Source organism: Marmota monax, unplaced genomic scaffold (assembly GCF_021218885.2).
Source record: "Marmota monax isolate L192 unplaced genomic scaffold, Marmota_monax_Labrador192_F-V1.1 WCK01_AAM20220418_F8-fsc00013, whole genome shotgun sequence".
NCBI lineage: Eukaryota > Metazoa > Chordata > Mammalia > Rodentia > Sciuridae > Marmota > Marmota monax.
Window position 1 is genome coordinate 9,960,317 of NW_026692202.1, and position 60,948 is coordinate 10,021,264.

The window sequence follows — 60,948 nt, forward strand, 5'->3', positions numbered from 1 at the left end:
AATAGGCTGGTAAACTGGAGGGGATATGGAATTGAAGAGTTTTTAAAGTTTGGTAGATATTAGAGCAGGTTCATATGATCGTGGCAATGATTCACAACAAGAGGAAAACACTGATGGTACAAGAAAAAGGAGGAGACAACTACTGAGTTACTTGAGAGTTTTCAGGATAGTTGATTTCAACATATCCCTAAAAACCTCTAGAATATTGGGAGACAGCTTCAACAATTCAATCCCTAATACCATATTCCTCTTCACTCTCATCAACAGAGAAGGACTTAAGGATCATCTTGTTCAACCCTCTCCTCACCATTTTGTAAGAGGAAAACAGTGAGAGGTGCAACCTGCCCTTTGTCTCCCTAGCTTGATCAAAATGGAAGAAGGCGAGAGAAGCAATGTCTCCTTTTCATCCTTGTCCTCTCATGTCTCATCTGGGATGTCTAAGAAGTTGACTATATCCCTAACACCCCTCTGCTGCAAGCAAGAAGGATGCCCTGTATGTACCATCCCCAGTATGGCCACCAGCTCTCCTGTGCAAATGGGGCTGGGCTTGAGTCAATTAGGATAAATCAGGCTCTAAAAGGGCCTTTAGAAGCATGCATCTAATTTTAAAAAGAAACTGCTTTGATTCTGGGGTCTGAAACCAAGATAGCATAGTACAGTTTGATTGATCACCTCCTTTGTGCGTCCACTAGTTATTCTCCCATGCTTGGCTGACCTCCCATCTTTAACACAGCCCTACCAAACCCTACCACATCCTAGTGACTAGGCAACTCTTAGAAGTCACTTTTAATTCAACCAACAAAACCAAGTATCTCAGAACCAAAGGAACATCTAGAGTTTCTAGATAACTTAATAAAAATCCAAACCAGTGCAGTGTAGTGCACACCTATTGTCTCAGCTACTCAGGAAGCAGGGACAGGAGATTTGTTTAAACCCAGGAGTTCATGGCCAACCTGAGCAACATGGGGATAAACAATCTCAAAAAAAAAAAAATCCAAATAGATGTAAGATGCAAGTCAAATGAAGTAAATAGAACTCTTCTGGGTTGCTTAATTAAAATAAATAATTCCAAAGACAGTTTAATCTGATACAGATATTGGAACATCTAAAAGATATAGTTTTTTGATTCTGTTCTCTTATCTAGTATACTGGTATTTGAATTCCCCTCAACATTTTATTGATACCACAAGTGAGTATTTCTCTGTCATTAGGACAAATAAACTCTACCTCCCCAAAGGGGAGAAAATCCACAAGATCATGTTAAAGCTACCAGAGAGCTGGCATAAATCCAGGACATGTTATTATTTCTAATAATATCTCTCTGTAGAAAAAGTTTTTGGGTAGTCTCCAAGATCTTGGTGTATTTAAGGAAAAAACATCTTAAAGGCTTCACTTGAGAGCAGTGAAATAATTAAAGGGTCATAAAAAGTGATAAATGTTTATATAATAATTAGAAGACAAAGACATATGCTACATTTTCTTGAACTTTACCCCATTTTAAGCAACCGTAGCTATTCAGCCAAGAATGAATAGCCAATGAAACTGTGTAAGATTATTGATATTTAAATCTGGATAACATTGCCCACAAAATTCTAATTTTGATTATTTTAGATGATGAAAATGATGACAGTGGAGAATTAACTAGACTCCACAGAATATTTACAAGAAAAATATAGTGAATACAATATATGTGTTGAACCCAGAAACCATTCTGATTTCTTTTATCCTATCTATATACTGGAGAACAAGTTTTCAAAACCTTCCTGTTAATAGAATAAAAGGCCAATAAGGTAACTTGTGAAAAAGAAAACCAAATCTTATTTTGACCTCAAGAAGAAAGCTTCACCCTTTGCAAATTGGAAAGAATTGTGAACTAAGAATAGTTGATTTATTTAAAACTCCAATCTCAGCTTTTCGATTATTGGCACAGAAGGCAGTAACATGAAAGTTAAAATTGAGACTATGTCCCTTTTTCATACTACTAAATCCACTTAAGATTAAGACAATTTAAATCTGGCAAGCTGATTTCATTTAGAAATAATATTTGTACAAAAATGGTTCTGGTCTAGGAGGAAAGATATTTTGCTCTCAGCATCATGAACTTATTTTTTCCTAAACACTTTCTGAATGAAGCATTATTTTCTACCTTGCTTAGTAGAATTGTTTCATCAAAAGGAGATCAAAGAAGGTTTAGCTTAATTATATGATTTAAGAAGAGCCTGTACTTCAACTACTGAAAAGTCCTGTCCTATGGAATGTTTCTGCCCAACTTCTCAAATGAAGGCGATTAGACCTCCACAAAGAATTAAGAAACCTTGAGTGTTTATTTGAATAATCTGACAACAGTTTCTGTAACCTAAATATGGAACGTGGACATTTTGCTTTGCTTCTTCCTTTTGCACAGTGAGGATTGAGGTAGGAGGGGGGATATTACTGGGAGAAGATAAGAGGCTCAGTTTTTAATAAGTTGGTTTCAACTAATTTTTCTGATGTTTTGCCTCCTGTGCTTGCAATTAATTTACCTTTCAGCATTGTTCAGTCTTTTAAAAACTGGTTTGATATTTATTTATTTGTTTGTTTGTTTGTTTATTTATTTATTTATTTTAAGAGAGAGAGAATTTTTAATATTTATTTTTTATTTTTCAGCGGACACAACATCTTTGTTTGTATGTGGTGCTGAGGATCGAACCTGGGCCGCACGCATGCCAGGTAAGCACACTACCACTTGAGCCACATCCCCAGCCCTGGTTTGATATTTATAACAAATTATAATTCTACCTCCCTTTCTGAAAATATATGCGAACAATTGATTCTCCTTTCTGGAAATACTAAATGTTACAATGAATGCTGGGAACTCGAAAGATTTCTGTTTCTGGAGCAATGCAATTAGTCGGGTTTTACAGTGATCAAATGACTCAACCCTGACAAGAAATGATTGCTCAGGTCATAAGATTTTACTTCATTTCATCAAAGTGACGCTCAAATTCAGAAAGCTGCACACAAAGCGCCCTTTGTCAAACACAAGAGGTGAGAAAGGAATTAAGTGTGAAACTCCATTAGTTTTTCCACTCTGTTCCTCTGCCCTAGTGAGAAACCATCTGACGGGTGGGGGCGGGGGGTGGGGGAGAAGCAGACTGGAGTGTCTGGAATCTCTAAGGGCCTTGCCAAGGCCCTTATCTTGTTGCTTAAGAGCGGTGTTCCAGTCCCTGTTCTAGGAGCTGGGGTGACTTGATGCTTGGACCAGAGAATCCAAGGCTTTACCGGACCACCGAGCTCAGGTGCAGGCTAGCGTCTGACCCTTATGCCCAAAAATCTGGGAAAGAGAGGAGCCCCAGCCTCCTCCTGGGCCTGGAAAGCACGAAGCTCCGGGGTCCCTTTCCTTTCCTCTTGGGCATGGACTGTGTAGGCCAGTTAACTCGTTTTCCTGCCTACTCCCCAGTCTCCACCACAATCCTGCCCCGGAACTTTGCCTCTTCCCTGTGATCATTTCCCCAGACGCTCCACAAGGCGCTTTACTATTGAGTTACATCCCCAGTCCTTTTAATTTGTTTATTCATTTTTTTTTTTTTAATTTTGAGGGAGGGTCTTGCTAAATTGCTTAGGGCCTCACTAATTTGCTGAGGTTGTTCTTGCGATTCTCCTACCTAGGCCTCCAGAGTCGCTGGGATTACAGGCGTGCCACCACGACTGGCTCACTTAAGTCTTCTTCAAGATCGGCTTCCCATCCGTTCCCTTGTCCTGAGAGCCCAGCGGACAAGGCACTCCTGGAAAGCCTCACTCAGTCACAGAGCGGGTCCTAAACTCCGAGTACCCGCGCGCCTCGGGCGGGTTCCAGGAGTGCTCTGGGACCTAGGGCAGGCAAAGCTGGGCGACGACCTCTGAATTTCTTCTTATCCCTAGTCCCACACCATAGCTTCACACTGGTGCTCAGCGCCCTACTCAATGTTCCTACACTGCCTCGCACCCCTGACCGAGAGCCGCTTACTTGCTGGGAGCAATTGCTCAACCAGCTAGACCTTGCGGTAATTCGATACTTGGGGAGGGGGTGAGGGGCAAAGCGGGAAGAAGGTGGGAGAGGAGGACCCAAAATCCCAGAGAGGCGGGTGCCTGCTGTGACTGCACCCGGTTGGCATGGGGCTCCAAAGACAAGAAGCCTTCCAAAATAATTTCTTTAAATGCTTTTTTTCTGGTAATTAAGATATAAAATAACAAGAGAAGCAAGAGCTCACATTCATCTCTAGGAGTGTGTTAATGGGCCTTTTCCTGTGAGCGGGCTCTATTTCATTTATTCACCCATCATTCATGCTTTCCAAGAATACATAAAGATTGCTTTTTATGGGACAGCTCTACGCAGTTTGACAAGCATCATTCTATACCTTAGCAGGCCCTTCAAATATGGTCTTCCACGTTTTCAGAAGCACTGCAAGGTAACTGTTATATAGTCTTCAAAATGTCTGAAGAACTTGGTGACTGACAGAGATACTGTCACGCACAGAGAAAGACTAGCTATTTCACTGGCACTGTCCCAGGGCTCAATGCAACAGTAAAGCCAAGGTTTTGATGCTCTGAAGAAAATGGACCAATTCCAGAGCTTGTGGAAGTCCCTCACTGCCTTGAGGAAGACCCAGAAGACTACCAAGGACCATTTTTTATAATGGTTGCTTCTTTAAGGAAAATTTGAGGCTGGGGATGTGGCAAGGTGGTAGAGAGCTTGCCTAGCAAATCCAGGGTCCTGGGTTCAATACCTACCTCCCAAAGAGATTCAAATGTCCAAAATGAACTCTGCTTAGTCAGAGAGTTACAGTTTGAGCTGAATTAAATGTGCGATGGAGGTAAGTATTCATACCCTATGGAAAAGTACAGAAAATTGATGACTGTGATTGTAAAAGATAGCAATGGGCTTCTGTGCACATTTGAGCAAATTAATTCTTTATATGAAAGAATTAATTTCATATAAAGAAAGCATGCTTATCAAAAATGAAGGCTTTTTTTTTCTTTTAGAAAATATTGTAGGTGAAAATGTCAAAATTGTCAGTTGAGGGGCTGGGGTGCCTAGCATGTGTGAGGCACTGGGTTCCATTCTCAGCACCACATATAAACAAATAAATAAAGGTCCATCAATAACTAAAAAAAAAATTAAAAAAAAGAAAAAGAAAGAATTTGTCAGTTGAACTATCTGGTGAACTTTACCCTTAAATAAAACACAAGTGACAGGATGGAGCAATATCCTCCGTTTATCCTCCCCCCCCCCCCCATTTCACCACACAACAATGGCAGGGCTGGCAGTGTTTGGAAATGTCAGGCAAAGGTAATCCGGGTTCAGAGCTCTTTGCTTAAGTAAAAAATGGTGAGTACTTTCCCACAGCGTCCCAATCCGGGCTGGCAAAGGCTGACCTCGAGAGCAGAGGACACAGCCCTGTCCTTTTCAGGGGATGCAGCTCTTCCGTGGTGGTCATGCTTCCTGCTCCAGGGCTCTCGCAGCAGTTTAGTGTTTAAAGTACAGTAGGAATGTCAAGCGCTCCCCGCCCCCCACCTCTCTCTCTGAAGTTTCGGTTGAAACCAGCCTCTGGGCACCAGACATTTCTGGTTCCATCTCAACACGAATCTTGGAGAGGCGGCGGCAGTCCGATCTTGCCTCAGCCCACCGAGGTGAAAACACCTTACAGGGGGCCTTTCAGTCGCCCGGCACCCGCTTGCAGGGGGCGGGCAGCCCTCGATACCACAGTGCCCCATCTGTCCAGGAGGTTTCCCTCTGTGCGCTTTCCTGGAGTTTCAATCCCCGGACTAGAGCGGAGTAGGTGAAGTCGAGAGGAAGCAGCGACCCCGAGGGAAGAAGTTTGTTTCTTTTTTGAGGTTGGGCTGCAGTTCTGGTTTTCAGGCTGGAGCCTCAAGGGGGCGGGGGAGGGGGCTTTGCTTCACTCTTTGAAGTCCCACAGGCCTGAGCCGCAGCTGGGCAAATACAGTTGACAGGTGTGTGCAGTCGAACCCTGGGGCACAGGGATGCGGCTAGGAGCCAGGGCTGAACCGCGCAGCAGCAGCCCCGGGGAGGCCAACCCAGCCGCGCCTGACTTTGTAGACGCGGACGCCACCCAGCGCTCGCCTAGAGGTGGTCTCAGCCGGACTTTGTCTTCAGGATTAGAGAGAGCACTTGGCGCACTGATTTTAGGTGTAGACTGTCTGTCTCACAAGGAAGCGCGGTGGACTCTCCTTCTCGATTCCTAGAGTGATTTTTGTCACACAGCAATGCACAGTAAAATGCTGGCTCTTTCACTTAACAAATTGTTTGTTGAGCTTTCACCATGCCAGGCCTCATACAGCCACGAAATCAGCCTCTGACTTCAGGAAGCATACATTTCCAGATGATTGAAAATAAAAATGAAAACAAAACAACAGCAACAACAAAAAGAGTTATCAAGAAAAGCTGTGGGATAGATGTCAATTATGGGCCAGTATCCTAGTGGTCACCTCAAAAAGGATAGGAGAGGGAAAACAGGGCAGGGAATTAGAATTAAAACCCTCACCACTCCCTCTGTGAGAATAAGAGTCAGTCCCGTCCCCCAGCCCAGCACCTCTCCCTACCCCTCACTTATGTCTCTCTCTGTGGAGAGTGGGTGGAGGCTTATGGGGGGGGGGAAGAGGGGTGACAGATAAGGAGAGAAGAGGGGAGAAGGTAAGGCATGAAAGCATGATTGGAGGGATTTCCTACAGTGATCTGCTCTGTGTTCTACAGAGGAATTACCTACTTTGTCATGGTTATTCTATATATTTCATCTTGGCCTACAGAGGAAGGTATGTCTTTTACAATAAATAAAACCTGTCATTCCAGTCCTGTGAAAGAGGACCCAAAGAATACAAAACTTAAAAAGTGGAGGGAATGAGAAGGGGCACCCAGACAGTCCAATGACTAAAAACAAACAAAAAGAAAGGTAGGGCTAACATCATGTCCTATTTTCCCTTCTCACAAAGCAGCATTATGACTTTGAGACATATGAACTTTTCTGTTTTTTTGTTGAGAGCCACAGCTGAAGTGGCCCCAGCAAACTTCCAGTTGATTGGCTCCTCTGCAATGATGCTCATTGGGTTGTTTCCCCGCCCTTTCAGACCAGTGAGCTGCTCATTGGGGGACTCTTTTGGCTCTGCCCATGCGACCCAGTCAATCGGCATGAAGAGCGGGAGGAGTGGGGGTTGAGAGGCTCGCTGGAAGCCGGTGGTGGCAGTTGGGCTCTGAGGGAATTCCTGAAGAGCTCCTGTGGTGCAGTGTGTGTGTGTTTTCTAAAAATAAAGTTCGTTTCTGCTTGACAAGTGGCTCCTGAATTGTGCCCAGCCAGACTGCGGCATTTTTTACTTAGGTAAAAGATTGCCAAAGGAATAAGAATAATAAAATAAATATATTTCGACAATCTCATTCTAAAATGAGAAGTGTGTAATAATACCAGTTACCCAATGCCTCTTACTTCCTCTTACATGGTTTTAGCTTCTGATTTTCATAAGACCATGTTGGGTCTGGATAAGAGAAAAAGGATGGAGCTTTCTTTGAACAGGATTCCCCTGAGTCTAGCCTCTAAGTGGTATACTTTCTTCTCTTGGATATTTTGGAAAGGAAGCTGATTTATTCAGGTGCTAGGGTAATGGAATCCAATGAAAATATTGGGAAAATAGATCCAGAGAGGTAGAACCAAACTGGGATTCCCAAGATATTATTCAGTCTTATTCTGGAATGTTGAGCTAGGTTTCCTCTATGATCAAGTCTGTGTAATAGAGGTTGAACTAGTTTTTACAAGTTATGGTTCCCTTTCCAATGCACTTCCTTGAACTTGGCATTTGAAACTATAAAACCTTTCATTTGTTCAACAAATTACATTTTTTTCCATACATGGTTCAAACCTTGGGAATCAGTCCCAGCAGATATTATATTATCCTGATCTAAAAACTAAGCATCAGATAAATAATTTGTACAGGCCACAAGGTTAGTTAAATAAAAGAGCCTTTGTTAGCAACTGGGTCTGACACTTAGGTCAACTGTTCTGTCCACTATTTCTAAACAGTATAATTGCATTTCAGAAAAGAAAAAATTTTTAATTACCTAATAAGTATTTACTGAAGACCTCCTAGTAGATTAGTACCTTGGAAGGACCTATGGCAGTGTGATATTTATTGGTACTTACTATGTTCTACATCGATGCACACCTAGTGTGTTCCTTCTTGGCACTGACAATGTAGTACAGAAATCAAGAACACTCCAGGCACATAGACTGGAATTGCTTCCTGTTTTAAACCTCATCCATAAAGGGAATGTAATAATAATACTTACTTAGAACTAAGACTGTAGCTCAGTGGCAGAGCACTTGCCTAGCATGTGTGAGGAACCGGGTTCAATCTTTAGCACCACATAAAAATAAATAAAGGCATCCATCATTTATTTATTTATTTATTTATCCATCTACAAGAATTTTTTTTTTTAAAAATAATATCTACGTAATAGACTTGTTACTAGGACTAAATCAAATTTTACATGTAATCATTTTTAACTATGGTAACCTTTCAGGAATCTGATATTGCAAGTTTGAAGCCAGCCTCAGTAACTTAGCAAGGACCTAAGCAACTTAGCAAGACCCGGTCTTTTTAAAATAGATACTGTCTTTTAAAAAATATAAAGGGCTGGGGATGTAGCTTAGTGGTTAAGTGCCTCTGGATTCAATCCCTGGTACCATAAATAAATAAATAAAGCTCTAGGATTGGTGTATAGCTTCGTGGTAGAGTATGTGGTTATCATGTGTGAGTCTCTGGGGGGAGTCAATCTCTAGCATAAATAATAAGCAAATAAATACATAAATAAACCCTGGATAAGGTGATACTACTTACCAAATTAAATATCTTTTTGCAACATGACTGAACCATGGCTTTCAAACTACAGAAAATTTTTATTTATTTTTCCATATTTTTAATAATGCATTATGATTATACATAATAGAGGGATTTTTACATATTTGTTCATGCACACTACATAACAATAAAATTTGGCCAACATCATTCCCCAGTATTTCCCCTTTGCTTGTCCTCCTCCCCACTGGTCCCTATCATCTACTATCAAGGAGAAATTTTAAATCAGTGCATTCAAGGCGCTTCTCTTATTAGTCATATATGCCTACTTCTCTTGTTCCAGTGTTACTTTTACAGAGGAAGATCCACCTGCAGAAGGGAAGTAACCCTCGGGTATCTATGATCACTGGTTGTAGTTCTTGCAATCTTGTGAAGAATTTCACGTGAATCTCAAATAGTAGCAGGCAGGAGTTGATTAGAAGGAAAAGGAAAAAAGGGAAACACTTTCAAAAGAGAAAGGGAGAAAAATGGGTGCTCTCAGAGAGGAAAGGGACTCGTACCCCTCCTACCTTCCAGTTTTATTGGGAGTTGCAGGAGAAGTTTCTAGAATGTACCATCCAGATCCACCTTTCATCTTTTGACTAACAACAGGATTACATCAAGTCCCCACTGCAGCATTGGAGAGTTTACTATTATAATTACATGCTAAAGATCCAAGGCAATTCTGGGTGACTTTGGCCCATGCCGACCAGTTCTAGTTAGAACTTGTTCTTATAGACTTTATGTTTGAGGGCACTATGCTTCTAAACATCCTGTCTCCCTGAATCTGGTCTGTGTAAAGGTTACAGACGTCCCTCCTTTAGGGTTGCTTGTGTTTTTCTTATAAGCAAGGATTATAAGATGGGCCGGCATTTTTCTTGATAACAGGTTGAAGAATGTAGCATACCCTATTGACTTAGGCCAGAATGAGGCCAGAGTAGTCTCAGATAAATTACTTCTTAAAAGGAAGCATATGGGGGTCAGCACAGTAGGCCCAGTCTATAGAGTTATCTCCTCATGTTCCCACTACTCAGGTCTGTCAAATAAATAATTCCCATAAGACCACTTAAAGTCTTCAACTGTACTCTATATGCCTTGATTTCCTTCTCCAATGGCATCAAAAAGAGGAGGAAAAAAGGAAAGAAAAATATGTCAAGTTTCCTCCATTTTCCCATTCTTATTTACCCACTGTTTTAATTAATTGATTGATTAAGTCATGAATCAATCTACTTATTGGTACTAGGGTTTAAAACCAGGGGAACTTTACCACTGAACTACACCCCCAGTTCTTTATTTTGAGACAAGACCTCAATCATTTCCTGAGGGTCTCACTAAGTTGCTGAGACTGGCCTCAAACTTGAGATCTTCCTGTCAACATGACTTCATTGTGGATGGTAGTAACCGAGATTACTTTCAGGTAATATTTGTCTCATGTTTTCACTATAAAGTTACAACTTTTCTGCTTCCCCCATCTGTTCTTTGGAAGTAAGACACTGAATTCAGCCTATAATCAAGGAGGGATGCGTCAAGTTCCAATTCATGGAGGGAGGAGTATTTATAATAGTTATCTACAGGGAAATATTCCAAGGTGTGGATTCCAAAAACAGCAAGACAAGCCCAACTCTATGCATACTGTTTTCTCTATATACATATTAATAATAAAGTTTAATTTATAAATTAGGCACAGAGTTTAACTATGATAATTAATACAATTATTAATAGAACAATATGACAATATACACTAGTAAAGTTATGTGAATGTGGTTTCTCTTGAAAGAGTCAAGATGAGGGCTGGGGATGTGGCTCAAGTGGTAGCGCGCTTGCCTGGCATGCGTGCGGCCCAGGTTCAATCCTCAGCACCACGTACAAACAAAGATGTTGTGTCTGCCGAAAACTAAAAACTAAATATTAAAAAAAAAAGAGTCAAGATGAATGTAAGAATGTTTGGACTGTGATCAACCACAAGTAATTGAAACCATGGAAAGTGAAACTGTGGATAAGAGACCACTGTATATGTATTATTTGAAAGTCTTTAGGAAGGAAGATTCATCTCTTTTTTACCCATTTTAATTTATTTATTCAAGAAAGCCATATATATTAATATGAATTTAGGTATATTTATTTTATTATTTGGCTTATAATACTACAGTATTTTGTATAGTAATGGTTAATTTTATGTGTCAACTTGGCTTGATTAAGGAATGCCTAGATAACTGGCAAAACACTATTTCTGATGTGTCTATGAAGGCATTTCTGAAAAAGATTAACATTTGACTCATTAGATGGAGCAAAGATAATAATCCTAATTTATGAGGGTGGGTCTCATCTCATCATATTTTTAAAGGTTCAAACAGAACAAAAAAGCAAAACAAGGGTAAATTCCCTTTGTCTTCTGGAGCTGGGATATCCATCTTCTCTTGCCCTTGGACATCCATATATGTTATTCTCAGGACTTCAGGCTTGAAGTAGAACTGGCTTTCCTGGATCTCTGGCTGCAGACAGAAGACTGGGGTACTTTTTAGCTTCTAAAATCAAGTGAAACTTTACAAATTTCCTGTTCATTATGTTTCTCAGGAGAGCTCTGACTGATATAGTTGATGTTGCTCTAATTGTTCCAGTTTAAGCTATTGGGATCTCTTTCAAGTGTCCTTTTGAAACATTCCCATTCTTTGGTTTTTTGATCACTTCTTTTCTTACTTTCTGGCAGTATAAGATATATCAGACTTACCTTGTATTTCCTCTGTCCAGCCTTAGAATTAACCTTTTCTGGGTGATGCTCAAGACAGGGACGAAAAAGTATGTGTGCCCTATGGTACTGGTCAACAGAGAAAAGAGTGTGATCCCAAAGGAAACTTGTGGTTTAGGAAAAATTAAGGGTCCTGGCCTCTCTTAAGGTGGACCTCTTAGATGGAAACAGAAAGGCCTTGCTGGAGGAATGCTATCCAAGTGGGTATGGAAGTGAGGTGGGAGTCATTGGATTGAAGAGAAAGGAGGGAGGGAAAGCCTTCTCACCAGCCCCTGTTCCAGCTGCACCCACCCAGGACTCCTGTCCCTCTCCTTTCTCAAATAAAGAATTTAAAATAAAAAATTATTTTTCTTCAGACATTCCTAGGTTTTTTTTTGTTTGTTTGTTTTTATTGAAGAATGGTATTTAGAAACCAAGATTTGGATGTGAGTGTGCTCATTGCAATAGGGGTATCATTACTTTTAGTCCCTCTCAGCAAATAGCATTAGGAAATATATATGTGTATACCAACACACCTATAAATATTTCTATATTTACTGTGTATATGCTATGGTCTGAATATTTCTGTCACTGTAAAACTTATATGTTGAAATCTAATCCCCAATGTAGCATTAAGTGGGACTTTGGGGAGAGGATTAAGTCACAAGAGTTCCATCCTCATGAATGGGATTAGTGCCCCCATAAAAGATGTCTGAAAGAGCTTGTTCACCCCTTATACAATGTGAGAACATGACTGGAGTGTGCCATCTGTGTGCCATCTGTGAAGCAGAGCATGAGCTCTCACTAGACATTGAATCTGCTAGTGCTTTGATCTTGGACTTTTCTACTTGAGCAATGAATTTCTGTGTTTATAAATTATTTATTCTAAGGCATTTTGTTATAGTGGCCAGACCAAGACAGCATCTATCTATCTATCTATCTATCTATCTATCTATCTATAAAAATGAGTTTATTATATAATCTCAACTCCAATCTATTTCCATGATTTATTCTGTTCTTCCTCCCTTCTTTCTGTGATAGTGAGAAACCTGACTTCCATTATCTACTTACTATACAAGTAAAGCAGGCAGAGAATTATTTATCCATACTTCTGTGAGAAATTTAAAAATTAGAGTACAGTATTTATACACAGTTGTTTTTTGTCTTCAGCATTAAAATTTCCCATAGAGTACTTTTTGTTTTGTTTTGTTTTGTTTTTTGGTACTGGGGATTGAGCCCAGGGGCACTCAGCACTCAACCACTGAGTCACATCCCCAGGTCCTGTTTTTTTTTTTTTTCTTTTGTATTTTTTATTGAGAGGCGGGGTTTCACTGAGTTGCTTAGTGCCTGGCTAAGTTGCGGAGGCTGGGTTTGAACTTGGGATCCTCCTGCCTCAGTCTCCTGAGCCACTGGGATTACAGGTGTACACCACTGTGCTGGCCCATAAAATACATTTTAAAATCAAATACAAATACAGAAAGTGACCCCACAAAAAATTTGCCCCAAATTTCAAACCCTAACAGTGACTCCGTTGAGTCTATCCCACTAATCCTATTATCTTTTTATTTTATTTATTTGTTTTTGTGGTGCTGAGGATCAAACCACCTAGGCATCACACATGATAAATATGCATTCTACCACTGAGTTACACCCTCACCCCTCCTATCACACATATCCTTCCACTTATGCCTCCTTGCTCAAACATAATAAGCACAAAATGTGTGTATATATTTTTACGTGTATTTGTTTTATAGAAGACATTTGGTCTTGAGGTAGAGTCTGAGAAATGGAACATTTTAGAAGCACCCCACATACCTCCCAAGTACAGTTAAGGTTAAGGATCACTGACCATTCTAAGAAAAGCATGATTTTTCTGATCAGGGCTGCCCCCCTACATGTGTGGGATGCCAGAAAAATTTTTTATGTATGAGGCCCCTATATAAACAAACAAACAAAAGAAATAAGGAGAGAAGGGAGGTAGAGTGGAAATAAAGTTGAAAGTTCATGTTGTAGAGAAATACTAAGCAACGTACAAACTAAAGTTACAATAGTAGAGACTTGTAGTAGACAGAAAATACCCCAAATGAGGAGATAGCATAGGCCAGTTGAAACAAAAACCAAGAAATATACAGAAATATTCTTCATTTCTGGACTCTTTTCCAATCATAATTCTATTGACAATCATATTTCTATTTATAGTGAATTATAAATTTATGGAACTAACTTTGCAACCTAAAGAAGCTAATAATAACATATAGGTTTGAAATAAGAATAAATGAAAAGGAAAGAAACTGTCCAGTGTTCCAGGGATAATGGATATAAAGAGGGTATCTAGTCCATGTATAGATGGTGAGATCTACTCTGAACATCATTTTGAAGAGAAAAATGTATCAAAGTCAGATTTCAATAATTTGGGAAGAATACTGAGCAGATGGATTCCCCAGGGTCTGGAGATCTGGCCTTTATTTTTACAGACTCAAAAAAAATGAGCTATTAGTTTACCAGGTCTACATTATCTCCTAGATGTGAATTTACATTAATCAAGCCCACAGAAACTCATATATTAAAAAACAAGTATGAATTTATTGATTTATAAGGATAATAATGATTGCCAAACTTACCAACTACTTTTGTTCACTGCTCAAAATGTTATGCTTCTATAGTCAAATCCATGTGAGAAGCTGAAATATTATGGGAAGAGTTCTTGGTTCTTGGTATATAAAATTAGATCAATAGAAATTGAAGTCCATGCTATCAAATTATAAAAACCATTTCTGTTTTAAGAATATTCCTACCGGGGGCTCTGGCTGTAGCTCAGCGGTAGCATACTTGCCTGGCATGTGTGAGGCACTTGGTTTGATTCTCAGCATCATGTATAAATAAATAAAGGTCTATCAACAACTAATATATATATATATATATATATTCCTACTGGGAGGCTGAGACAGGAGAATCGCAAGTTCAAAGCCAGCCTCAGCAACAGCATGGCAGTAAGCTGGGAGTGTGGCTCCATGGTTGAGTACCCCCTTAGTTAAGTCCCTGGTACCAAAAAAAAAAAAAAAAAAAGAATATCCCTATTGAAGAACCTAGATGCTTGTCTGTGGAGCAGAGCACTTAACAATCTGGACCTTTTGTAGTCAAAGTAATGATTTCCTAAAATGTCCACATCCTCATCCCCAGAACCTATGAATATGTTCTATTACATGGCAAGGAGTAATTAGGGTTCCAAATAAAATTGTTTGCTAACCAACAGAATTTAAAATAAGATTATCCTAGATTATTCAGGCAGACTCAGTGTAATGATCACAAAGTTACTTTTAAGTATGGAAGAGGGAGGTGTAAGAGTCAATGTCATAGTAATGCAATGAGAGAAAGATGCTTCCAGCCATTTCTGGCATTGAAGATGGAAAGAGGCCAAGAGTCAAGGAATGTGGGAACCTCTAGAAGCTGGAAAATCCAGAGAACCACTTTATCCTCCAGAAACTTTAGAACTGAACAGACATGTTGACACCTTGTAACCCATTTAGGATTTCTGACCTCTAGAACTGTAAGATAATAAATTTGTGTTGGTTTAAGCCACAAAATTTGTAGTAATTTGTAATAGCAATAGTACAAAACTAATACAGACATCTTGCCAAAATTTGATTTTTCTGACCTCCACTTATAGATTCCATAAATTTCCCTTTCTTAAATTCCACCTTTTAAAAAGCAAAATAATACAATAATTAGGTGCAATATTTTAGTTACAGTCACAATCCAAATAGACTTCCCTATATGAATCACCTTGACTGAATTGCAGATGTTCACCAATTGTGTGGACGTTCCGTGTTCTCGGGAATCTTCTTAGTAATGAACCATATTTTAGTCCTGGGATCTTCTGACAATAAGAATCCTGGGCTCTAGTTCTAAGGTTTCTAATTCATGAATTTTATTCTCTCAAAGGCCATTTTGGACTAAAAACAAAAGGTGAATTCTAGAATCCCCTAAATTCTCTGGAGACTCCAAATCTGGGAGTATATAGGGCAGAAAAAATGCCCAATGGCATGTGTAAAGTTGGCACATTGCAAATCAACATATTTGATTATTTTCTTTGCAGACTACAATTCTGTTATAGTGTCAAAGGTTTGTGGTACGACAGAGCAAATATTTTTTCCCCAAGGTAAGCACTATCTCTAAGAACAAAGTTCTTCATGATTTACATTATAGAGTCTAGACTTGTTTTAAATAATAAAGAGCTAAAAGTTGTTGAGGTCTTACCATGTACCAGGCACTATTTAAATTTCATTTAATGTTCATTTAAATCTTACAGCATCCACATGACTTACTTAGGTACTATGATTTTTCCTGTTTTACAGATGAAGAACTGAGGTTCAGAATAGCTAAATATTTTAAATCAAGGTTAGACACCTAACCTGTGGCAAAATTATTATTTGAACCCAGTCAGTCTAGTCTAGAGAATGAGTTCTTTTTTTTCCTCCATGTAATTATTTGTTGTTTTTAGATATATATGACAGTAGGATGTATTTTGACATATTATACATACATGGAGTTCAACTCATTATGATTTCGATCTCATTCTTGTGGTTGAACATAATGTGGAGTTACACTGGTCATGTATTCATATATGAGCATAGGCAAGTTATGTCTAATCTATCCTGTCTTTTCTATTCCCCTCCCGTTCCCATCCCTTCATTCCCCATTGTCTAATCCAATTAACTTCTATATTTCCATTCCCTCTCCTCCCTTGTTATGGGTTAGCATCCATATATCAGAGAGAACATTCTGCCTTTGGGTTTTGGGGATTGGCTTATTTCACTTAGCGTGATGTTTCCAGTTCCATCCATTTACCGGCAAATGCCATAAAGACATTATTTTTTTATGGCTGAGTAATATTTCATGGTATATATATATATATATATATATATATATATATATATATATATATATATACCACATTTTCTTTGTCTATTTATCTGTTGAAGGGAACATAGGTTGGTTCCATATTTGGCTATTGTGAATTTAATTGTTGTAAACATTGATGTGGCTACATCACTGCAATATGCTGATTTTAAGTCCTATAAGCTGAGGAGTGAGATAACTGGGTCTAGTGGTAGTTCCTTTCTAAGTTTTCTTAGGAATCTCCATACTTCTTTCCAGACTGGTTGCACCAATATGCCATCCCACCGGCAATGTAAAAGTGAACATTTTCCGCCATATTCTCATCAACATTTATTGCTACTTGTTTTCTTAATAATTTTTATTCTGACTGGAGTGTGATGGAGTCTCAGTGTAGTTTTAATTTGCATTTCTCTAATTGCTAGAAATGTTTAACATTTTTATTTTCTTTCTTTCTTTTTTTTTTTGGTCATTCTTATTTCTTTTTCTGTGAAGTGCCTCTTCAGTCTTTGCCCAATTATTGATTGGGTTATTTGGGTTTCAAAAACTCAAAAGTTTTTTTCGAGTTCTTTGTATATGCTGAAGATTAGTATAAAGACTGAATTCTTCACTAGTACACTTTACCACAATTTAGGGGTTTAGTCATCTTCAAAAAAATATAGGTATCCAGGAATAAAGAGAGGAACAGTGAATGACTAAGTAGAGGAAGGGATATTTTTTACAATAAAGACTAAAAGTACCAACAAAATAGTTAAGATCATAGTTTAATTAAAAATGAGAAGACAGTTTCTAACAATAGTTTTTCAGAGAAGTAATTTATACCACACCTGGAATAAATAGTCTTGATAGTTCTATTAAAGCTGTATAGCTGGGTGCAAATTTATTGCACTAAGAATCAGAAGGACTGGATTCTAACTGTGCTTGTTGCTCTCAAAGTCACTTGATAAGGACACTATAAATGTATTCATGCTGTTGGTGAAAGCACTTGAAGAAGAAAAAGGATAAATGTTTTCTTGTCACAAGAGGATAAACACTAGTAAGAATTATTAGGAATTTATTGAACACATCTCTGTTTAAAAAGGAAAAGGTAGATTGAAAATTGGAAAGGATAATATTGATTTATTTATTGTTTAAATTATGTGGATAGAAAGGGTTGAAAAATAATACTCCTACCATTATAAAGAAAAGGTTGGAAATCTGGTCAAAAAAGCAAATCTGTATGGCTCATCAATTCTTTTGCACATAGAATTTAGTTTACAACTTTGTAATTTGTTCTAACAAAGCTATCCTTAAATAATGTTAACTTTTTGGGGGGTTAAATAAGTTTAATTCATCCTACATTTATTGAATGAAGAGTGATTTACTTCAAGGGTAATTTACCCTGTAACTAAGGAAGCCTAAGCCTCAGGTCCCTAACCTGCAAGGTCCCTGCGGGTATTGGGTGCTGCTGGGCATTTACTTTTCTGGATGGAAAGTAGAGCAACAACATTGTAAATAGAAGTTCTATGTTGGACTTCTGGTAAAATGTCTAAAAAATCTCCCAGAAAGATTTTTTCATAATTCTAATAATTTGCTGTGGTTTCTTTGTGTGTGTGTGTGTGTGTGTGTGTTTTGTACTGGAGATTAAACTCAGAAGTACTCTACCACCAAGCTAGAGCCCTTTTTAAAATTTTAGACAGGAATTTTTATACAGGGTCTTGCTAAATTGCTGAGGCTGGCCTTGAACTCAAGATCCTCCTGTCTCTGGAGAACCTGGGATTACAGGCATGCACTACAGCACTAAGCTGTCACCCTTTCAACCTAGTTTTGTATCTGTAACATTACATTAAAGCACACCAGTTCCTCAAGTGTGATGGCAAATGCCTGTAATCCCAGCTAATCAGGAAGCTGAGACGAAAGGATTGTAAATTCAAGGCCAGCCTGGGCAACTTAGCAAGACTTTGTCTTAAAATAAAAAATAAAAAGGGTTGGGGATGTAGCTCAGTGCTTGCCTAGCATACGCAAGGTCCTGGGTTCAATTCCCAGTAGCACAAACAAACACACACACACCAAACAAAACGAAATGAAACAAAACCCCACATTTTCTCTAATTACGTAAGAATAAGTTTCAAATTCCAGTATTTTCTGTGCCTACTCTGTGTTATGCCCTGAACTAATGAGGATACAGAGATGAATAAGCTGTTTTGTGGAAGAAAGAGTGCAGAATTAGGCATCAAACAGAATTAAGTACAATGACAGAAAAAAATTGTAATTGGAACACATAAACACTAGTAATTTCTCACAGAATCCTCATCTTCTGGATGATGCCAGGCTGACAAAACAAAAACCAAAAAAAAAAAAAAAAAAAAAAACCCCAAAAAATAGAGTTGGAGAAATCTTAAACCTCTGAGAAGAGCCCATAGACTGCAGTTCATTAAGATAATGTCTTTCAAACATTTTGACTATAATCTGCAGTGTTCACAAATATAATATATATTCCCCCACATTTCTCAGCATCCCTGGTAATTAAGTTGGAGGCAGGTGTGTATTCTGGTCAATGTGTCATAAGGATTGTGGTTTCTTCTTCAACGCTTCTGATTAAGAGCCAGTTAAGTCCTCTGTGCTCTCTAGAAAGATTTTAAGTTGGAAGCAAAGATTATCAAGATGGAATCAAAGAAGGCAAACCAACTTTATGGGAATTCATAGGAGTGATATAAATGTAAAATACTTTAATGTTAAGCTATGAATATCAGCAATAAGAATGGAGAGTTGTTGCCTTACTTCAGCCTATTCTAGCTCATCAAGACTAATTCACCTAATAATAAATGCATTCGCATCTTGACACAATATTTGTACAACTTAATCAAATTAAAATATACTCTTGCTATTTCTGACATATCTAATAATTCTGTTCCATTTCATTTAGGAAAACGGTTATCTCATTTGGTTAACCATATCCTAATTGATTTCCACCTATCTGAGAAAACTATTGTACAAAACTGCCTCAGAATTCTTCCATGAACAAACTTTAGGTGTTTCCATTTAGAAAAAAAATGTTTTAAATGCAATATTACAATGATAACAGAAAGGAAAAACGCAGAAACATATTACTTCGTCTTGTACATGTGCATATGTGTTCATAACATGTTTTAGATATTGTGCAAAACTTGCTGTGGCACTGAAATACTGTTGCTCTGAAACTGCTTTCATCACTCTGAAAGAACTCCATTAAGAATACGCCAAGCTTTGTGCTAGTAGGAACGCCACTAACATCACTTGATCCAAAATCGTCTTCATTTCTTTCTTTCCAATTGCAGGAAAAAGAAGTGAAACCACAAAATCTTATATTTTATTACAATAACAGAATGCTGTTTTGGAGGTCAGGACGATGAAATAACGAGACCTCAAACCAGGACGCTCATTCCAAGGCACAGCAGTCACACAATCCACTTCAAAGAAGAGAAGTCGAGGCCCTGCCGGCTCTTGGCCGAAACCGTCATAAGGTCTCGCGAGAGCTTTCCCACCACCGCGAGCCCACAGAATCACTAGTTCCGGTCTCCTATCTTAGCTCTCACGCTTCTCTCCTTCCTCCTCTACTGCTAGCCGCGCCGGAACTTTTGTTGGTAGGAACGGGTTTATACAATTGAGTGTTGCTGGCCGGCATCGAGGAGAATTGGGTGCCGTCCTCTTCCTGTCGCCGTCGTAGCGGCGGAGCGGAGCCGAGCTGATCTGATCCAGGAGCGCGGTTATCCGACCGGCTGGGTCTATGGTCGCTCCGCGAGCCGCTCCGCCGGCTGGTGCTTTTTTATCAGGGCAAACTGTGTTCCATGGCAGGGAACTTTTGGCAGAGCTCCCACTAGTAAGTGATATTCCATGTTCTCGCCCGGGGCGGTTGTTAGTGGGAGGTGAGGACGGGGCCTTGGACTCTCCTGGGCCTGGAACCCAGCCCACGTCCCAAGCGCTGATGAGGGGTGCCCCTCGAGGTGCCCCCGAGAGGCCGCAGAACCAGAAGTGAAATGCACGGTATTGAGGCGACTCTCCTCCCTACACATGCCGAGTTTCTTGGGCGCGGGGCGGTGGTGGATCTGTGAGCAGGAAGGATGGAGAAAGGGGTTCAATATCCTGGAAAAAAGATTCAGGAGTTTTCATTTCGGGTTCTTGGGTTATCTAGGCCTGAGCGTGAGATGAGGTGACTCAGTTTACGGTTGTGAGATTGCCGGTTCCGCATAGTTGTGGCTTGTTTTTGCCTAGGATGCGTTCAGGGAAATGGCTCTTTTGTCATTTACCTATTTTGATTGGTTTTAATATTCCGAGGAGAGGAGGAAGTCAGGCTTGTTTCTGCTTGCTAACCGTTTGCTGCCTTTACAGTAATGCCTTCATGGAGTTTTACCCTCACAAGGTATAGGCCTCTCAAAATTTATTCATTTCTTTGCCGTTTATTTTATATTTTGTCTTAAAAGCGGGCTTTCCATTGATTTTTGTTTACCTGTACATTTAGCCTTTTTCATGTATAGGTTTTTGTTTGTTGGTCACCGTGGACGAGTTGGAGTGATAGTAAAAATATTTACCTCTAAATATATTTGTTTAAGCAGGCAAGAAGGTGCTTGATGGGACTAATTAAACATGGACTAGACTTTAACACCATTTAGTTGAAAGATGAACAGAACTTGATAAAGAAAATATCCTAGTGTGAATAATTTTAATGCCAAGAGCATTAATAGCTAATTTAAATTTTTATTTTGAGTAGGATCGGTTCCTGTTATTCACCGATTTTTTATGTTTGTGTGAGGAAAAAAAAGAAACAGTGGACTTAAACCTGTTTTCCCAAAAGCGTGTTCTTTCTTGCGGTAACATCATTCTGGGGATGTGAAGTGCCATAGAAGCTTTCATATGGGCCATATCACTTTTATATTGTATTGCTTTTACTTCTGAAATATTTACTTGGACAGTTGAAATAGAAAGTTCAAATAGTGGAGAAGAAATATTATGATAAACTTTGAAAGAACCTGAGAAATTGACCGGTAGCTGCCTGTTGATTGTCAGAGGTTTTTCAGTTTTTTAAACAAAGATCTTGCCTCCCCTTTTAAGAGCATTTTTGTTATGCTTTCACTTACTGTTATTATTCTAAACCATTTTTTTTCACTTTTCAAATACAAAATTATAAAATTAAATGGGCTTTTCAATAACTATCCTTGCCTCCCAATTTGAATTGATCCAGAGGAAGGGGCTGCTTGGCTTTACTCAAATCCTTTGAGAATCATGGAATTCCTGATCTACCCAAGGTAATAAGTAGGAAAGATATGACAGTTCTTTGAAAAAATGAACAGGGCTGTGGTAGAGGACTTGCCTAATATGCACAAGGCCCTGGGTCCTGTCCCCAGCACCACAAAAGCAAACAACCACCAGAAAAAAACAAAACAAAACAAAAAAACCCCAAAGGTCATTGTTTTATGTGAATATGGTGAGAACGGAAAACAGGTATGAAGCATGCTGTATTTCAAGTTTTCTTATTTTACATTAATGTCAGGTTTTTTCGCAGCTGCATGTGAAAATAATTGTGAATCTTACATGTGATCTTTGATGAAATGGGAGTACTTATAAGTCTTCTAGGTTTATTTTGCAAAGTACTGTGAGAAAAACTATTAAAATATTTGTTAGTGAAATTTATCTTAAAAAAATACAATGACTGTAGAGTTGAAATTATTGCACAAGTCATAGTATATTTTAGAAAGTTGAATTAGAAAAACACATTGTAACCAAAACACAATGAAAGTAGAAGGTCATCAGATTTGCTAGTTGGTTGAATGAATGAACAGGTAACAAAAATTAAAATTACAAAATCAACAGCTACCTTATTGTAGCAGAGAGAAAACTTAACCGTAATAATTATACCTAAAAAAATATGAGATCAACATATATGTGATGTAGTCAAAGCCCAATTTTTTAGAAAATCAACATTTTCCACTCCTGCATAAATGGGAAAGAATATAAATCGCCTTTAAAAATACTGTATTATAAAAGGAACTGTGAAATAAGCCAAAAAATACAGAAAGACTTAATAAAATAATATTGAAATCAATTTATTAAAAGGAAAAAAATGATGAGTTGGTTCTTTAGGAGAACCAAAAGAGAAGAAGGCTAAATCACTGCTAATTAAATCAAAGGAAAAAGAGATGGTAGAAAATTAAGAATGGGAAAAGTAAATAAACTCAGAGTACTTTTGGGTTATTGCTGTGGTAATAAATTTGAAAGCCGAACCAAATTAAGAAAATTACCAGACAGATATCCTTAAAAAACACATTGTTTTTTCATGGGTAAATTCTTTCCAATTTTCAAGAGCATCTGCTGTTGAATTTGTTCCAGTTAATGAAGAAAGAAGGAAAGCTATCCAGTTTTCTTTATGAAGCCATGATCTCAATGATAGAAAAATCTAGCAAGGGTGCCTTGCTTTTGCTGAGTCTGGCTTTGAACTTGAGATCCTCCTGCCTCAGTCTCCTGAGCCACTGGATTATAGGTGTGAGCCATCATGCCTAGCCCATTGGCTCTATTTCTAGGAAATTATTTCAAATATATTATTAACCAAATATGCAAAGATGAATTATAAAGGTATTATTTGAGGGCTGGGGATGTGGTTCAAGCAGTAACGCGCTCGCCTGGCATGTGCAGGGCGCTGGGTTCGATCCTCAGCACCACATAAAAATAAAATAAAAGATGTTGTGTCCACCAAAAACTGAAAAATAAATATTAAAAAAAAATTCTCCCTCTCTTTCTTCTCTCTCTCTCTCTTTAAAAAAAATACATATTAGTTGAACCATTATTTGTAATAGTGAAAAATAATTTCCTTATATATATGTTAGTAGGGATTAAATAAATACTGATCCTTCCTTAAGGCTGTTAAAAAGATGCTGAATAACAAGTTCTTTGACTTATAAAGACTCCCTATATATACTGAGCGACAAAAGCAGGTTGTAGAATATATTGTTTTTATTCATGTCAGTTTCATATCTGGTTAAATAGTTTGCTTGACTAGGTAAGAAGAGGGAGCTATAAATGTAATTATGAAACAGCTTTTAACGTGATTGGAATTTGTGAAGTGGGGAAATTAAATATCTTCTTCAATCAGGAACAACTGAGAAAAGCTATACTTCGTCAAATCTAAGGCACCATCAGTTGGTGCAAAATAGTTGTACCATTATTTTATGTTTTACCAAGAAAGAGTGAGTACACATGCTACCAATTAAAAGACATCACTGATTCTAAGATTCATCTTGATATCAATTTTAGAACTAATGAAATAGAATATAAACTAGTGATAGAAAGATTGAGGAGGATGAGGGAAAAGATGAGAGCAGAATATTTTTCGGGGCATATTTATGTTTTTGAGATAATTTTTACTAGTTTGCATTTCAGGAAATTGTCTTTTAGGATTACTTCTTGCACTTTGTACTGCTCAGAATATGTGTAGCCTCTTTAGTCTTAAAATGACTATGATTTTCTGTGACTTTGTTTATTTTCTACAGCATGTTTTAATATCTTTATTCCTTCTAGTTTGCAGTGGATTTTGGATAAACAAGATCTGTTGAAGGAGCGCCAAAAGGACTTAAAATTTCTCTCAGAAGAAGAATATTGGAAACTACAGATTTTTTTTACAAATGGTAAAAATTTTTTAAATTGGTTGAAATATTAGTTACCTTTGAATAAGAATGTTTTTGTATGATAATTTATGATGAACTGTCATAATCTGTACTTAAACATTTTTATTTATATATGTATTCTTACAACTTACTCATTTATCTTTTTATTGATCTGAATAAAGTTTTTGTGAACTATATGTCAGAGACACTGGACAATTTGAAAGTGTTAGTAATCTCCTTAAGCTTTTATAAAGCAACCCACTTTAAGGTTGGCTAAAGCAAAGTACTTTGAGGATAAATGATTCTTGGAATTGGCATCCTGTATTTGTCATTTTTACCTTAGAACTTTGCTTTGGAGGAAAGAGGATTTACTCAGAAGACCTGTAGTATGTCTTGGTATATTTTTGTCACATATTCTTTCTAATCCTCCATTGTTTTGAGGATTCATTATGGATTTTTTTGGTAAAGTATATAAAATGATAGTAATAATTAGTTTGATAGGTAACTTATTTTTTCATATTTATTATAATGTGAATGTGAAAAGCATCAAAAATATTTAGAATTAAGAGGAGGATTGTCAACCATTTGGCTTCTTTACTGCAAGACCAACTTTTGCAGTGGGACAATTTCTCTTTTTAGTTTATGCATAATGCTCTATTTTTTTAAACAAATTAACATGTATAAATTTTTCTTTTGTTAAAAGTGAGTGTAGGGGCTGGGGATGTGGCTCAGTGGTAGCGCGCTCGCCTGGCGTGCGTGAGGCCCAGGTTTGATCCTCAGCACCACATACAAACAAAGATGTTGTGTCCGCCGAAAACTAAAAAATAAATAAATATTTTTTAAAAAAAGTGAGTGTAGTTGTGAATTAAACACGTGGAAGTTACTGTTTAAGGTTAATATTATTTCAAATAAGGGCAGATGGTACATTTAAAACTCTTTTATTATTTTTAGTTATTCAGGCATTAGGTGAACATCTTAAATTAAGACAGCAAGTTATTGCCACTGCTACAGTCTATTTCAAGAGATTCTATGCCAGGTAAGACTGTTTTATTTTAAGAATATGTTATACCTATTTGTAACTGCTGTCTAATGTTGAGGAGCTTCAGTATAAATGAATCAGTTGTTTGCAATAGAGTTAAATTGTGATTCCCCCTACCCCCTGTGTTTTCTAAGTGGGTAATATTTAACTTTGTTTTATCATATTTTAGGTATTCTCTGAAAAGTATAGATCCTGTATTGATGGCTCCGACATGTGTCTTTTTGGCATCCAAAGTAGAGGTATAAAACAATTTCTGTTCTCTGTCAAAGTGTTATTCAAGTATATTGGTTAATCTTCCCCAGTTTTTACATTGCCTGTGTAAGGATGATAATAGATGGTAATTTATGCAAAATATTTTGTACAAAATCGAAATATATGCAAATCTTATCTTTATTTTATGTATTTACTTAACTCTTATATAGCACTTCTTATATTTTAAGGGCTTTGTAAGTTTTTTTTTTACAAATTCTGACTTAATCTTCATAACAAACTGTAGAATATATAGTAATAGTGTCTGCATTTTATGAAAGAGAGGACTGAGTCATAGAGACAAGTGCCATAGCTTGTCTACTATAACCTGAGAATGTCTCTTCTCCTTACCCATATACTTCTTACTGTCTTCCTTCTCTGCCTTCTGATGTTTGGCTTCCTGTCAAGCCATAGAGAAAACAAAAGGAAAAGCGAGAATTAGGAGGTGTTACAGCTGTATAGATTCTAACAAGTAAAAGTTTGAATAATGAGGGTAGAAAAATTAGGTGAGAGAAGAAAGATAGGAATTTGTAGGTGAGATTGAATTTCTGCCCAATTTATATAGTTTTCTTTTCTTTTTTTTTTTTTTAGGTGAGGGCATGGTAGTGGCTGGGGATTGAATCCAGGGCTTCCACATGCTAGACAAGAATTAAAAAGTAGCCACAGTCCCACTTTTAGGTATTTTTGAGTTCAGCTTTCAAGCTATAGTTCAGGCAATTGCAGCAGGTTTTACAAAAACTGCTTGTTTTTCATAACTAATCCATGCAATCATTTTTTAAAAAATATTTATTTTTTAGTTGTGGGTGAATATAATATCTTTATTTCATTTTTATATGGTGCTGAGGATCGAACCTTTTTATATGGTGCTGAGTGTCTCATATATACCAGGCAAGTGCTCTACCACTGAACCACAACCCTAGCCCCGTGTAATCTTTAGTATTACAAAACTTTTGTATTATATTTCTATTTTGACTGGCTTTTTAGAATAGGAATTATGTTCTTGAGAACTGTGATTTTAACCTAGTAAGTTTGCATTCCTTTTGTACCCATTTTGATTGTTTTGTTTTAGCCATTATTTAAGATTATCCATGCTCTTTCTCTTGCACGCCTGTAATCCCAGCAACTCACGAGGCTGAGGCAGGAGAATCACAAGTTTGAGGCAGCCTTGGCAACTTAGTGGGAGCCTATCTCAAAATAAAAAGGGCTGGGGATGTGGAGGCTTAACAGTATTAGAAATAATATTAAGAAAAGCATTTTAAGGTATAAGGTTTTTTGATTGTGAAAGATTTTCAAGTGTCAGAATTAACTTTGTTTTTGAGTTGTTTAATGGAAAAGATAGTTTATAAAAGGCCTTTTATTATTGGGTAGTTTTCCCAAATATTATTATGTAATATTTGACTTTGTTTAGAAATGACCATCTAATATTTAATTTTATATATCTTAAACACAACCATTCTGGGGTGCTAAGATAAAAGTCTGTATAAACTTCCACTCTTGTAGATTAATTTTGGGGTTTTAATTTGTTAAATATCTTTTTTGTTACTTGGGGTTGCGGGGGTAGCTCAGTGGTAGAGCACCTAGTTGTAGCATGTGGAAGGCCCTGGGTTCAATCTCCCCAGTACCACAAAACAAAAATAAAAACAACAATTTTTGTTATTTGATTTACTAAGCAGAAGTCTGTTATATGACTTACTGAGTAAAAGTTTGTGCTTTAAGAATTTTGGAAAATTAGTTATTCCTGGAGGTGGTACAGGGGGAAATGTATCTTTTCAAATATGGTTGCAGCATGTTTTCACTCTTTACTATGATCAAATCTTTCTGTATTTTGCCCAGTTTTATAGCAGTTGTATACAAGTGGTGTTTAAGAGGATGTTTTAGACTCTTAATTTTTTTATTTTCACTTACCATGATTGAAGTTTAAATGTAAATACAAAAATAGACACACATATATTTTCCCCTATACACGCTAAGGATGCGAGTTGAAGATAATTTGAACAGTTTTTAGTTTCTTTTGTTGGATATGAAGCCAATTCTTGACTTTTTTTGGTGTTAAGATGAAGTGAAGGCTTTAGAATCTTATAAGTTTTATTTGAAATTAAATGGGAGAATGTATGTAAAATAGATCATCTGATAAATTTTAGTTGTTTTTATGGTGGTGGTATGTTAGGTTGAAAGAGGAAATGGGAACTAATCTTGGAAGTCTTATACTATATCATTCTTGTTTTTCTATTCCAAAAAGGATGATAGGTGCTTGTTTGGTATTTGGGGGTTTTTTTTGGGGGGAGCAGTGATATTCAAGTTTATCTTACTTAAGAAATTTGATTTTTTTAAAAGATAACTTAATTAATTAATTAATTAGTTAGTTAATTATGTGGTGCTGAGAATCTAACCCAGTGCCTCACACATGCTAGGCAAGCAAGTGCTCTACCACTGAGCTACAACCCCAGCCCAAGAGAATTGAGATTTATTACTAAATGGCATGACCTTTCTGTTTGTTATCAGGTTCAATCGAATAGAAAGCATACTTAATATTTATTCTTGCAGTTAAGTATAGAATCTAAAAGTTGTCCTGGAAACAAACCTAAGTGCAAAAAAAAGTGGCATTGTCACTTTGGGGCTTGGTTTCTTATTTGGTATTTTTACTGAGATTAAATTATAAAATTATTTAAAAATTTGTCTTGAATTGTGATGATCTCAAGGAAAGTTAATATATTTAGAAATTTAAAATACTTTGTGCCTCAAGTAGGTATAAGATGGACAGACTATAAACATGGGGACAGCTTGGAAATACTGTTTTAAATAGACCTCAGGTTTGCTTAGGTCTACTGGGTTAATATGTACCTGATCTCATCTACTTTTCTTTCTCTAGGAATTTGGAGTAGTCTCAAATACAAGATTGATTGCTGCTGCTACTTCTGTATGTAAGTGCAAAAGTATAATCTGCTTTTAGGATGTAATTCTAAAAAAAAAAAAAAAAACTCTCCATAGTATATAGATTTTTAGTTTATAAAATATATGAAAGATGAGTTGGGTTTATTAACATCTCCTGAGTATGCCTTTATGACTCACATATTTGTAAAAAAAAAAAAATTTAAAAAGATGTTTTTGCTTACATTATTATTTCTAGGACATTTCTTTAATGTTAAAAATGAATAGTAAACTGGGCACAGTGGTGCACGCCTATAATCCCAGCAGCTTGGGAGGCTGAGTCAGGAGGAGGATTGCAAATTCAAAGCCAGCCTCAGCAATTTAGCAAGGCCCTAAGCATCTCAGTGAGACCCTGTCTCTAAATAAAATACAAAAAAAGGACTGGGGATATGGCTCAGTGGTTAAGTGCCCCTGGATTCAATCCCTGGTACAAAAAAAGAAAAAGAATAGTAATTATTAATCCATAAATATCAACCCAATGGCTCTTTTATAAAAAGATTAAAGAAAAAAATTATTTCCTAATTTATTGTATTTTAGGGTTTCCTAAGGATTAGCCATTATTTCATTCTTGTGGATAGAATAAACTATTCTTTTAACAACTGTAATGTGTATATTTGCTGGGAATTACATCTTTTCAGGCCTCCAAATCACAAAACATGGTACAAAGCCAGGTGATGTGGTACACACATATAATCCCAGTGGCTTGGAAGGTTGATGCAGGAAGATCACAAGTTCAAAGCCAGCCTCAGCAATTTAACGAGGCCCTAAGCAATTCAGTGAGACCCTGGGATGAATGCCCATATGGAAAGTTTTGCCATTAGCCTTTTCCCACTGCACCCATTCAGTATTTATCACATATTTCTTCCTGTAAACTTGGACTACTTTGCCAATCTGCTAACTTTTATAGCATCCCTGCACAACCTAAACTTCGTCTCCTTTCAGATGGACGTAGATCAAACATTGTACTTTTGTCTCAGGTCTTTGGAAAGAGGGGAGGACGTAATCTTCCTGTGAATGTGGGAAGGTGCATTGAAATGCCTTTTATGGTTCTTGATTCTGTCAGAAGTCACAATAGGATTGAACTTCATTTTGGCTGCTGCCACTTAATCGATGGCTGCAAAAGGGAAGAGATATCTTTATTCTTAAGGGTAAAAGATTAGTAATTAGTTTTGCAAAAAAGTTTAATATACCATATATGTCATTGATGAAGTATTACATTGCCTTTTTGGAAACTTGTTTTTCATAGAAAGGCTTGAAAATATATTCATAAAAAGTTTGGTTATCAATGAATAGGTAAATCCTATAGTAGACTATTTCACAAGTTTTATAGTGTATTATTACATAAGCCCAGACGACTTGGGTTTCAGATTTTTACCTCTGTGATAAATCCTCCAAAGTCTTTTTCTTCATCTGCAATGTGAAGATATTATCTTTGTTATAGGTTGTTGTGAGTCTCAAATGAATTAGTATGTATAAAACTTGGAACAATGCCTTAATTGTATTATTTTGCTGGGGTTACCCTAACAAAATACCACAGTCTGTGGCTCAAACAGTGAAAATTAATTTTTTCATGGTTCCGGAGGCTGGAAGTCCAAAATTAAGGTGCCAACAGGTTTGGTTTCTCCTGAAATCACTTGGCTTGGTTTGCAGATAGTCACCTTCTGGCTATTCTTACATGGCCCCTTCTCTGGGCACAAACACCCCAGTTGTGACTTCCTCATCATATAGGGACAAGCCCCACTCTTATGACCTCATTTAACCTTAATTGCCTCTTTAAAAGATCTTTTTTCCAAATGTAATCCCATTCTGAGTATTGGGGGTTAGGCTTCAACATAAAAATTTTGGAGGGACGGAGTTTATAACACTTAGTAAACTTTACTAGCAGTTGTCATCATCAATAACAGCATCATTATCTCTGGAAACATTGCCAGGTGCAGTGGTGAGTATCAAAATAAATACAAGGAATTTAAGGACAAGATAATAAGGTGTGCATGTAAAGTATTAACACAGAAGAATATAAGTGGTATAAGGGAGTTATAGGGGAGTTAACAGAGAATACTGTGTTTTGAGTGTTAGAGGAATGAATCTAAATAATATAATTTAAAGAAGAAAGAATTTGAACCTGCAGAAATGTAGGAGAAAAGCAGTCTAGGAACAGTGCATAGTTTCCTCAAAAATAGAAACTGCTAGCAAGTTACATTCAGTAAATGGTGAGTAAGGAAATAGTGGGGGGAAAATCCTTATCTGGCTATTATCAGTTAATAAAGGACCTTCAGTGATAGAGGAAGGGATCTACACTTTGTTTTGGTGATAGTTGTTGTTTTTCTTCCATATTAGGGATTAAACCCAGGGAAACTTAACCACTGAGCAACATACCCAGCCCCTTTTATTTTTTATTTTGAAATATGATCTTGCCAAGGTGCTTAGGGCTCATTAAATTGCTGAGATTGGCTTTTTAAAAAAATATTTATTCTTAAGTTTTATGTGGACACAGTATCTTTATTTTACATTTATGTGGCGCTGAGGATTGAACCCAGTGCCTCGTGCATACTAGGTGAGCACTCTACCACTGAGGCACAACCCCAGTCCCCTGAGGTTGGCTTTGAACTTGCAATCCTCCTGCCTTAGCCTTCTGCCTCAGATTACAGGTGTGTGTAATCCCAATGCCATCACACCTGACATTTGTTGTATCTTTAAAAGCTTTATTTATTTTTAAACTTAAATGTGATGCCAGAATTGTGCATTGGGAAAATTGTATAGAATTAGTTAAGATGAATTGGAGGAGGAGGTGGGTAGAATGAGACAGACAAAATTTAAAGTTGTTCGCATTATAACATGGATGAACCTTGAAGATATGATAAGTGACAAATATCAATCACAAAAAGACGAATACTCTGATCCTACTTATATTAGGCTCTTGGAATATTAAAAATAATAAAGATTAAAAGTAGAATGGTAGTTTCTACTGTCCAGAGAGAGTGGAGAATAAGGAATTATTGTTAATGGGCACAGTGTTTCAGTTTTACAAAATGAAGAATTCTGGAGATGCATGGTGGTATGGTTATATAACAGTATGAATATATTTAATGCCACTGAAGTAGATACTTCTGAAAAGAATTAAATTGATATTGGATATTCTAAATGTAAATGTATTAGTAAAACATCCTCTTAAAATGTAAGAACAGTGGAAGAAATTTAGAATTTGACACATTTTAAGAAAAAGACTTGTATAGTGGCTTGTGCTGTATAGAGAAAGCTGTGAATCAAAGAAAGTCATATCTTTGGAAGTGTTATCAGACACTAGAGATAGAGGTAATTGCAAGGAATTAAGAATTTAGTTGGTTTTGAGAAGGAAAATCTTACTGTATTGTATATGAAACAAATTAACCTTAGTGAAGAGTGGATGCTTATCTAAGTTACTGTGGAAATGAATAGATTCTATAAGACTGAATGCAGTAGGATCTGCACATACACATTGTATTTTAGCTGATAAAATTGTAACTCAGACATAGAAGTTACCCGTTCTGATAGTGCTATGCATGCATACTAGAATTGAAAATGTATGACATGTTGAGAGCCAGATTTCTCACTATCCGAGTGAGAATTTGCAGATGAGTAAGAGGAGAAGACCAGAATGGTCCATGTGGTAAAGATCAGAAATGGAAACATGAGTATGAAATAATGTTTACCTTGATATAGACACAGATAGTTACATGTATAAATATTTATAGATAAATGTATATACACGGATTAATAGGTGTATTTCTTGGCTCTCTCAGTTGAGATGGTCTACATGCAATGAAATCCCAGTAGCAGTAAGCTCAGTTAATACCCACATCTTGATTTCTAATAACCATTTTCCAGTAAAAGGTACCAGGGCTCTAGGAGAAATGGCGGGTTCTAGGATTGCAGCAGGATGTACAAGATGGACCTGAAATGTCTCAAGTGTCAGGAAGTAAGGAAGTATTCAAAACCAAAACCTGCATTGGTGGGACTTTGTCAAAAGGACAAAGGAACCCAACTGAAGGAATTCCCAGGAGCCAAAGCTAGAATTTTGAGCAACAACAGAAGTAATGGATTATAACTCTATAAAATGAGTTTATACTGATATAAATAGAAGTCTGAATAAATCAAATAGAGGGAAGAGACAAATATTCCCTTCAGAAAAATTAAAATAATTTATGTAGCCACTTCTTTCTCAAGTAAGGGAAACATAATGTATTATGGAAATTGAGAAAAGAAGTAACTTTATAGTGCAGAAATCTGACAGAATACCAGCCACATGCTCAAGATGGTAGCAACAGTAATAAAGTACACTAATGGTATGGACCATTGATGTGTTGTGATGAAAACAGTACTTCTGTGGTCTTCTTTCAGAAATCCATAACCTGTGCTGGGGTTGTGGCTCAGCAGTAGAGCGCTCGCCTAGCATGTGCGAGGCCCTGGGTTCGATCCTCAGCACCGCATAAAAATAAATAAATAAAGGTATTGTGTCCAACTACAACTAAAAAAATATTTTTTTTTCAAAAGAAATCCATAACCTCATTATGAGGAAAACATTAGACACATTCAAATAGAGGGTGATCTAAATATTTCACTAGTACTCCTAAAAACCATCAAAGTCATCAAAACAAGGAAAGTTTGGAAAAGTCTTGTAATTAAACTGAGTCTAACGAGACATGATGACTAAAATTAATGGACATATTTTGGATGAGTTCCTGGAACAGAAAAAGACATTAAGTGAAAACTAAGATCTGAATAAGCTATGGAATTTAATTAATACTAATGTGTTGGTGTTGAGTCATTAATTATAAAATAAGTGAACTATACTAATGTAAGGTGTTAATATTAGGGTCAACTGGTCCACAGGGCATCATAGTCTGCTCAGCTGTTATAAGAAGATTCCATAGACTGCATGGCTTTAATAACACATTTCTCAAAATTCTCAAGTCTTAGTAGTTCAAGATCATAGTGCTAACCTTGATCAATTCTTTGAATGGTCTTGATTCCATGTTATAGATACCTTTTTTTTTTTCATAAGAACACCAATCCTATTATGCTGCCTACATATAAACTTAATTACTTCCCAAAGGCCTTACTTTGAAATATCATCACACTGGGAATTAAGGCTTCAACATACGAATTTGCAGGGGTAGGGGTCACAAAAACATTCAGTCCATAACAGGGAACTCTGTACCATGTAATCACTATTTCTTTTTCTGTATACGTAAAACCTTTCTTTAAAAAAAAAAAAGTCTAGTGAAGAAAAAAAAAAGGTAGAGGAATTTAATTAGGTAGAGTTTGTTTTCTTTTTAGGGAAACTTGAGCATGTTATCAAGTGATGAGACAGATTTACTGAAAGAGAAAAGGTTAAAGATGGGAGTAAAATAGTAGGAATGATCAATTGAATGAACAATGAACAAATCAATGAATAAAACATGTACAAATTATAGGGATAATAAAATAGAGGAAGGATTCATTTTTCTATTCATTGGAAGAATAGGATTAGAAGCTAGAAAATCAGGCCAGGCAGAGGGGTGCCTACCTATAATCCCAGCAACTTGAGAGGCTGAGGCAGGAGGATCACAATTTGAGGCCTGCCTCAGCAATATAGTGAAATCCTGTCTCAAAATAAAATTCCCCAGTCCTGGGAAAAGGACTGGGGATGCTCAGTGGTAGAGTGTCCTTGGGTTCAATTCCTAGTACTTGCAAAAAGGGGTAGAGGGAAGGTGTTATAAAACTCAGAAACATTATTCATTTTTAGAATTAATTAAAGGAAAGGGGAAGATATAATTTTCCTAATATCAATTTTAAATGGTTCTAGGTTTTATGCTTTAGTAGATATTACATATCTAAATTAACTGTAGGATACTTAATTTACAAAACAAATCTTTCTGTAAATATAGTACATAAAATAAGTATTTCCTTTTAATTTCAATGAGGCCATCTTTTTGGAAATATCGTACATAAAATAAGTAGATTTCCTTTTAATCTCAGTGAAGTCACTTGTACAAAACATTCTAGAACCTATCAATAGATTCTTTTTTTAATATATATATTTTTTTCATTGTAGGTGGACACAGTACCCTTATTTTATTTATTTGTATGTGGTTGGTGCTAATGGTAAAATCCAGGGCCTCACACATGCTAGGCAAGCGTTCTACTGCTGAGCCTCAACCCCAGCTCTATCAATAGATTCTTGATGGAATTATATGTTGTTATAATGACTTGAATACAATTTTTCACAAATAGTACATAAATGTGTACAGCTCACACCATTTTGAGGAGATAGGGGATCAGTGGTTAACAATGTTTTTTCATGTGCATTTTTTAGTGACTTTTTAGTAACAATTTTTAGCAATAACTCTAGGTGTGTCATATGAAAAAGTCCTAGAGACTTTTGTATATGTATGTAATGTTTTTATTAAAATACATCTTTGATAAATCCTTAGTTATTTTGAAAAGTTCAAAAGGTACAGATGAGTAAAAAGAAAAATCCTTAAGTCTCAGAGATGAACATTGCTGATAGGTTTTTGGTGAAATATATTTACAACTTTCTATCCCCTTTCCCTTCCCTTTTCCTTTTCTTTTTCTCCTCCCTCCCTCCCTCCCTTCCTTTTCTCTCTCTCTCCCTTTCTTCATATATGTAACCCCTGTGTTCCCTCTAAGCCAAATCACTGGAGAACACAACAGTTCCATTCTGGAACTAGCAAGACTTTAGAAATGACAAAAGCCAGTGATTGTTTTTCTCAATCTTTTATTTTTTTAAACAGAACCATTTCTTGGTATGTTAATATAAAATTGAAGCTCTCTGATTGTAGTATTGGAAGTATAAATGAGGGCTTAGGGCTTCCCAAAGATACTCAGTCTTTCCCCTCCCTTGATGACAAAAATCTAGGTCCTTAAGCATTGCCTAGAGTGCTTACTGATAATGATTTAGTCCTACTCTCTTAAGATTCTGTACTCTTTTAGCACAATTAAAAGAATGTTGGTTTAATTAGCTTTGACATTTTCTCCATTTAAACTGTTTTTCTCTTTGTTTGTATTCTGCAGTAAAAACTAGATTTTCATATGCCTTTCCAAAGGAATTTCCTTATAGGATGAACCATGTAAGTATATTATGCAAAGTAATCACTTGTTAAAACTGTATATAAACAAACTGAACTTACTAGCCTTTTAGAAATATCAGTTTCAAATATAATATTCCACAAGAATATAGACATTATTTTAAATTAAAGATCAGTAGTTGATCTTTTTAAAAACATTTCATAGAAGTGGTTATCAACCATTTCTGCCCATTGGATTACCTTGGGAACCTTTTAATACTGATGTTGGGTCCTCTCCAGACTGACTAAATCAGAATTTTCAGGCTTAGAGTTCCTGGCATTAGTATTTTTTTAAAAACTTCCAGGTGAGTGATACTAATGTCGCATCTGGGGTTGATAACTGCTATAATGGATCAGTATTAAATTATATTTGATAAGTTATATTTTTAAAAGATTAATATTTGTCATTTTAATAAGCATGTCTGCCATTTTCCACCTTGCAAGGGAATTGTTCATTCTACTTGGTATTTTTTTTAATTAAATAGAGATAATCTCATTTTGCATTTGTTGAGTAGAAAGGATATTTTAATAGAAGTGAGCTAGGGATACAGCTCAATGATAGAATGTTTGCTTATTAGCGTATGTGAGACCCTGGGTTCAATCTATAGCACCGAAAACAAACAAACAAAATGCTTGCAAGAGGCTGGCTTTTCCTTATAAGGATTTAAATGCTTTATAATTATAGTTGCATGAATTATGCAATAGTAAAAAGTAATTTTATTATATATATTCTAATATAAGCTGTGTTTATTTTCTGTTTTGTAAAAATGTGTGACAAATTACTATAAACTAAGTAGACTTATGTAATTAGGTTTCTTGTTGACTTTTTTTAAAACAGATATTAGAATGTGAATTCTATCTTTTAGAACTAATGGTAAGTAGTTTTTTCCTTTGGTTAATAGAGGAACAGTTATTTTCAAGTTTAATGAAGTCAAATTACTTACAGAAATTATTTATAGGCAGGTACATTTTAAAGTCATCTAAGTGATTTGTGATTTTGAAATCATAGTAACATTACCTATTTTCTCTCTGAAGCCTGTAAAATAATTTGTATATCCTAGTCTGGATGGAAAAGTTATTCTATAGTAACTATAACAAAAGGATTACAAGCAAACAAGTCAGGACATTAAACCACTGTAAATTATGTGCACAACTTGTGTATGTGTGTGGTATAATTTAAAAGATAGATTATGTCTTCGGCAGAATTCTCCTCCATTTGGGAATCATGGATTTATAGGCTAATAAGAGGTTTCAGTGTGTTGCAGATGTGACACTTTGAGTCTCTAAGGGAATGAATGGATGCTGACTGACTGCCAACCGATATACCAAGGTATATTCCAGAGAGAGCAATGCCTTCATATTGTAGTAGAGTTTAGGGCTGCTATACTGCTTGCTAAGAGAACAAAAGAGAAGCAAGCATGAGTTACAGAAATTCACTTTGAAATACACTATTAAAAATTAGTTGGGTAATGATAAAGTTTTTGTGTTGTAATAAATCTGTTTTTATACATACACATTTTTTAAACTGTTTCTAGGATTGTTGCTTGATAGTGTATCATCCTTATAGACCTTTGCTCCAGTATGTGCAGGACATGGGCCAAGAAGACATGTTGCTTCCCCTTGCATGGTAATTAGAACAGAAGTTATTAATAGTGTAACATGTTATTAGATAGGAAGATTGCCAACTAAATATGAAATTTGATATTTTTGAAGACATTAAACTAGTGCCCCAAGGTATTTTATGTTAAGCAAAATATCTGCTTGTTGAACTTTAATAACTCTGGTGGTGATTAAAATGATGAGTGCTAAAATGATAAGCATCTTAAATTTTAACTGTTTATTAACTAGTTATAATTTGATTTTATGTTTTTAACATAAAATTTAAAAATGAATTTATCTTTAAAATAATCAGTATACTTTTTGGTAGTGTTCATTTTATTTCTGATTTTTTAAAAATTAGAAGAACATGTTTATAATTTTTTGGAGGGCTCAAAGTTCAAAATATGTTTTATTCACTTATTAAATGTACTAATACATACTTAATTGTCACACTCTTGAGTCAATCTTTTTGCTTAAATGTTTTATCTTACTAGCTGTGTTCAGTAATAGAAAAGGGAAATATGTGTGTACAAAGATGGGAAATCTGTCCCTCTCTGGGTGGAAATGTACAATCAGATGAAATAATTCTACTTTCAGTAATAATATGATTTACATTTCTATAGGAGGATAGTGAATGATACCTACAGAACGGATCTTTGCCTACTGTATCCTCCTTTCATGATAGCTTTAGGTATGTAAGCATGGTGTGCCCTTATTAATTAAATTGTTATAAATCTATTTAAATAGTCATCCTAAAATAAATTTCACCCTATTATACTTTATGTTTTTAAGTTTCCATGAAGTAATAGACTAATCTTTGCATGTGAACTTTCAATAATATGAACTGTAACTGTCACAAATCAGGGTTATAGTCCTCCCGCCCCCACCCCTTTTTTTGGTAAGTTTTTATCAAATCATTTAAAACAATTTTAATCAGTGTCTAAATAGAATACTTTTGTTTGGTGGGAAAAGTTCAGAATTAAGCCTGCTAATATTAGTTGTAAGTCTTATAAAATAACTATACCAGATTTTCATTTCCTGAGCCCAGTTAAGTACCCAGAGTTAAACAAAGGAGCATCTAGCTGTCTTGGTAGATGGAGAAGTTACTGCACTCTCTTCCATTATCCATGGAAGAGAGTGCAGTAATGGATTAGAACACAGTCTTTTGAGTTAGATAGTCCTGGGTTTAAACTTTGCTTCCTTTATAATTGAGGGGAAATTGTTTTAACTTTCTGAGTTTGTTTCCTTAATTATAAAAAGGAGAGTAAAAACTTCAGGGTGCTAAAAACTTCAGAGTCATTTAAGAGTTAAATGTGATAGCTTATAGAGCACCAAATAATGCCTGCTATATCCTAGGTACTTGTTCCTTTTTGTCCTCCTGTTGATTTCTATGACTATCCTCTTAACCCCTCCCCCTCATACACACCATTCTTTTATCATTCCGGAATTATTTTTACTGTTTTCTCTTTTTTTCAAGTATTCCTTAAATATTGATATTAAAAGTCACCTTTTATCAGGGATGACAGGTTATATTTATTCTTCTGTATCACTGATGACTCTTATACAGTACTGAACTGGGGGGGGGGGGATTCTGAAGTTGTATCCAGTCAGTGGGAAGAAGTGCTGGGATATATAGATTAGGAAGGAAGGGATAACAGGACACATGCCATGTCTTTGCCAAACCTGTGATCTTTGTACTTGCTGGCTGAGGCCCAGGGCTTCTGTAGTCTTTTATATGCTGAAACATTTCAATTTCTTTATTTGAGATCTTGCTCCTGAGCAGTTCTTTATATCCATCAACCATATACATAACTCCACTTGACATCTAACTGGCACTTCAGACTCATGATCAGGAGCTCATTGCCTTGTTCTCAGATATCCTCTTCCATTTAATGTTTTTGCTAGCTTGGTAAATAGCAATAGGTATTTGCCTTTGTTGGAAACCCAGCAGTTAGGTTCTTTCATTTCCCTCAGTAGCTACATCCAGCAGGTTATCAGTACCTTTCATGCCTTCCTTTCAATTATCTGTCCCTTATGTAATATTATAACCATTTTCTCATTTTCAACTAGTTTACCACAGCAGTTTCCTAACTGATTGGTCTCCAGCATTCTTGTGCTCAGAGATCAGAGAGCCAATCTATTCTCCATTCTGTTGAACTACACTGATGGTTCTCAATGGGGAATAATTTTGCCTCCCAGAGGATTCGTCAATGTCTGGAGATTGTTTTATTGTCATACCAAGGTGGGATACTACTGTCATCTAGTGAGCAGAATCCAGAGGTGGTGCTTAGCGTCCTAGAGTGCACAAGGCAGTTTCAAAGAATAATCCAACCCAAACAACAGTAGTTCCAAGGTTGAGAAACCCTGAGCTAGAATAAGCTTATTAAAATGTAGAATCTCTCCCAGTTGCTGAATTAAATCTGTAGCCTCTCTATCACTTATGGATAAGCCATTCTCTCCCTTTACTCTGAGATTGGCTCAGATATCACCTTTGTAGTGACACCGCACCTCCCCATTCTCTCAATATTGCCTCAGTCTGGGTGTATGGTGCCTTCTCTATCTCTGATTTACATGCTCCCCTTTCATGGCATTTCCCACTCTTTTAAGTAACTGTTTTTATTATTATTTTAGTCCTTTGATTTCTCAATTCCTTTTGAATTTAAGCCCTACTCTAGCATCATTTGTCTTGGAACAACTAATATATCAGTTCACATTTGAATGGCTGTTTTTTGTTCTTTTTGTGGTATTGGGTATGGAATCCAATGCTCACAAATGGTCTGTATGCACTCTTACCACTGAGCTACTTGACCATCTGCTTGAATGGCTGTTTACCCAGAATGTTATTCTTAGCAAAGTCAAACGGTAACCTAAACAGGGAATATAACTTTTAACAAGCTGGGGTGGGATCAGGATAGACAGTCTGTGCAGTAGAAATTGTTTCAGTCAAAACTATGACATAGGTCATTGTCTTTGAGTTCTTTTACTATCTTTGTTAGTTTTAATTTTATGTAATGTATATAATTGTATATGATGTGTCCCATTTTTTTATAATCCCTATTTGATTACAACAGTGAATTCTGCACCAGTGTGCTCAGTTGTTAAATAACATCTATCATGTGATAAGACTTTAAAAAGCCAAAATAAAAAAATAGTAGAGGCAATGTTGCTTTTAATTTAAATATAATCAACATTGTTGAAACATCAGTATATTGATTATTTTTGTCAAACTGACCTTTGTGACTATTTTGTACTGCTGTTCAGATTCCTGTTTTAATCTCATTAGATGATTTTTCCTCTCTAATGTGCCCTTTCAGAGCATCTGCACCAAGTAGTAAACCGAAAGGAGCAGATGTCAAGAACCTTAGTGTAGTCTAGTAAATTTTTCTGTCTATATCAAATTAAATTGATGAGATAGTTAGTAGTATTAAATATAGCTTTGTGAGGTTTAAAAACAGTTTTAGAAAATATACGTATGTGAAATTTGTGAAAATCTTTAGTTATGTGACCATGTTTGTAGTTAAGCATGAGCAATTGTCTTTTCATTTCAGCTTGCCTACATGTTGCCTGTGTTGTACAGCAAAAAGATGCCAGACAGTGGTTTGCTGAGCTTTCTGTGGATATGGAAAAGGTATTTACAATTTTTTGAATTTCAACATTTTAAAATTCATGTCTTATTTTTACTTTCCTTCAGCTTAAAACCTTATGATGCTCACCAGGGTAAGAAGATTGTTGATTAAATATTAAGAAATACATGCTTGATGAAAGGTTGATATTAGTTTTTTTTAAGTTATATTTATCTTTCTGGCTTTAGGTTAAATAGAATGGTAAACTTTTGGCGCGATTTGTTGCAAAGTAGCCTCTAACTTCCAGGATTATCTAAAAAGCTACCTAGTGATCACTAAACACTACCAGGAACTTCTGTAAAACAGCACATTGGTGGCAAAGCCCTATTTTCTACCTTTTCTGCTCAAGTGTTGAAAGCATTACAATTAATCCAACTTTAACTCTGTGTGGGTAGAGAAAAAAGAGCTAAACTTGGCAACTAGATATGACATAATACAGTTGCAGTTTTAGGTCATCTTAACTGATATGTAGAGTAGTTAACAAAACAATGTCTTATGTGTAATACCTCCCCTTAAATTGTTTGAGAAAATTGATATTAAAGGAATACTCAATAGTGGTATATTCCTTCATGATTTCAACCTTTACTGTTTGTACCTTGCTAGTTTGTTTTGGTTTAAGAGGACAGAAATCAACTAGATATGAGGATGGATAGGGCATACATGTTGAAAGGAAAGCGGCTATAAAGCCTAAATAACAGTGTAGTGAAAAATACTGTTATCAAATTTGTTAGGATTATCTACCCTGAATTCTCAAGGACACAGACTCATCTTTTTACCATTTTTGAAGGGTGCCTCATATGTGATGTCTGTTCTTTATAGGTACTAAATATTGCTTTTTTTTTTTTTTGCCACTGAGAACTTTTCAAATATTTTCTTGTAGATTTTGGAAATAATCAGGGTTATTTTAAAACTATATGAACAGTGGAAGAATTTTGATGAGAGAAAAGAGATGGCAACTATTCTTAGTAAGATGCCAAAACCAAAACCACCTCCAAACAGGTACTTTGTAAACTTTTAATTATTGACTTAATTTTATATATATATATATATATATATATATATATATATATAGTACTCATTTATCTTTTTCTTTCTTAGGTTTTTGTTTTGTATCTTTTTCTTAAAACTTCTATCAAAATTTCTTGATTCATCCTATTTTTTTTAATTTGTAATTTGAGACTCTCATTTTAAAAATACATTAATCTGATCTACTTAATAACTTTTCCAAATGCAGTGGAGGTCTGTTACAGGTATCCCTCAACATATAGCCACATACTGTACATAAATTTAAACAGAACAGTATTAGACAAAGTCATCTGAAATTCAGTGATAAGGAATTCTGCAGTCAGTTTGACTAAGTAACATTCCTCTTCTCCACTTACTGGCTATTATTCTATTTTATGAATTTCAGTAGCAGTTTTTTAAAATTTTGATAAATGATCTGATATGATAAAGATAAGAATTTTGGTTTTTGAGTGATCCTATGAACCACAGCACACAACATACCTTTTCTAAATATTAATCACCTGTGCTAAAGAGTTTTTTTTTTTTTTTTTTTTTTTTTTTTTTTTTTTTTTTTTAGATAGGATCTGTTTGTTTAGTTCTTTGATTCAGCCCTCACAATATATCAGGCCAGATTATTTGAGGTAGGAAGAAAGGTGAGGAGGAAAATAAATGCTACCCATCTTAATAATTTATTTAGAAAGATAATTTGTATAACAGTAAGATAGATTTATAGATTGCTACTGATGAAATGTTACAGTCTGGAAAAAAAAAATGATACTTATAACAAGGAGCTGTTCAAGGCAGTCATTCAAACAGCTACCTTTGGATGCATTTTTTGCAGAAATTCCCTGAGTGATTCTCCACTAGTGGCAGGGCCTGAAGCTGCAAGATGATGGTGGACAAGATAAGGCAGTAATCCTATTGCCACAGTTACTGGTATTTTCAGCTTTAGTTCTTTTTAAATATTTAGCATTTTCCAGGAAATTACTGAATTTTTTCTGACTTACAAGGTTTGTTGTAATTACATCTGATTTTATTATGCCATTGAACAGCAGATTTTTAGAAAAAAATTTTTTTTTATTTTCCTAAATAGTAGAAATAGGATTTTATATGTAAGATTTAATTTTGTAGGACTTTTGTTCAGAAGTTGTGATCTCTATGTTGAGTGATACCTGTAATAACAATGATATCCCATACCCTAATTTAAATTTTTTGAGTGTATATGAACACTAACTTCCATACTGCTTGTAATGTGTGAGAGTACAAAGTGCATAAGAATAAAAACATAAAACCAAATGTTAGTCTTCTGGATTTTAATTTTTCCACATCTGTGTCTTAATCAGAAATGTCTTTGTACAGTTATGCTGCAGATTCAGAAATTAATAGGCTTATCAGGGTGTTGAAAATGAATCTTTTAATTAGTATAAAATCTCTTTCTTCCCCATTTGAACAGTGAAGGAGAGCAGGGTCCAAATGGAAGTCAGAACTCTAGCTACAGTCAATCTTAAAACATTCCGAAGAATTCCGTAGTGGACCACTTGGAAATAAACCATTGGACAGATTTCAGTAATGTCTTCAGTGGAATACAAATGAAAATGAATAGCTTGTTTCTGTCAAGCATATTGGGAATTGATTTTATTTTTGCAAAATAAGTTTTTTCTTTACCTAATTTGATTCTAGTACATAATTGATAAAAATCTCTTAATTATAAAAGTTTGGAAAGGTTCTATGGGGACCTACAGACAGACATACATAGACATTTCATGATTAATAGCTTTTGATTAGTGTATTGCTTAATTTGGATGAAAGACATTGTAGCTTTTTACTAAGCCAGAAAACATGAAACATAATTTGTTTAAAATTCTGTGGTCATTGAGGGACCAAAAAAAGGACACAAAGTCAATATATGAGGGTCCCCCCCCCTCTGGAAGTTAAACTTTAAAACTGTATTTAAGGAATAAAATCTTACAAAATCCTGGAAGATTTTGATAATGATGTTGATAATTTCAGGGAAATTAATCAAGTACCTATTGATTTTAAAATGTATTTTATTCAGTAGTTTGGGTGTCTTGCCATGGAAGATACTAGCCCGGCCTATCAGGAAAGTGCAATATGTATAGGATACTTTGACATTTTAAAAGCTATATTAATTCCGTAACCATTTTGAAATGCTGGGCAAACTTTTTTTAAAAAGTGAATCATACATGAAGTTATTTGCAATTAATTCAATTAATGAGACATTTTGAAAGTTTAGTTGGATAAAATACCATAATGAGGTTGAAATTTTGATAAATTTTTAATGTTGATTTTTAATCTGCTGTGAAAAAAATTTTTTTATAAGATACGTGCCCTAGTTTAATTTTGTGTCTTCATGTGGATTTACAGATTTACTGCAGGTATCCTGAGCCAGGAATACAATCAGGTTTCAGGCCAGTTTGAAACTGGCTATTCTTAATTTTCATGAGTGTAGGACCATCAGATTCAATGTTATGTCAGTGGACTGTGCTGTCTGTGGAACTTAATAAATTAATCATTTTCTTCAGACCTGAAGGAGAGTGATAAAACTTGGAGTCATAGGATATTAATGTACAATTTAAGGATTAACAAATTTTCTATAAATAAATTGTGAACAATGGATTATTAAATGTTGACTTCCTTCCTAGTATAAGACTGCAAGAATAAAAGTAAATTCTTCAGCTATATTGACCAGTGTCTTGAATTCATCTTTTTGAATTTACCTTTTGTTTTCTGAAAATCCTTCTTTGATAAGTATTAAAGTCTTCTATATTTTATCAAGGGGATGATTTCAAATGGTTTATAAACAGACTTTAAGTCCTATTTTCTTAGGGAGAGTATTAGATGAGACAGAAAGGGAGACAATGTATAAAATCAGTACCAATGATCAGCATGGATCTCCTAAGCTTATGGTAGGGTAAAAAATAAGAAAACAAACTCTCCTCAGGTCTGAAGGAATTAATGTTGGGTTTGGGATGGCTGGGCAGAGTGATTATTTATCACAATAATTAACTGTAAAGTTTTCCTTTAAACTTAACCTATCTTAAAAAGTTTACTTTTAAAATTAATACATATGCCTCAGTTTTGTTTGCAGCCTCTTATTGTGGAAAATTTAAAACAATATACAAGAACAGATAGAGCAGTATAGTGAATGTCCATGTACCTGTCACACAGCTTCAGCAATTATTAATTCATAGCCAATTTCATTTTGTCTAAACTTCAAGCTGTCTTCAGTTTGCATATTATTTTGAAGCAAATCCCAGATATTGTATCATTTCATTTCATCTATAAATATTTTAGGACCTACTCCTAAGAGATAATGGTTCTTTTAAAAAACTGTACAGTATCATGCTGTATAGAATTAGTAAAAATGGTTATCAAATACTCAGTTCAAATTTTCAGTTATCTCATAAATATCACAAAAATATTAATTGATTATAGTCAGGATTTAAATAAGGACTACACATTGCAATTCATTGATAAATTCTTTAAGTTGTTTTAAATTTATAGGTTCTTCATCTCACTTTAAAAATTCCCCGTTTTTGTTTTGTCTACTAAAAGTTTCTCATGACATGAATTTTGTTGATTAAATCCTTTACATGCCATTTAACATGTTTTCTCCTATGTATTTTATATAAATTGGTAATTGAATCTAAAGACTGGATTACATTCAGGTTCTTTTTTGGGGTATAGACTACTGTATAAGATGGTAGTCTTCCATCAGGAGGCATGTAATGGCTGTTTGTTTCTTCCTGTAATTTACCAACCACTGAAGATATGTATGGTTTAAAAAAAATCAGTTATTATTATAGGATACACTGTCCAGTATGATAGCCACTAGTGCCTATGGCTATTGAACATTTGAAATGTGGCTAATCTGAATCAAGATGTGCTGTAAATGTAAAAAATACATGTTATATTTCAAGTATTTAGTACAAAACAGAAGAATGTAAAATTTCAGTAATTTGTTTTATAAAGATTACATTTTAAATGATAATATTTTGGATACATAGGATTAAATAAAACATTTTAAAAATTAATTTCAATGTTTCTTTAATTTTTTAATATAAAAAATTTTAAATTACATATTCATAAAATCACATAATGATTTGGACAGTTGCATTGGACAGTTTCTTTACCATATAAGGAAAATGTTAATTTCCTGTCCCATTTCACCCACATTTCATTCCTACTCTCCACACTTTAACTTCTCTGCTATTTATTTTCATATTTCTAAGTGACAGGCATTTGATATTGCATTGTTGTAGTTACTGTGTGCCAAGTATATTGTATTCCCTCTGTTTATTAAGTCAATTCTCAGAGCAGTTTTACTTTAGAAATGAGGAGATTCAGAAACAGGAGGGTTAAAGATGTAAATGCCGGAGCTTAGGTTCTTGTTTTTAAAACCTGGGTATCTGAGCTTCAGATACTTTATGGCCTCCTCTGCTTAGCCTTCTCTTTTTTTTTTTAATTCAGTTTTTTTTCAATTGTAAATATTATCTATTAACTTCCTGCTACAGAAGATGAAGATTTTGCTTTCTCATCCATCTCCCTTTGTTCTTCCCCTTTTCCAACCTGTTCCTGTACTGGGACTTCTCCTATCATGTAATTATACAATTTTTGGTAAATTCGTATTTAATATATATTAGGCATACTTAGATAATGTCATTTATATTACTCTGATTAAATTTCTTTTAAAATATTTTGTCTTTCTAGAACTAGTGACTGATTAACTCGGTTATAATATGTTTGCTTTACTTTATCTTTCTGTTAATTTATCCCAGAACCATTTGTTACTATTCTTTTATTCCCCAAAATCACTCATGTGGAAATATTTTTCCTGAGCCCTTCATTCTCCAGTCTGGACTGATTACATTGTAGGCGAAAGTAGCACCATTATAATCATAGAACTGATCTATTGGGACTTCCCTTTTTTTTTTCTCTTGTATGGTTAGATATCTAAGTCTTTTATGTAGCACCTTGTTCTTGTTTGAGAGTTCAATGTGTTTTTGTTATTATAAGGATATTTAGGGTTTTTGGTTCTTTTGAAATTTTCTTTGATCCCTGTATTAACACCATTTCCCTGAAGTTCCTTTTTTCTATATGATTTGTTCATAATCTTTCATGTTAGAATGCCTTATTTGTCTGAGAATCCTTTATATTAGAGGGGAACAGAGGAAGATGATTGGAAGGTCTCTGTACACAGGTAGGACTTTTCAGTGGTGGGCTTCATTGTAACGTAAAGGATCAACAAAACATTTTCATGGGCCATCTTCTCACCCCACCATCATTTTCTGGTTTTTCTTTGACGGATCAGTTTTTCCAGGTAGGAATCTTCTAGCTTTCTATCTCAGGTGGAGGAAGCTGAATTGTCTGAGATTTTGGAGACAAGATAACTAGCAAGGAGCTAGTTATCTCATTGTTCAATATTCAGAATTTTAGTTTACTTTCCTGTTTTCTCTAAGGGGTTACACTGCCATTCCTGTACCCAGATATTCAGCTGAAAGTTTGACCTATGTTCTCTACCCATAAATGCTAAGTGAACGCCAACAGCAACCCAAAATATCAGCTACCTATAACCAGATACCATATGGTACAGATTCTCACAGAAATAATAATGATGATTATAAAAAGAGTTTTAAATATTCAGCACCTATTATCTGATACATTTGAATCAGACTCTATTATTATAATGCCTTTAAACATTCCTCCTTTTTCCTTCCTTATGTTGCTCCTGGAGAAACCCATAGCACTGAAAAGTGGTGATGACACTATTTTGCAGTCCTTATAGATATTGAACAGTATTTTTTACCAAATGGTGAGAATAACATTCAAGTTTTTCATTTGTCTTTGATAATGTAAAATTCTTCACAAAGTAGCTGCTGATCATACCTCCATGCAGTATTCTCATGTCATATACATTCTAAATAGCAAAAAGATACATTACCACAGAATCTAAGAGACCCTGCTGAGATCATAAACAGGTAAGAAAGGCAGTGTGAATAAAAGAAACCTGAATCACTGACTCAGAATTCTGTCAATTTTTGCCACTTTTTCTAGGATTTCTCCCTTCTCTTCCATTCTAAGAGTGCTGTAGGGTACATATGGCACTTAAATATATAATCTAGCTTTTCTCTAAAACTTTCAATCTATCCTTGTATTATCAAAGTAAGAGTGATATACTCCCGTGGTTGAAATAAAACAGTTACTTGTTGAGTGGTATATTAAATCATGTTATATTTTTACATTTGAGGCCTTTGATACCACAGACCTCAATTATGGTTTTACTCATTTATCAATTTTTCTTGTGGTATTTTGGGTTGAATTCCAGGACCTCGTGCATGATAGCAAATGCTTTATCACTGAGCTACATCTTCAGCACTTTTAAAAAATTGTATTTTAAGGCAGGGTCTTGGTAAGTTGGCCTTGAACTTGAGATCCTCCTGCCTCACCTCCAAAGTAGCTGGGATTAAAGTGTTAACAATATTGTTAGTGCTTATGTGCCCCTTCCTCTGCCTTCAATGAAAATATCCTAAATTTTGGTATTTTCATAATTTACTCACATTATATATGCCTATATACTAAGTAATATTATTTTGTATGTTTTAAAATTATGTTGCACAGTGTTTATTTTTTTTTCCTCAACATTGTGAGAGTCATCCATATTAATACCTATACCTCTATTTTTTTTTCATTTTAACTAATCTTGTCATAAGCTGTGTCTGATCTGCTAAAACCATTTACCATCTGTTAGGTGTTTAATTTCAGTTATTGTATTTTTAAGTTCTAGAATTTTAACTTGATACTTTCTTGTCTCCATTCTCTGATAAATTTTTCCTTTTATCTAAGCTATTAAGTATCTTAATCGTATTTTTAAAGTCTGTCTGAAAATTCTAATATGTGATAGATCTTCTGTGAAAAGTATTATCTTTATTTTTTTTTCCTTAAATCATGAGCTCCTACTTAATTGTAGGCACCAGTTAAGTTTTGATAGAATTCTGAACATTGTTTATGAAAAATTATAGGGATAATTTGTCACTCTAACTCAGTCAACTACAAACCTCACCCATAGGCCAAATCTGGCCTGCCCACTTGTTTTTGTCTGGCCTTGAGCTAAAAATGTATTATTTTTAAATGGTTGAAAAATTATCTAAAGAATAATAATATTTAGCAACACATGAAACTTACATAAAATTCAAACCTAAGGGCCCATACAAAGTTTTTAATAGAATATAATTACACTTAAAATATTCATGTGTTATCTGTGGCTGCTTTTGTTGTGATACAATAGCAGAGTTGAGTAGTTGCTGTACAAACCTAATGACCATGAGCCTACAATATTCTAAACTATTGCCAACCCCTACTCTCACTAGAAAATATTTCTCTCCAGACAAGTTCTACTTCTGATAGGTCCTTAGGGTATCAGGAAGATCACCTTAATTCATTCAGGATTTAATGGATTCAAAGTTTATCTTAAGCTTTTGTGACGGCTGGTCAATTTCTGGCTCACCTATAGTTGGTAGTTCTAACTAAAAGGTTAGAACAGGTTCCTGTTCCTTGTTAGGTCCAGTACTTCAGTGTTGGTTCATTCTCAATAACTTTCCTTATCCCTGAGATCATAACTTCAAATCCTTGTTGCCTCCAAAATTAACGCCTTTAAACTGACCATATATATTTGTGTATGTGTGTGTGTGTGCGCGTGCACATGCATATGTGCCTTTTCCAACTTTCCTGATTCTTGTAGGGAGTTTAGTCTGTAAGAAACTAGACTGACATTGTCAAAGTTCAAGGTATCACATCTCCAGATTCTGCAAATCTTTCTGTCTCATTTAGGACAGATCAAATCCTTATAGTTAGTCCTAAAGCCTTACATGCTCTGAATGACTACATGGATGAGAGGGTCAGAAGCGGCATAAATAAGAAAGCAGGTTTATTTGCCATCAGTGCACTAGCACCTAACAAGTATAGGACTTAATATTCCAAAGATATACACCCATGGTGTTGGGAATCACTTGTATTTAGACATTTTTATATATTTTCATTATTTTTTAAGTATAATTACTAATAGAAAAACACATTTTTGTCCTTGCTTCAATGAGTTTTGTCAAACACGTATACTTATACCTATGTATACAGTACCTCAGTCGAGATACAGAACATTTCTATCACCCTTGGAAGTTCATTCCTTGCCTTTTCCAGTTAAATCTACCCTCCACAGAAGTAATCACTGTTTTGATTTTTATCCCCATATTAATCATTAATTTTTAAATGGCAAATTATAACACTACTATGAGTTGCTGGGTGTTACTGACATTTTCATTATTCATATTTTACCTGCTTATCTAGATTTGTTTTTTCTCCCCGCCTTTTATGTGGTTCTAGGGACCAAATCGAAGGCCTCTCACATTCCAGATAAGTTACCCTACCACTGAGCTATGTCTGCAGCCTTTTTTTTTTTTTTTTTTTTAATTTTATTTTAAAGTAAGGTCTAGCTAAACAGCCTATGCTGGCCTTGAATTTGGGATCTACCTGCCTCAGCACCCCCAGTAGCTGGGATTATAGACCATGTACCACCATACCCAAATTGACCCCAGATTCTTTTTTTTTGTTGTTGTTAAGGTCAAATCTGCCTCTTAATCTAGTATTTTAGTTTAAAGCTTCTCTGATGAAAAAAAGGTATACTAACATTAATAGTCACATGCAGTACAGGTACGTAATGTCTAATACAGGTAACTTGGTCTTTTAGAATAATATTGAACTATCCTGAATTAGTAAAAATTAACTTCTAGAATCCAAACTCATATTTCCATGGCAAGTCATATACATTATTCTTAATCCTCAGTAGCCCTTGAAAGTGGATGGGGGGAGTGGTATTCTCAATTTACAGATGAGAAAAAGACTGCACAAGTTGTTGATATATATAATCCCCCTTAGAATTAACCAACTGCTTCCAGAAATACATTTTTCTTTTGCTCATTGAAGTACTCCAGGTTGCGGGTACACAAGGAAACAGCCAATTTGTATTCCAAAACTCAATTTCCTTTTTTGTTTTCTGAAAATTCATAGGTTTCCCATTCCTTCCATCCTCCAGCATAGTGTTGAGCCCTGAAAACACAGCAAAGAGTGAATATTCTCTCTTGTTTTATAACAGGGTTTGATAGAAATTTCAGAAATAATGTAATGGAACTCATATTAGACTCTCCAGACTATTTAAAAAATTGTGTCACTTTTGAGTAAGATGAAAAGATAGAGGCTCTTTATCTTGCTATCCTGCACTTACTGACAGTAATTATAAGGAAAAAGAATTTGTTTGATGCTAGGGGATCAAATGCAGGGCCTATGCATGCTAGGCACTTATCTAGAACATTGATCTACTCCTCAAAGTGTCTGTTTCAATAAATGTGTATGAAACATTGCAGTATGTTGAAGGTTTTTTTTTTGTGTGTGTGTACCAGGGATTGAACTCGGGGGCACTCATCCACTGAGCCACACCCCCAGCCCTGTTTTGTTTTTTATTTAGAGGTAGGATCTCACTGAGTTGTTTAGCACCTCGCCATTGCTGAGGCTGGCTTTGAACTCATAATCCTCTTGCCTCAGCCTCCTGAGCCGCTGGGATTAGAGACATGTGCCACCACACCTGGCACAATATACATTCTTGAATCTATTTCTTCCTTCATTTTACTCACCTGTGAAAGCCCAGAGATATTGCTGTGTCCAGAGCCTTTTTGCTTCTCCTTCCGGCTAAACAAGAAAACACTAGACTGTCGGATTTGGATGGCTTTACTTCATGGTACTTCTCTTTGAAGTCTCTTGGGTTCATCTGGAGAGCTTCACTTACCTCATTCACTGGGGAAAATATGTGAAGAATTTCAATTTTTGATACAGTTATTGAGAAAATATATTTCTTAAAGACACATGTCACTTACATGGTATATTGACAGATCCTGGGATTTTTCCATATTCAAGTATTTCCCATGTCTCTCTGACATCAATTAGCATAATGTTTTTGGAATTCAACAGGTTTTTGAGTTCCTTATAAGTGACAGCCTTAGAAGTAGCAGTACAAAAATTGTGGCAGCTTTCCTTTATTGACTTCAAATCTGGAAAAAAAAAATAAAATAATTTGGGCAATTTTAAAGTAACATCATGCTAAGCGCAGTGGTGCATTCCCATAATCCCAGCGGCTAGGGAGGCTGAGGCAGGAAGATCATGAATTCAAAGCCAGCCTCAGTAAAAGTGAGGTGTGAGCAACTCAGTGAGACCCTGACTCTAAATAAAATACTAAATAGGGCTGGAGATGTGGCTCACTGGTGGAGTACCCCTGAGTTCAATCCCCAATACAAAAAAAAAGTATTAAAGTAACATAACTATTAACAGCCAGAAAGAGTAGCTTAAATGTTTCCTCCCTACTGTCAGTCATCTAACTATAGTTGATGTTTTTTCTTTAAAAAAAACAAAACTATTCATTTTGAATTGTAATGTAATAAATACATTATTTGCTTTCTGCTCCTGCTTCCTAAAACCCTTATAATTTCCTGAATGATAGTGCTAGAAGCATCTTTTGTTCTAATATTTGGTCTTTCACTCTGGTTCTATGCATAGAGCTACTAATCATACTAAGTACCTCTTTATCTGGCTATCCACCTGTACCTTTTATTATAGTATCTAAAATAAATAGATAAATGTGTTTCCCTGAGTTTGCTGACCCATTCAAGCAAATTACTCAATCTGAGAAGGGGTAGTGGGAATCCTTCATTTATAGCCAGTTGTCACAACTGTGGGAGGCCTTTAATTGCCACTTCGTCTGAAGTGAGAGCAGTGTTGTGGGACTGAGTCCTTAATCTATTGTGTTTTCAGTATCTTTGGGTAGTTAGTTCAGAATTAAGTTGTAAGATACCCAGTTGCTCCACAGGGAGTTGAAGAATTGCTTGGTATAGAAAAATCCATGTCTGGTGGTAAAAGTGTTGTGAGCAGAATATAGAAAAATAATTTTTACACTTAATGCTTTCATCCTATCTCTGAGCGGCAGGATGCAGCTCTCCTTTTCCCTGAATGCTTGATGCTAGCATTTTCTCTCCGTATTCTCTCTCCAAGCCCTTCAATTGGCAGGAGCTTATAAATACACCTGCAGCTTTTGGTAACTGAATTATGGAAGTAACTTGAAAATCTTATTCTAATCCAAGTTACAATATTAAAAGAATTTTAATCTCATTTCCCTTTGTAAGCAAATATATTAGATGTAAGGACAGTACATTTTAAAAAAAATATTGTTTAGTTGTCAATGGATCTTTTATTTATTTATATGTGGTTCTGAGAATCGAACCCAGTGCCTCACACATGCTAGGTAAGTTCTCTACCACTGAGCCACAAACCCAACCCCTAAGGACTGTACATTTTAAACTATACTTGTAGATATCTGATGGTACTGCTACTGCTAAGTAAATAGTAATATAATGGTATTGAACAGTAACTCATATCATGTGGTAGTCCACATTGATATAAGTATATTTAAATAAATCAGGAGAAGGAATGATCATATATTAGAATTCCAACTGACAAAAGTAGAATGAATAATGGAAATAGAAAATCACTACAGATGCTCCAGTAATGTTTGTTGCAGGTAAAAACCACTGATGAATACAAGACTTACTGGGTGAAAGTACGATGAGAAATAGAATAATATCTCCCCATAAGATACATGCTAGTTATAAAGGGAAGAGTTGAAAGATCCCGCTGTCATCAGTTATTCAAAGACAAGTTCATTAGTAATAAGCCTTGTTGAAAACAGGCACTTCCTTGAACTCACATGATGCACTGAAAAGAGCACAGCATCATTTCCTTAGTATTCTTGCCAAAAATGCATGCCTAGAGTCTAATCAGAACAAACTTGGTTTACAAAATAACCAGTACTCCTAAAAAGTGTCACTATCCTGACAAAGACTGTGGAACCATCACAGATGGGAGGAGGCTAAGAAAACATTACAATGTAATGTAAATCCTGAATTGGACTGGGACTATAAAAATGACTAGGTGCAGTGGCACATGCCTGTAATCCCAGCAACATGAGAAGCCGAAGCAGGAGGATTGTCAAATTTGAGGTCAGCCTCAGCAATTTAGTGAGGCCCTCAGTGACTTAGTGAGAACCTGTCTCAAAAGAAGAAGGGCTAGGCACATAGCTTAGTGGTGAAGCACTCCTAGGTTCAAATCTTGTACTTAAAAAAAAAAAAAAAGAATATAAATGGGAAAATGATGAAATTCAAATAAGGTCTGTGAATTAGTATTTTTGTAAATATCAATTTCCTGATTTTAGTAACTATACTATTAGATGATTACATTAGGAGAAGTTGGGTAAGAATAAAGGGAACAACTGTTTTACTTTTCCAACTTTTGTATGGGTCTTTTAGGGCTCGGGTTGTAGCTCAGTTGGTAGAGCACTTGCCTTGCATGTGTGAGGCACTGTGTTTGATCCTCAGCACCAATAAACAAATAAATAAAATGAAGGTATTGTGTCTGTCTACAACCTTTTGTATAGGTTTAAAAAATATTTTAAAAATAAAACAACCAAGATATTGTTAATATTTGTATTTCACAAAAACTGACTATTTATAAGAAAGGTAAATAATGCTTTATGGGTAGAAGAAATAATGATTCAAATTTTAAGTGTTAAATATAAAGTGAAATTGATTTAAATATTATAGACCTGGCATAGGAAAAAAGTGTGAAGTTCTAAGTCCAGAAAGAGACCCACAATATAACTTACTGAGAATTCTGTATTTGTGAACAGTGATATTTCGAATTAACAGGGAAATGATATTTTATTTAATAAATATGTAGGACAACTAACTAGGAGAAAACTTTAAGCAACCTATTATCTCATTCCTTTTGTATCTATAAGCTAATATCTTAGAAATACTAATTGAAGACAAGAATGAATAATTTATTGGGGGGATTGAACCCAGGGTTGTTTTACCATTGAGGTACATCCCCAGTACTTTTCATTTTTTATTTTAAAACAGGAACTTATTAGATTGCCCATGCTGGCCTCGAATTTGCAATCCTCCTGCCTCAGTCTTCTGGGTGGATGGGATTACAAGTGTGTGCCACCATGCTGGCATCTATGAATAATTTAAATATTGGGACAGGAAGGCCATTCTAAACATGACACAAAGATCAGAAATCATAAAGATTTGTCCTAACAAAAATGCTAAATTTACATATGGGAAAGTACAAAGAATTTGAAACAAGAGGCAGGCAGGAAGAAAATATCTGTAACATAGCAAAGATAAAAAATGCTAGACATGGTGACCCACACCTAAAATCTCAGCAACTCAGCAAGGCCCTAAGCAACTTAGTGGGACCCTGTCTCAAAAGAAAATTAAAAAGGACTGAAGATGTAGGTCAGTGGTAAAGGACCCCTGGGTCATTCCCCAATATCAAAACAAACACAAAACCCCAGAAAAGATTTTTTTAAAAAAGGACAAATTAATGAGCTCACACAAAAATACCTAAGAAAAGGACAAAAATCAATAGAAAAATGGTGAAAATAAAGTGAACAGGGAATTGACATGAGAAATACAAATGGCCAATGAAATGAGAAAAATTGTCTAACTGCACTACTAATCAACGAAACTTTGTAATTGTATCAGGCTCATAAAAAAAGTAAGAGGGCTGATAATATGCAGTATTGGTGAGGGTGTGAGGAACTGAATACTCTCGGACGTTATTAGTAGTATATAATGTTAACAAACTTTTGAAGGGAAATTTAGCAGTAATAACATTTAAAGTTTGCATCTTTTTTGCCCCATGATCTTACTTTTAGGAATTGATCTTAATATTAGTATGAATAAACACAAATGGAGATATGTTTAAATATGTTCATTGGCAGAACTCTATATAATGTTGAAAAAGTAGAAATAAGTTAGACATCCATCTATAAGGAAATTGTTATATTACAACTGGTACATTCTACAATGGTATATTAATGTAAATTGCCCAAAATATAGAATTAAATGGAAAAAACTAGTTGGAAAACTGTGGGTAAACTTCAGGTTCCCAAACTTTCTTAGTTCACAATGCCTTTAATTTTTTTTTTTTTCAGAAGCCAAAAGGATGCTTAACAGTTCTATTACAGTAGTTAAGAAAAGCCAAAAGTAAGTTGCCAAAAAGGTGTCTGTAAATACCAGACACGTCTCCATTTTCTTTGACATTCTGGATGGCAAAGTGATGGAAAAAAGGACAGATATCTATAATTGTTTTAAAATACAGGTTTTCAGGCCAGGTGAGATGGTGCATACCTATAATCCCAGCTACTTGGGATCCTGAGCTAGGAGGATTGTAAATATGACGCCAGCCTGGGCAATTAGCAAGAACCTGTCTCAAAATAAAAGACTGGGAACATAGCTCAGTACCCAATGCTTGCCTAGCATGCATGAGACTCTGGGTTCAATCTTCATTATCATAAAACCAAACAAACAAAATTCACAGGTTTCTATTAATTCCATTCCTAACTATATACTAAAAAGAATCGAAGACAGAGACTCAATTACTTGAACATGAATGCTCATAGCATTATGCACAATAGCCAAAGATGGAAACAACCTGAGTGTTCATGAACAAATGGGCAAATAAAATGTGGCATATACATATAATGGGATATTATTCAGCCATTAAGAAGGAATGAAGTTACCCAGTGAAACAGTCCAGACACAAAAGGACAAATATATTATTTCATTTATATGAAAATATATTCATAGACAAATTCAAAGACACTAGTTGAAGGCTACCAGGAGTTGGAGGGGGAAGGATAAGGATGTTATTGCTTCCTAGAACAAAATTTCTGTTTGCCATGATAAAATTCTGGAAATAGAAAATGGTGATGGTGGGGCAGGGCTGAGCTCAGGGGCAGAGTACTCGCCTAGCATGAACTAGGTCCTGGGCTCCATCCCCATCACCACAAAAAAGAAAAATAGAAAGTGGTGATGTGGTACAATATTGTGGATGTAATTAATACTACCATATTGTACACTCAAAAGTGGTTAAGCCAGGTCCAGTGGTACATCCCTGTTTTCTCAGAAGCTCAGGAGGCTGAGGAAGGAGCATCACAAATTCAAAGCCAGCCTCACCAATTTAGCAAGGCCCTAGGCAATTTAATGAGACCGTGTCTAAAAATAAATAAATAAATAAAAAGGGGTAAGGATGTGGCTCAGTGGGTGTCCCTGAGTTAAATCCTTGGTACAAAAAAAGTTAAAATGGCATATTTTATATGTATTTTAACACATTAAATAAGTTTTAAAAATACATGTTTCCTATCTTTACATTTTTAAAATTTGGTTCATTTTTGTCTGCAAAATTAGATCTAAAAACACCTGGAATCAAATTACTTCTCATTCAACTATCTGTTTTGTGAATTGGCAGGCTGAATTTATACTTTTTCTACTGTTTATTTTTAGGAAGTAGAAAACTATGCTATTTTGTTTAGAAGAGCTTTATAGTTATACACATTAGTTAGATTCATCCTGAAAACTATGCTAATTTTATAAATTACGTTTAACTCAATTTTGGTATTTAGCTATTGGGAAACATTCACATGAAATAACTTGTGAATAAGATCAGTTATGTTTTTCTTGTAGAGTCATTAAACTGACATTTCATTTTCTATAATTCAGCTTTATACCTGTGGGAAGGCAGTGGAAGGAGGAAATAATCATTGGAGACTGGATTTCCTGCCAATTCCACTCAGTGAGCAAAAGCCTAATGCAAGCATGTTCCCATCATGAGTCTCAGCTCCCCCAAGCCTCTCATGGTATAAGCCTCTACTCAACAGTAGTCACTTAAATCAGTGAACCAATATTTTGGGGGTTTTGTTTTGTACAACATATCCTGTACTTGTAAATCAACCACTTGACCTATTACTCAACCAAGAAACACTGATCTCTTCCTACACTGAAGAAACACTGGCAGTTTGGGATTTGCCAAGAAGTGATATGTGGTTCTTGAGGGATTTTTAAGAGTAATACTAAAGGGTCCAGGTAGAGTGTGTACTTAGCATGCTCAAGTCCCTGGGTTTGTTCCCCTACCCCACCACCAAAAAAAAAAAAAAAAAAGTAATACTGACTATATCTGACGTTTACCTTTTTAGCCTAAACTTTGAATAATTTATAATTTTGCTGTTTTCACACCGGTACAATCTAATTTCACCTGGATACTCCTTATAGTGAACATTACAGTATGCAGACTAAGCTCCTGAATATAGTCTATGATGCCCTTCAACAAGTTGTTGTGAGATTTAAATGAAGTGAATGTATATTCAGGATGTGTTATAGTTTCCATATGAGATGTCTCCCCCCAAAAGCTCTTGTGGCAATGCAGGAATGTTCATACGTGAAATGAAATAGATAAGATTATGAAATGAACAGATTATGAGCTGTAAACTGATTAGTGGATTAATCCATATAATGGATTCATAACTTAAATAGGCTACTGGGTGATAAATGTAAGCAGGTAGGGTGTGACTGGAGAAAGTAGGTCACTGGAAGAGTCCCCTTAGGGATTGTAGTTTGTCTCTGGCTCCTCTCTGGCTCTTTCTCTGCTTCTAGGAAAGAAGAGCTGAACAGTTTTCCTCCACCAAGCCCTTCTGCCATTATGTTCTGCCTAACATCTGGCCTAGAGCAAGGAAGCCAGCAGACCATGGACTGAGACCTCTGAAACCAGAAGCCAAAATAAACTTTTCCTACTCTAAGTTGTTCTTGTCAAGTATATTGGTCATAGTGACAAAAAGATAATACACACAGGACAAACAAAATAAATGCTTATTTTTGCTTTTCCTTCAGGATTTACACACACTGTTATTTCTTAAGGGGTTATTTTTTTCCCTCATTTCTACATGGAACACTCTTCCTCTCTCTTAAGACCCAATTAAATGTTGTTCATCACCTCACAATTCTACTTCTAGGTATCTATTCTAGTAAAGCACTTGTTCATATACACAAAGTGGCAGGCACAATGATAATTACTTAAGAATTATTTATATGATAGCAAAGCACTGGAAATCACAATATTCATCAATAAATGGTTAAGTAAACTAAGTATATCCATACTATGGAATGTATGCAGCATTTAAAAACTTCTGAATACCTAAATGAGACAAAATTACAGAAAAGTATGTACAAATCCCATTTACATAATTTCATATGTGATATGTACCTTTATGTCTACTGATCAAAAAATGTTTAGAAGGGGTCTGGGGCTATAGCTCAGTTAGTAGAGTGCTTGCCTTGCACGCACAAGTCCCTGGGTTCAATCCCAGCACCACCAAAAAAAAAAGTGTTTAGAAGGATCTGAGGCAGCGATTAGGATAGGGGGATGTATAAAGAGGGACTTACACTGTACTTTTTTTGGTTTGTTTAAATGAGAATATAATCATATAATATTTAGCATTTTTTTAAATGAAAAAGACTCTAATATTTTCTCCAACATGGGTAGATTTGTTCTTTCCATAGCAGTTTAACTAGGGTGGGCGGTATATGATGATTGTTTACTTATGTCTGTTTCTCTCAGAAATGGTGAACTCCTGAGCTGCAGAGGCTGTGTCCCCAGCAGAAGGCCTGGGAGATTAGGGGCTCAATAAATGATTGCTGAATAAAGGTAAAAGGAAACAACAATTTGCTTAGAAAAGTGCATCTTAAACTCCAGAGAATGTTAAGAAGGAGTGGGAGGGCAGTGTTACGTTGGGCCCCTGCAGCTGTATCCCCAGATAAAAGTTGATGCTGAAGGAGAGGCAGTATGTAAAGGAAAAACGAAAAAAATGGACTCAAGTCCTGCTCTGAGTTCTGGACCCAACCCCTCCACTAACCACCTTCAATGTCTTCTGCTTCTGTATCTACGACCAGGGAGGTATTTTTATAGTTTTAATACGTCATAATCCTGGGTGGCTGTTTCATCCAGCAATGAGCGCTGCTCTTTAGTGGGTCACAACCTGTAACTTGCAAGGCTGGGACTGGCCATCTTGCTGGCTCCTTTGGGTCGCGAATTAACCTTCATTGATCAAACAAGTAACTCTACCATTATAAATGCCCTCCCGACTAGCATCCTGGTGCCATGTTTACCCGTCTCCCCGAGTTCCCTGAGCAGTTCCAGGCCCGCATAGGCTTGGATCTGAAGGCACAAGAAGTGCTAGTGGGTGCCACATACCCAGATTTGCCAAAGAGTAATAATGGCAAAAGTCTAAAGAATCGAGTACCCTCGTTAATGCCATCCTTCCCTGACATCCAAAATTAGGAGTTCTCCCTTTTTCCAGGGGTCAAGCTCACCGCAGAGCTCAGTCTCCACGGACCCGAGGACAGCCCTGCGCGCAGTCCGGAACAGCAGCCAGGGCAGCATCCTCTCCCGCTGGCGCCCGCCGCGCTGCTGACCACTTCCTCCTCCTTTCGTCGCCCCCTCCCACCCCAGGCGCGCCGCTCCCGGCTCTCGAGCGCCCTCCAGCCAACGGCCGGCAGAACGCAGTAGTGCCGGAAGGCGTAATCGCTGACCTAACCGAGCCGCTTTAAATCATTTGAAAAGAAACTAAGTTTTATGCTTTCTTTTTTGTTTTTGCTTTGCTTTTCTTTTTTTTAAATGAAAAATAGTTTAAAAGTGGAAAGTAGAAAAATATGACAAAGCTTAAATATAAAGATTTAAAGTAAATAAACTGCAACTTATAACATGATTTTTCATACATTGGATTAATTTAAAACAGACTACATGAATTTTTTCCTAATTTTTCTTAACTTAAATACCTTGTTTAGCTGAGGTCAGTATTAAAATAATCTCATAGTGTTATCTCCCCCCCCAAGTATTGGTGATATCTGACTATATATGATCATAGCTTTGTCAGGGTTAGGTTCAACTTTGTAAAGTATAACAGTTCACGTTGCTACAATGACAAATTACTACAAATTTACTGGTTCTAAACACAAATTTATTATGTACAGTTCTGGAGATCAGTAGTCACACTTAGATAAAATCAATGTGTCCACAAGCCTGCATTCCTTTGGAAGACTCTAGGGAAGAACTTCCTGCCTTTTCTGTCTTCTAGTGGATGCCTCATTCCTTGGTTCATGATCCTTCACCATCTTCAAAGCCAGCATCATAGGACCTTTAAATCTCTCTCTGATCCCTGCTTCTGTTGTCAAATCTCTTCCTCCTCTGACCTTCATGTCTCTCTCTTATAAGGACCTTTACATTCTGACAATGACATAATGCAAGATAATCTCCCTCTTACAAGATACTTTAATAATGTCTGTAAATTCTCTTT

The 60,948-nt window shown here is 35.8% G+C and overlaps 2 protein-coding genes across 18 annotated transcripts; one reads left to right on the top strand and one right to left on the bottom strand.

The window, feature by feature from the left end:
- Positions 1-20,018: 20,018 nt before the first annotated feature.
- Positions 20,019-60,360, top strand: Ccnc (cyclin C). 16 transcript variants are annotated; one of them, XR_009225792.1, is made up of 15 exons: positions 20,019-20,318; positions 24,008-24,114; positions 25,045-25,129; positions 25,302-25,371; positions 28,251-28,302; positions 35,363-35,418; positions 36,254-36,289; positions 36,951-37,042; positions 37,638-37,705; positions 40,563-40,642; positions 41,518-41,636; positions 55,756-55,807; positions 57,323-57,459; positions 59,214-59,300; positions 59,953-60,360. XR_009225792.1 is itself a non-coding variant. In XM_046430845.2 (13 exons), exons 1-12 carry the CDS (start codon positions 20,287-20,289, stop codon positions 59,281-59,283), a joined length of 867 nt encoding a protein of 288 aa, XP_046286801.1. In that variant the 5' UTR covers positions 20,019-20,286; the 3' UTR covers positions 59,284-59,300; positions 59,953-60,360. The 16 variants fall into 16 exon arrangements, 13 of the variants coding, with proteins under 13 accessions (XP_046286801.1, XP_058431421.1, XP_046286828.1 ...); XR_006849013.2 differs by lacking the exons at positions 59,214-59,300; positions 59,953-60,360 and adding an exon at positions 58,253-58,395; XM_046430845.2 differs by lacking the exons at positions 55,756-55,807; positions 57,323-57,459.
- Tstd3 (thiosulfate sulfurtransferase like domain containing 3) lies at positions 45,694-60,086 on the bottom strand. Of its 2 annotated transcripts, none has more exons than XM_046430917.2 (4): positions 59,966-60,086; positions 51,584-51,757; positions 51,344-51,503; positions 45,694-50,762 (listed from the first exon to the last, which is right to left on the bottom strand). In XM_046430917.2, exons 1-4 carry the CDS (start codon positions 60,033-60,035, stop codon positions 50,690-50,692), a joined length of 477 nt encoding a protein of 158 aa, XP_046286873.1. In that variant the 5' UTR covers positions 60,036-60,086; the 3' UTR covers positions 45,694-50,689. The 2 variants fall into 2 exon arrangements, with proteins under 2 accessions (XP_046286873.1, XP_046286883.1); XM_046430927.2 differs by having other exon boundaries at positions 59,896-60,033.
- Positions 60,361-60,948: the final 588 nt, after the last annotated feature.

Excerpts from the sequence above, each read along its gene's own strand:
- Ccnc (XM_046430829.2), top strand. The coding sequence starts at position 20,287 with ATGGCAGGGAACTTTTGGCAGAGCTCCCACTA. Across the intron at positions 25,130-25,301 it reads TTCAAGAGATTCTATGCCAG|GTATTCTCTGAAAAGTATAG; the intron begins GTAAGACTGTTT and ends ATCATATTTTAG. Across the intron at positions 36,290-36,950 it reads TCTATCTTTTAGAACTAATG|GATTGTTGCTTGATAGTGTA; the intron begins GTAAGTAGTTTT and ends AACTGTTTCTAG.
- Tstd3 (XM_046430917.2), bottom strand. The coding sequence starts at position 60,035 with ATGCTGCCCTGGCTGCTGTTCCGGACTGCGCGCAGGGCTGTCCTCGGG. Across the intron at positions 51,758-59,965 it reads CGTGGAGACTGAGCTCTGCG|ATTTGAAGTCAATAAAGGAA; the intron begins GTGAGCTTGACC and ends TTTTTTTTCCAG. Across the intron at positions 50,763-51,343 it reads ATATCTCTGGGCTTTCACAG|GGCTCAACACTATGCTGGAG; the intron begins GTGAGTAAAATG and ends CTGTGTTTTCAG.